Source organism: Triticum aestivum, chromosome 4D (genome assembly GCF_018294505.1).
Source record: "Triticum aestivum cultivar Chinese Spring chromosome 4D, IWGSC CS RefSeq v2.1, whole genome shotgun sequence".
NCBI lineage: Eukaryota > Viridiplantae > Streptophyta > Magnoliopsida > Poales > Poaceae > Triticum > Triticum aestivum.
The window spans coordinates 195,713,934-195,786,022 of NC_057805.1; positions in this window are offsets into that span (position 1 = coordinate 195,713,934).

Consider the following 72,089-nt stretch of genomic DNA (forward strand, 5'->3'; position numbering starts at 1 on the left):
AGCTCTTTGCCGTCGGTGGCAGACGGCAAAGAGCCTGCATATTGTCTGTTTTTTTTCTGTTTTTTGTTAAATCCCACAATTTGCACAGAAAATATATATGACATATAGATATATTTCACAGGCATTCATCACATAAACAAGTTCATACATCATTTCATACATAAACAAGGTCCATCCATCATTTCATACATAAACAAGTTCCATCCATCATTTCATACATAAAGAAGTTCCATCCATACATAAAGTAGCACTCCATAGCTAAGGTGACTAGAATGAGAAGACAAGAATGAGAAGACAAGAAGAAGAAGAGTAGAACAAGCACTCCATCCAGCACATAATGAAATCTGCAAAATGGCAAAATAATAAAGTTAGAAATGGATCGTTTTTTAGGTAACTAAGGTGAAATGGATCTTTTTGAGCTCACTTAGGTCAAATGGATCGTTTTTGAGCTAACTTAGTTGCAATGGATCGGTTTTGAGCTAACTTTGTTGAAATGGATCATTTTTGAGCTAATTTAGTTGAAATGGATCATTTTCAGCTAACTTAGGTGAAATGGATCATTTAAGAGCTAATTTAGGTGAAATGGATCGTTTTTTAGCTCACTTAGGTCAAATGGATCGTTTATGAGCTAAATTAGTTGAAATGGATCATTTATGAGATAACCTAGGTAAGATGGGTCATTTTGGAGTTAACGTAGGTGAAATGGGCCATTTTAAAGCTAACGTAGGTAAAATGGATCATTTAGGAGCTAATCTAGGTAAAATGGGTCATTTTTGAGCTAACTTGGATGAACTGCATCATTTATAAGCTAACCTAGGTAAAATGGGTCATTTTGGAGGAAAATAAGCTAACTCTAGGTCATTATGGTAAGCATATTGGAGGAAATAAAGCTAAGTCTAGGTCTTTATGCATTTGTTAAGCAAAACACTAGAGAAACTTACCGTGATCAGGGAGCTGTAGGAGCGGGGTGGCTAGTGCCGCTACCTGGAGAAGGATCGTGCGATGCGTTTCTGGAGTTAAGCTGCAACAAAGATCATTTCCAATGTCTCGTTAGCATTACGACACTCAAATGTTAAGACTACCAACTAATGTCCATTCAAACTAAACTCACCGTGCTCCCAGGAGCAATCACTGGCATCGGCGGAGCGGGCTGACCGGACTTCTCGCACACAGACTGCACATTTGGTTTTCAGAACAGAGTCATACTAGTTAGTAATGAGACTCAAATGTTAAGACTAGCAAGTAATCTGCAGAAGAAACTTACCACAAGGAGCTCGTACATGGCCCTTGCCTGCATGTCATTCCGTGCCCTCTCCTCCTCCATCATCTTTCTCGTCCTCTCCTCCATCTCCCGCTGCCTCTCCGCCGCCTCCGCCAGAAGTTTCTCCGTTCTATCTCTCTCAGTCTGTATAGCAGCCTGCAACACCACTCACATGACCATTTGTAATCATTGATGGAAGCGCACACAATGTAATGGAGAAAGATAACTGAGTACGTATCACTAACCTTGATGGCGAGTTGCACTGGCCGTTCACGAGGCCTTATCTCAGGAGCGGAGCTCGACTGGCGCGCCTTGATCTCCGGGAGAGTGCTAGGACAACGGATAAGTCCATCTCCAATAGCTATGGAGCCATGGGACCTCCCGCCACCAGATATCATCACCAGCTCTGGATCAATGGGACCCTGGCTCGGGTTAAAGTCCTCCCCTTTCCTCGCCTTCCCCTCATCTCTATATCTCACGAGCTTGTTGTGGGAGGAGATGTTGGTGAAGTTGTTTGCATCATCGAGGTCAGAGTGAGAGAAAGCCTTGACTTTCTTGAAAGAGCCAGTGTGGGCCATGGCATACAGGTCGTACACCTCTGGCACCTTATCCGCCTTATTGTGGCGTGCCTGAAAGAGAGAAACAATGAAAATTAGTAATTAACGGGCTCAAGCTAGCATGATGAATGAATTGCATGAATCATGAAGCAAACCACATACCCAGTTGCGCCCGAACTGATATAAGTTGGAGCTGCCTTGATGGTGTGGCACACCTTCCATTTGGGCACGTTTGTCCTTGGCCTGGATGTGGAGGGCTAGCCATTCTTGTGAGCACCACTCATCGACCAACACCTCCCAACAATCCATCCGATCCGCACACCATCTCGGAGGCGCCTAAGTTAGCAAATAGAAACTTGAGCGCTACGGCTAAGAATTACTAAATGAAGGAACTTAAGTAGAAGGCCTTAAGAATTACCTTCATGTACTGCTCCTTACTAAGGAACTTATCGCGGCACGCCGGCTTGGTCTTCTTGATACCACGCAAGGCGTAGTAGTCTCGAACAGCCTGCACCCGAGCCTCATGCCGTAAGTTCTGGAGTAGGCGCTTGCAGACGTTCTGGATAACATTTGCGCTGTCCTCCTCCTATCCCTCCTCACACCTGTAGAATGTCTACAATCAAATGAGACAATATTGATTAGTACAATTAATAACTAGCTAGTTGAAGATTTTGAAATGTGTAAAGGAGAAATTACCCAGAACGTCCTGATCACCATGTCTGCCCTCGTGTCGCACACGACACCGTCGATAATGACATCCGGCGGGGCGGGGGCAGCCACGTAGTGCTCCCAGCTCAACCCAAGCTCTGGATGCCGACCCTCACCAGGCAACGTGACAAACCCCGGGAAGTTTTGCCGGCAAAGAACTCCAAGGACGGAGTTGGGCCGGCGGACACTATGATGGTGGTCCCAACCCCTGCAGCATGACAAGGCCAACGCATTAGTTATTTGAAGAAACGTGAATGCAGAAGGTACAAAAATATTAAATGCACTTACGTACCTCTCCCCATCAGGGAAGATCAACCACCTCTGCTCGCGGGTCGCCGGCACGGACGGGAGCCGTGTAGCACCACGCTGGTACACGGTGCCACCCTCCTCCTCAAGATCAGTCGGCTCCCCGCCATCATCAGCATGGCCACTCGGCTCCTCGGGCTGATCCGGCCAGGTACCCCATCCGGACGTGTGCTCCTCCGGGGTCTCGTGGGCCGAAGGCCAGTCGACCCGAGGCTTGTGGGCCCAAGACCCGTGGACCGGAGGCTCGTGGACCGGAGTCCGTGTAGCCTCCTCCTCGGACGAGTCCACCCTAGCAGTCACGTGCTCGGGTGAAACAGCTGGGGGTGGCGGCGAGGAAGGTGCCCTAGCAGTCACCCTACCTCCTCTCCCGCGACCACGTGCCCCACCTCCTCTCTTCCTACCTCGTCCCCTGCTGGGCACCGCGGTCGACGAAGAAGGGCCCGGCGGTGTGGACATACTGTCCAGCAACGCTCGGCGGAGAGGTACGTCTGGAATCGAAGACCTCAGACCACGCGCCGACGAAGAAGGGGCCTTGGCGCGCTCCCGACCAGCGCCCACCATCTTTCAACACCTGCCATGAGAAACAGTAAACGAAATTAGTACAACATAAAAAAAGACCGACATGAATAATAATATGTGTATCACTTGAGTGTATCATCATCAAGTACAACATTAAAAAATTTAATACCTGACACTACTAATAATCTCGATCAGTATCATCAATAAATGCATAATCATCATCATCACTATAATCAATGATGGGCTCATAGGGTTCAGTGGCATCAACATGTGCAAGGCCACCTTGACGTAATCGGTCAAGCAATGACAGGTCATCCGCAGCAGTAACCTCTTCTTGTTCCGGCTCTTCTTGTTCCTCCTCTGGGGTGATGTCGGATTCACTGTCGCTGTCTACTTCAATGTTTTGGGGTGAAGTATAGCGGTTCTTGAAACGCTTTTTGGAAAGACGTGTCTCTTGGAAGAATTCTCCTTCATATGTGTCTGGGTTAATGTGAGGTTCATAATCCTCTTCCTTTGGGGGAGATAGTCTAGCACGTGGCGGCACTTCATAAACGACATCCCAACCTTTCAGATTTGGATTAGTTTGGCAGGCCCACGATAGATAGAATACTTGGGTCGCCTGTTGAGCCGTAATATAGACATCAGGAACATCTAAATGGGTGCTTTGGTTGATTTCAACTAGCCCTATATGTTCATGAGTCCTTCTAGTCTCCTTCGGCTGAAACCAATAACATTTGAAGACTACGACATTCGGTGGGTTTTCACCATAGAATAGAAGTTCATAAATTGCTTCAACTCTCCCATAATACTCGGTACCTCCTTCGCCGATAGCAGATACACAACAATTTGTAGACTTTCGGTCGGCCATAGATAGCTCTTTGCCATAGGTACGAAAGCGATACCCGTTGATGTCGTATTTGTCAAATGAACGGACCTTATAGTCAAAACCATTAGCGACTTGTCTCAATTCGGCGTCCATAGACTCTGAATTAGCCTACAAGTTTAATATGAAAGGATTGTTGCATTACGCACAAATTAGCGAATGAAACCGGGATAGCCGCCTACAAATTAGCCTACAAGTCTAATAGAAATTACCGTTTGTTTGAACCAAGAGATGAAACCGGGATAGCCGCCTCCTTGCTTTGCGAGAAGCTCATACTCTTCGACAGAATCCTTTTGGATCACCGCTCCATACGAGAATAAGGCGACGTATCGACTGTATGAAATATCCAGGAATAAGAGCAGTTCAAAGGAAATAGAAGTTGCGAAACTATGTACCGAGAACTTACTCGATGTACGGCCGCACTTCTATCAGGTTGTTGAAGATATACAACGAAATGGTCCGCCATTGTTCGTTATCCAAAGATACTGGATTTGAAACACTGGCTGGTGCGAGATTCCCTTTGAATAGGCTGAGGTTGGATCCACCCTTTTTAGGGTCGTCAGCATTGTACCGAGGCTTCGGATTATGCAAATGACGATTTTTGGCTTCGTAGTGTGCTGTCACGAAGTTTGCCGCCTCCTCAGTGATGAATGCCTCAGCCATCGATGCTTCAATTCTACGTTTATTTTTACATTTTTGTCGAAGTGTCTTCTGCATCCTTTCAGTTGGGTAGCACCAACGATTTTGCACAGGCCCCCCCAATCTTGCCTCGGTCGGGAGATGCAAAATCAAATGTTGCATTGGATTAAAGAAGCCCGGTGGAAAGATCTTCTCTAACTTGCAGATCAACTCCGGCGCCAACTCTTCCATTTCTTCTACCATGCTAGGCGATAGTTCTTTCGCACAAAGAACACGGAAGAAATAGCTGAGTTCTGCCAGTACTAGCCATTCATCCTCAGGGATGAAGCCACGCAACATCACCGGCATTACCCGCTCAATCCATATGTGCCAATCATGACTCTTGAGACCAAATATCTTCAATTTATCAAGACTGGCTCCCCTCTGTAGATTCGCTGCATACCCATCGGGGAACATCAACTGCATTTTCACCCACAAGATAATTTCCCTCATAGCTGGCCTTCCAAGATTGAACCATGCCTTTGGCTTCGTCCAGTTCTGCTTTCCTTTCGGTTCTTTCATGTTTTGTAACGGCCTGTCACATAGCGCCTCCAGATCGACTCTAGCCTTAGTATTATCCTTTGACTTCCCATCTATGCCGAACAATGTACCAAAAAGTGCCTCGGCGATATTCTTCTCAGTGTGCATCACGTCGATGTTGTGTGGGCAAAGGAGGTCTTTGAAGTAAGGCAGATCCCATAAGCATGTTTTGTGAGTCCAGGCGTGCTTAGAATTATACCCCTTGAAGTACCCTGGATGCTCTGGATCTGGCTCGAGAGCGTTTAACTGATTCAAGGTCTGTTGGCCTGTCAATGCATGTGGTGCAGAGTTTTTTTCAACTCTACCTCTGATGAAGTTCTTCTTGTCTTTCCTGAACTTATGGCGAGGATTCAGGAACTGTCTATGCATGTCGAAGCAAGAAAACTTGCGACCGGCCTGAAGCCAACGAAACTCAAGAGCTCCCTTGCATGTGGGGCACGGGAACCTTCCATGCACACACCAGCCAACGAATAGCGCATACGCCGGCAAGTCATGCGTCGAGTACATGTACCAGACACGCATTATGATGTTCCGTTTGCTATAGGCATCGTATGTCTTGAACCCATTATCCCAGGCTTCTTGCAATTCGTCCTTAAGCGGTTGCATATACACATTCATATTTTTCCCGGGATAGTTGGGCCCTGGAATTATCAACGTCAGGAAAATGTTCTTTCTTTGCATAATCTGTCCGGGGGGGAGATTGAGTGGAAATACAAATACGGGCCAACAACTGTATTGGGCTGCCGTCATACCAAACACACTGAACCCATCCGTGCTGATGCCGACTCGAGGATGCCTCGGATCTGCCGCTTTGTCACCATGTAATTCATCAAACTTTTTCCACGCAACACCATCCGATGTGTGTACAATCATCAGATTCCCATCTGCATCTAGTTCGGTTCTTTTGCCCGTTTTGTGCCATGTCATCTGTCTGGCCGTCTCTTCGACCATGAAAAGACGTTGAAGTCTTGGTACGATTGGCATATACCGAAGAACACTAACGGGGATTTTGGTCTGTGTCTTCTCACCCATACCGTTGTCTACCACAACATACCTGGAAGACTTGCAAATAGGATAACAGTTCAAGTCCGCATAGTCAAGCCTAAACAAGACACATCCTTTCTCACAGGCATGTATCTTATCATAGGGCACCTTCAGTGCACGGAGGATTTTGTCCGACTGGTACAGGTTTGCAGGCATTACATGGCCTTTGGGTAGAAAGCGTCCAAATACTGTCATCATTGCATCGTAGCATTCTCTGCCCAAGTTGAACTGAGCCTTCAGAGCCATTACTTGTGAGATGGCATCCAACTGACAAAGCTCAGTGTGCTCATGGAGCGGACGTTTTGAAGACTCCAACATTTCATTGAAGGCCTTTGCAGATTCCTCCATCTCCTCGTCCGAATCCCGAGCATCATCAAAGTCTTGCACCATGCTTTCCATACCGGTACCAGGCTCGTCGGTGCGACGACGATCCACCTCAGCTCGGTCACGTTGGGCAGACTCACCATGAAATGTCCACACCGTATAATCGGGCGTAAAACCACTCTTCTGGAGGTGTTTACCCATTTCAGCCTCTGTCCTCTTTTCCCAATTGCCGCACCGTAAACAGGGGCACCAGGTTTTCCTCTGGCCATTTGCAAATGCGGCTCGCACAAACCCCTTGGTTTTTGTGAACCATTCAGTGCTCCATTTGTTCTGACCAGTGTGACCGGTGTACATCCACGCACGATCACTCATCTTGACTTTCAGAGCTACTAGACACACAACAAATATATATATATATATAATTCACCACGTATGTATTCATCAGTTGATCTACTTTGTCAATTTTATTACGTCCATGCAACCTACACTCTAATAGGTAATGATAGGTCCTAATCCCACCCGAGTATGTTTAGATTGGGTTCATTTTCCCATGCTATGCCCCGGATCCTACGCAAAATTTTGGCAGCACCTCCCCGTTGTTCTCCTGATACACGTCTCTGCAATAAACAGAGAGGATGTGTACCCGGAGAACAACAGGGGAGGCACTGACGAAATTTATGCGTCGGATCCGGAGCAAAGCATATGGGAAAACGAACCCAATCTAAACATACTCGGGCTGTCCATGGATAGCGTTGGACAATTTGAAAGAATCAAGGTTATAAATATGCAAATGCATGCATATTTATAACTATGACGCTTTCGAACGGGAAACACATATTGGTTATGCATACTGATGATTCAAGACAAATATATATCTAGCTATCAAGTTTCATCAGAATAGATCAAATAATTAATGGGGGAGGAGGACATGTCATTTGTGCTCACCCACGAACGAAGGGGCAGAGCTCGTCAAACGCACAGCGAGGTCGTCGAACACCAAACCTCGCAGCGATGAAACAACTGCACATTTAAAACTACCCGATCAACACAATTATATATGATGTTTTTCATAACAAAATTGAAAGATATATGACCTAACTAATAATTCACAAATATATGACCCCGTCGGCTTCTGGAAGGCCAAAGAACACCTTTTCGGGATCGGGGTCTCGGGGTCGGGGTGTCGGGTCGGGGTGCCGGGTCGGGGTCGGGGTGCCGTGTCGGTGTCGGGGTCGGGGTCGGGGTGTCGGGTCAGGCTCGGGGTCGGGGTGTCGGGGTCGGGGTCGGGGTCGGGGTCGGGGTCTCGGAGTCGGGGCTTCGGGGTGTCGGGGGTGTCGTGTCGGGGGTCGGGGTGTCGTGTCAGTCTCGGGGTGCCGTGTCGGGGTCGGGGTGTCGTGTCGGTCTCGGGGTGCCGTGTCGGGGTCGGGGTCTCGGGGTCGGGGTGTCGGGTCGGGGTGCTGGGTCGGGGTCGGGGTGTCATGTCAGTGTCGGGGTCGGGGTGTCGGGTCAGGCTCGGGGTCGGGGTGTCGTGGTCGGGGTCGGGGTCGGGGTCGGGGTCTCGGGGTCGGGGTGTCGGGGTGTCGGGGGTGTCGTGTCGGGGGTCGGGGTATCGTGTCGGTCTCGGGGTGCCGTGTCGGGGTCGGGGTGTCGTGTCGGTCTCGGGGTGCCGTGTCGGGGTCGTGGTCTCGGGGTCGGGGTGTCGGGTCGGGGTGCCGGGTCGGGGTCGGGGTGCCGTGTCGGTGTCGGGGTCGGGGTGTCGGGTCAGGCTCGGGGTCGGGGTGTCGGGGTCGGGGTCGGGGTCGGGGTGTCGTGTCGGGGGTCGGGGTGTCGTGTCGGTGTCGGGGGTCGGGGTGCCGGGTCGGGGTCGGGGTCCCGTGTCGGTGTCGGGGTCGGGGTGTCGGGTCAGGCTCGGGGTCGGGGTGTCGGGGTCGGGGTCGGGGTCGGGGTCGGGGTCGGGTTCTCGGGGTCGGGGTGTCGGGGGTGTCGTGTCGGGGGTCGGGGTGTCGTGTAGGTGTCGGGGTGCCGTGTCGGTGTCGGGGTGCCGTGTCGGGGTCGGGGTGCTGTTTCGGGGTCGGGGCTTCGGGGTGTCTCCTCCTCCTCCTCTTCTTCTTCTTCTTCTTCTTCTTCTTCTTCTTCTTCTTCTTCTTCTTCTTTCTCCTCCTCCTCCTCCTCCTCTTCTTCTTCTTCTTCTTCTTCTTCTTCTTATTCTTCTTCTCCTCCTTCTCCTCCTCCTCCTCCTCCTCCTCTTCTTCTTCTTCTTCTTCTTCTTCTTCTTCCCCCTTCTACTTAACCTAAACCTAAACTAACCTAAACTAAAAACCTAAACTAATTAAAACTAAACTATTTAAACTAATTAAACCTAAACTTAAACAGAAAAAAAAACAAATAAACAGAAAAAAACAAAAAAACAGAAGAAAAAAAAGGGAGGAGGGGCTCACTGTGGGGGCGGCGATGGGTCGGGGAGGGGCCGGCAACGAAGGGCCGGGGCGGGGTGGTGGAGGAGGCGGGGCGGCGGGGGCCCGGCCGGCGGGGGGCCGGGGCGGCGGGGGGATGGGGGGCGGGGGGCCGGGGCGGGGTGGTGGAGGAGGCGGCGGGGGGCGCGGGGCGGCGGGGGGCCGGGACGGCGAGGGGCCGTGGCGGCTGTGGGCCGGGGCGGCGGTGGGGCGCGGGGGGACGCGGGGTGTCGGGTCGGGGTGCCGGGTCGGGGTCGGGGTGCCGTGTCGGTGTCGGGGTCGGGGTGTCGGGTCAGGCTCGGGGTCGGGGTGTCGGGGTCGGGGTCGGGGTCGGGGTGTCGTGTCGGGGGTCGGGGTGTCGTGTCGGTGTCGGGGGTCGGGGTGCCGGGTCGGGGTCGGGGTCCCGTGTCGGTGTCGGGGTCGGGGTGTCGGGTCAGGCTCGGGGTCGGGGTGTCGGGGTCGGGGTCGGGGTCGGGGTCGGGGTCGGGTTCTCGGGGTCGGGGTGTCGGGGGTGTCGTGTCGGGGGTCGGGGTGTCGTGTAGGTGTCGGGGTGCCGTGTCGGTGTCGGGGTGCCGTGTCGGGGTCGGGGTGCTGTTTCGGGGTCGGTGCTTCGGGGTGTCTCCTCCTCCTCCTCCTCTTCTTCTTCTTCTTCTTCTTCTTCTTCTTCTTCTTCTTCTTCTTCTTCTTCTTCTTCTTCTTCTTCTTCTTCTTCTTTCTCCTCCTCCTCCTCCTCTTCTTCTTCTTCTTCTTCTTCTTCTTCTTCTTATTCTTCTTCTCCTCCTTCTCCTCCTCCTCCTCCTCCTCCTCCTCCTCCTCTTCTTCTTCTTCTTCTTCTTCTTCTTCCCCCTTCTACTTAACCTAAACCTAAACTAACCTAAACTAAAAACCTAAACTAATTAAAACTAAACTATTTAAACTAATTAAACCTAAACTTAAACAGAAAAAAAAACAAATAAACAGAAAAAAACAAAAAAACAGAAGAAAAAAAAGGGAGGAGGGGCTCACTGTGGGGGCGGCGATGGGTCGGGGAGGGGCCGGCAACGAAGGGCCGGGGCGGGGTGGTGGAGGAGCGGGGCGGCGGGGGCCCGGCCGGCGGGGGGCCGGGGCGGCGGGGGGATGGGGGGGCGGGGGGCCGGGGCGGGGTGGTGGAGGAGGCGGCGGGGGGCGCGGGGCGGCGGGGGGCCGGGACGGCGAGGGGCCGTGGCGGCTGTGGGCCGGGCGGCGGTGGGGCGCGGGGGGGCGGGGGGCGACGGGGCGGTGGGGCGGCGGGGAGCCGGGGCGGCGGGGGCGACGGGGCGGCGGCGCGCGGCGGGCGGCGGCGGCGGCGGCGGGGTGGGAGGAGAAGGGCGCGAGGACGAAGTGAGTAACGGGCGGGGGGTACGTGCCGTTAGTCAAGTGCCTTCTTTGCCGTCCGCCAGCCTTTGCCGTCCGCCTTTTTGCCTCTTTGCCGTCTGCTAGCGGACGGCAAAGAGGTGGGCCGTTATGATTTTTTCAAACGAGCGGGGGGTGGGGGCCACCACACTCTTTGCCGTCTGCCAGCGGACGGCAAAGATTCTTTGCCGTCCGCTGGCAGACGGCAAAGAGCTGGCGGATGGCAAAGAGCTTCTTTGCCGTCAGCCTTTTCTTTGCCGTCTGTTTATGTGTAGCTGATGGCAAAGAGCTTCTTTGCCGTCAGCTAGCAGACGGCAAAGAGCTGGCAGATGGCAAATTAGCTGATTCCAGTAGTGCTAGAACAAGAATTAAGCCACCATATGAATCAATCATGAGGGCATCCTATGGACCTAGAAATTAAGCCACCATATGAATCAATCACGAGGGCGTAAAACGATAGTGCTTGTTGGGAGGCAACCCAATGATTTTTTTGTCTTTTTCTTATTGTTCTTGAGTGTTTGCACAATTATTCTACTGTTATGATTGTATTTTTTATGTTTTAATTAGTTTTTGTGCCAAGCAAAGCCTTTGGGGTCATGTTGGGTGATAGTTGATTTGATCTTGTTGGAAAACAGCAATTTTGCGTCTAGTAAAATAATTTTCAAAATTCACAGAAGCGACGAACAATTCTGAATTTTTTTACACAAGATTGATATACAAATTGCCTACGTTGTCATAAATTTTCAGAATTTTGGAAGTTACAAAAGTATTCAAAGTTTTCAGATTGCTACAGACTATTATGTTTTTGACAGATTCTGTTTTCTTTGTGTTGTGTGCTTATTTTGATGAATCTATGGACTCTATCGGGGGGTATAAGCCATAGCAAAGTTGGAATACAGTAGATATAATGCAAAGAAAATATGAATGGGTTTGCAACAGTACATAGAGTAGTGATTTGCTTTGTTATACTAACGGAACTCGCGAAGGTTTTGTTGAGTTTTGTGTGATTGAAGTTTTCAAGTTTTGGGTGAGATCACGATGGATGAAGGAATAAGGAGTAAGAAAATCCTAAGCTTGGGGATGCCCCATGGCATCCCAAGCTATTATCTAAAAGAGAAGCAATAAACTAAGCTTGGGGATGCCCGGGTGGCATCCCCTCTTTCTTCTAACGACCATCGGTATTTTACTTGGAGCTGTATTTTTATTCGTCACATATCATGAGTTTTGCTTGGAGCGTCTTGTATGATATAAGTCTTTGCTTGTTTTCTTTTTATTTTGTGTCGTCTATCCTTGCTGGATACACCTATTTGTGAGAGCCAAAATTATGCTATGACTTGTTACAATTGCTCTCTATGCTTCACTTAAATCTTTTCGAGCTAAGGAATTGCTCTAGTGCTTCAATTATATCTTTTTGAGCATGGTGTGCGTTAGCACTTTTGAAGAAATGCTCTCACGCTTCACTTCGGTTCATTTGAGAGTTAGTAATTTTTTCAAGAAATTATCTCATGCTTCACTTATATTATTTTGAGAGAAGAAAATTTCATGATCATGTTCTTGACTTAGATTTGTTTGAGCTATCAAAAGCAACATTTGAAATTCGTCCCAAAGTGATAGATATTCAAGAGGGATATAACAAAAACTTTAATGAAGATCATTAAACAAAATAAACTTGTTCTTTGTATTGGTTTTGTGATATGATGATATAATATGTGAGTCATGTTGATGAGTAATTATGCTTTAGTAAGAATATTGATGTTAAGGTTTGTGATTTCCTATGCAAGCATGCAAGTCAATAGTTATGCAAACAAATTACATCCTACTCGTGGTGCATTATTCAGTGTTAGTTATGCTTAATGCTCGCTTATGAGATTTTTCATTTCTTGGTTGGACGTATCTCAATCTTTTGCTAGCCTTCACTTGTACTAAGTGGGATGAGTACTTGCGCATCCAAAATCCTTAAAACAGTTTTGCCATATGAGTCCACTATACCTACCTATACGCGGTATTCTTTTTCCGTTCCAAGCAAATTTGTATATGCCATCTCTAATATTCAATATAAATTTCCTTTTTGTGTGCTCGTACCGCTCATGAAACGGTAGGGGGTGGCTGATATTTTTCCATGCTAGATGTGTTATTCTCAACATGAGTGTTTATTCACCTGTCATTGCACGAGAGTACGTCAAAGGTATTAGGAATGCCCTGTCCTAAATGAAAAATGAATTTACTTTATGTTGTCAAATAATAAATTCCTTGGAAAGTGTTGGTATGATCGGCAACCGTGGATTCGGTTAGCCGTGGAATGTGAAAGTATGGTGGAAAAAGGAATAAACTTTAGTTTCTGTTTGGGAACCGCCTATGATATATCTAGGATGGAAAGTATTGAGAACTACTCGATCGTTTTCGTTGACAGGAAGGCATGCCATCCAAAATGTTTTATCTCTATTTTTTTGCTTTGAGCTCTGACACCTCTACAAATCCCTACTTCCCTCTACAAAGGGCCTTTCTATTTACTTAATGAAACTTGTTTTGAGTATCCATCTTCTCTTATAATGCACCAACTAAGGGGTACTATGATCGTACTTGAGCATTGGGTGTAGCTAATATGCGAGTGTGTTTCATGAGTGGGTCAATGATTGAGTATAATGGGCTAGGGATAACTAGCTCTAGTGTTGATATTTTGAAAGACATGGTTGCTTGTTGATATGCTTGAGTATTGAAATCTTCATGTCAAAACTAGACTATTGCTTTGACTCGTATAAAAGTCCAAATGTCCATGCTACAAAAGAAAAGAATATGTGATGAACATGTTAGGCACCATTCCACATCAAAAATTCTGTTTTTATCATTTACCTACTCGAGGACGAGCAGGAATTAATCTTGGGGATGCCGATATGTCTCCAACGTATCTATAGTTTTTTACTGTTCCATGCTGTTATATTATAATTCTTGGATGTTTTACAACCATTTTATAGCAACTTTATATCATATTTTGGGACTAACCTATTGACGTAGTGCCCAGTGCCACTTGTTGTCTTTTGCTAGTTTTTTACTTCACAGAAAATCAATACCAAACGGACAAATGCAGCGAAAGTTCTTGGAGAATTTTTTTGGAACAGAAGACACATGATGGGCCAAGGAAGTACCAGAGGGGGGCTTCGAGGGGAGGACAACCCACCTGGGCACACCTGGGGGCCCTGGCGCGCCCTGGTGGGTTGTGCCCACCTCGGTCGCCTCCCGCACCGCCTCTTTGCTCTACAAATACCCCAATATTCCAAAAACCCTAGGGGAGTCGACGAAACACAATTCTAGCCGCCGCAAGTTCCAGAAACCATGGATCAGTCTAGACACCATCACGGAGGGGTTTATCATCCTCATTGGTTGTGACGCCCCAAGACCGATGCTCCAGACGCCTTCCGTGTTTTGCGTGACTGTCGTGTGTTTCGTTTGTTTGTTGCATTGATCATCTGCATTGCATCCGCATGTTTTCATAAAACTTGCATCCGCTCGTAGTTGCCACTTCTTCCTCGTCTCCGTTGACCGCCTCTCATGTCGACCGGACCGCTCTCTTCCCTCTTCTCTGAGCCCATCAAACCCCCTTGTCTCCATGGCCTTTTGTCAAACCCCTCGCGTGCGTCCGAAAGCTGTTCCGAACCCGACCCGAGCAGTCGTGACCGATGGGTCCGGATCATCTCCAAGTATCCCTATGATATCTTCGTTTTATTTATTGGACTCCCTAACCTATTTATTTTGGGCCGTCCGATTGTGATCGGGGGAACCGATCAGGCCCAAACCTAGCTGACTTGCTATATATAGCCAGCAACCCTAGAAACTAGGGATCATGTCCCATCCATCCATGTCCGCAGCCGCCACTCTATTCCTCGGGATCCATCCCGTTCCACCTTGTATTCAGCCACCCACCAACCAGAGCAGCGCCCGACCTTCCCTGTCCCATCCATCCCATCGATCCAGCCGCAGCCTCCTCCTTCCTTGATCCTACCAGCAGCAAGAAGAGCCACAGGAGCTCCTTCCTCCACCCTCTTCTTCCACGAGCACCTCGTCCCCACTGCCTCCTCCTTGTCGTCCAGCAGCAGCACCGAGCCACCGGCGAGTAGCAGCAGCAGAGCCGTCGCCAGGCCAGCCCCTCGCGCCCCTCTCCTTCTTCCCTTCTCCCTGTCGTCATCTCCTCCCTCTCTCTCTCTAATTCCCGCCATGGCCGTCCTCGCAGGTAACCGAGCTCCAAGCGCGCCGCCATCCTCGGAGTTCGCCGTCCGCTACCGTTCCTCATCAGATCTGCCGGTCCCTGCCGGATCCGCATGCCTCCGGCACCTCTCGCGCCCCGTCGTGGTCGGAGCCTCCATGCGTCGTCGTCCTGTTCGTCCTCTGCATCGCCTGCGCGTGCGAGGGAGGTGCCTGAAACCTCGCTGCCTCGTTCTCCTTCGCGCTCGAGCCGCGCCGTTCACCTCCTGCCGCCGGAGCTCTACATCAATCCTTCCTCGCGCCGAGCTTCCTGCTTCCCTGCCGTTCCTCGCCTCCCGGAGCAAGTCGCTGCTTCGCCAGCCTCCCCTGCTCGTCCCGCAAGTGCAGCCGCTTGCCCCATTGACCGCGCGCCTCGCCCACTTGGGCCAGATCAGCGCCAAGACCCAGTGTCGCCCCCTGCCGGCCTACCCTCTACACCGACCGGGCCTTGGCCCATGGTGAGTAGACCCCCAACGCCCCTCCTCCGTTCCTACTTGGGCTTGGCCCGATTCCGCTACTGCAGATGTCATGCGCCTAGTAGATTCAGCCCGATATATTTTTCCCTGTTCCAGCGATTTTAGCATAATCCAGAGATTTACTGTTTTACAAAATAGTCCTTGCACATCATGCATATAATAACTCATTAACCGTGCATCGGATTAAAATGTTTTAAACATGGAAAATGCTTAGAATTTCATCTAGTTTCATAATATGCTGCTTTCATCCATGTTTAAAATGTTTAAATTGCTGTTTGCATTAATTTTCTTAAATGCCATGCTAAAATGCTTTATTTCATAGCTAAATAACAGTAGCTCCAAATTAAATAAACTTTATATGTAAATGGGGTAGAAAAATGCCTAGTTTAACATGGTGCACTTTATTTTGCTGTTTAACAACATTAAAATTGTGTTTATGGAAGAACAGTGCCAAATCTAAAATATGCACATGAGGATTTTCCGGAATTGTTGTTTGTTGTTCCGGCCTCATTTAAACTTGCCTAGATAGGTAGTTTTCTTATGCCTCACCTCTTAACATGTTAATAAACATTTAATACTGTTGGGTACATAACCAAGAGAGAACTAAATAATCGTATGTGGTATTTCGTCAATATGCAACTCGTTACATATTGAGCTCCACTTAACTTGTAGTATTGTTTGTTGCACTTTGCCATGCCATGCCTCTTTAAACCGGACATGCATGATCCTTGGTTGTGCATCTTGCCATGTTTATGTGATGGTTGTTTACCATGTTTTTTGTTTCTTTCCAGGTTGCTTCTCCCGTTAGCTTCGGTTTCGTTCCGGAGTTGTGAGGATTCGTTCGACTATGTCCGTTTGTCTTCTTCATGGTCGTTCTTCTTCCTGGCGGATTTTGAGGCAAGATGACCATTACCCTCGATATCACTTCTATCTTTGCTTGCTAGTTGTTCGATCTATCGCTATGTCCCGCTACCTACCACTTGTTTATCATGCCTCCCATATTGCCATGTCAAGCCTCTAACCCACCTTCCTAGCAAACCGTTGTTTGGCTATGTTACCGCTTTGCTCAGCCTCTCTTATAGCGTTGTTAGTTGCAGGTAAAGTTGAAGATTGCTCCATGTTGGAACATGTTTATGTTGGGATATTACAATATCTCTTATTTTAATTAATGCATCTATATACTTGGTAAAGGGTGGAAGACTCGGCCTTATGCCTGGTGTTTTGTTCCACTCTTGCCGCCCTAGTTTCCGTCATACCGGTGTTATGTTCCTTGATTTTGCGTTCCATACGCGCTTGGGGAATTATGGGACCCCCTTGATAGTTCGCTTTGAATAAAACTCCTCCAGCAAGGCCCAACCTTGGTTTTAACATTTGCCACCTAAGCCTTTTTCCCTTGGGTTCTGCAGACTCAAGGGTCATCTTTATTTTAACCCCCCCCCCCCCCGGGCCAAAGCTCCTCTGAGTGTTGGTCCGAAACGGGCAGCCTGCGGGGCCACCTCGGGGCAACTTGAGGGCTGGTTTTACTCGTAGCTTGACCTATCCGGTGTGCCCTGAGAACAAGATACGTGCGACTCCTATCGGGATTTATCGGCACATCGGGCGACTTTGCTGGTCTTGTTTTACCATTGTCGAAATGTCTTGTAACCGGGATTCCGAGCCTGATCGGGTCTTCCCGGGAGAAGGAATATCCTTTGTTGACCATGAGAGCTTGTGATGGGCTAAGTTGGGACACCCCTACAGGGTATAAACTTTCGAAAGCCGTGCCCGTGGTGTGGCAGATGGGAATTTGTTAATGTCCGGTTGTAGAGAACTTGACACTTGACTGAATTGAAATGCATCAACCGCGTGTGTAACCGTGATGGTCTCTTTTCGGCGGAGTCCGGGAAGTGAACACGGTTGTGGGTTATGTATGAACATAAGTAGTTTCAGGATCACTTCTTGATCATTTCTAGCTTCTTGACCGTTGCGTTGCTTCTCTTCTCGCTCTTATTTGCGTATGTTAGCCACCATATATGCTTAGTGCTTGCTGCAGTTCCACCCCATTACACCTTTCCTACCCATAAGCTTAAATAGTCTTGATCTCGCGGGTTATGAGATTGTTGAGTCCTCGTGACTCACAGATACTACCAAAACAGTTGCATGTGCCGATGATACCAGTGCAGGTGATGCTACCGAACTCAAGTGGGAGTTCGACGTGGACCTTGGTCTACGTTTCGTTTCCTGATGATCAGTAGTGGAGCCCAGTTGGGACGATCGGGCATCTAGCATTTGGGGTTGTCTTCTTTTCTTTTAGTTACGTAGTCGGACCTTAATTGTACTATGTACACTACTAGAAAAAGGCCTACTAGTGGCGCACCAGTTTTGCCTACTAATGGCGCACTACTGGTGCGCCACTAGTACCACGCCACTAGTATTTTTTACTAATGGCGCACCACTGGTGTGCCATTAGTATACCAGATACTAATGGCGCACCACATAGAAGTGCGCCATTAGTAACAATTTTTTTTCAAATTTTTTTCAGAAATATTTTTTCCAATTTTTTTTTTCGTTTTTTCTTAATCTCGGATCACTATGGCTTAATCTCAAGTCAAATCACACTAAGTGGTCAAACTTCCCGGAAGGTCACCCATCCTCACACTACTCCAGCCCGAGCACGCTTAACTTCGCAGTTCTATCCAACCCCAGCACCACCTCACTTAACAGCCACTTGTTGATATATCTATCATATCAATCCTATTAACCCTTGTTGATGTCTAGGACTTTGTTCATATTCATGAGTATGATGAAATTTTAAAAAATATTTCAAACTTCCCTGTCATACTACGAATCATTTTTTGAAAAAAAATTCCAACAAAAATTTCAAAACCAATATTTTTTTTGTTACTAGTGGCGCACCTAGCAAACAGTGCGCCACTAGTAAGTTTGAAATTTTTTGAATTTTTTTGCCACTAGATCTTGAAAGCCCCGTATCTTTTTTTCTGTTAGGTCTTTGAGGATTTTGAAAATGTTTAACGGGGTTCCCCCGATTAAATTCTTATGTAACTTTTCGAGTAGATGATTTTTCATATAAAAAACTTTTTAATCCGAGTTCGTATGCAAAAGTTATGCCCATTTTACAAATTCCTGAGAGATTTTGCAAATAAAGTCGAAATTCATATTTGTAAATTTTCCCAACAACTAGACCACATGTCACATGGGAAACTTATGTTCTTTTATTTTTTGACATTTCCGTCATTTTCTTTTATTTTTTTTAAACTGACAAGGCGGTCCGGGGGGGTGCATTCGGTGGAATGGGCCAAGTTACTAATGGCGCACCGTGGGGGTGGTGCGCCATTACTAGTTAGTAGTTCAACTAGTAATGGCGCACCACCCAAACCGTGCGCCATTAGTAGTTTTTCAAAAAAAAATGAAACAAAATTACTAATGGCGCACCTGTGAGTGGTGCGCCATTACTAGTTCAACTAGTAATGGCGCACCGTGGGAGTGGTGCGCCATTAGTAGTTGAACTAGTAATGGCGCACCGTCCCACGGTGCGCCATTAGTAGTTTAAAAAATAAAAATAAAAAAAATTGAAAAAAAATTTGAAACATAATTACTAATGGCGCACCGTGGGATGGTGCGCCATTACTAGTTGAACTAGTAATGGCGCACCGTCCCACGGTGCGCCATTAGTAGTTTTGAAAAAATAAAAAATAATTTTTTTACTAATGGCGCATCGTGGATGTGGTGCGCCATTAGTATTTGCACACTAATGGCGCACCAACACATGGTGCACCATTAGTATTTAGTAATGGCGCACCACATGTACAGTGCGCCATTAGTGTCCATATTGGCTATAGCTGTTTTTGTAGTAGTGGAATGATGTATGTTTAATTAATGTATTGTGTGAAGTGGCGATTGTAAGCCAACTCTTTATCCCATTCTTGTTCATTACATGGGATTGTGAAGATGACCCTTCTTGCGACAAAACCACCATGCGGTTATGCCTCTAAGTCGTGCCTCGACACGTGGGAGATATAGCCGCATCGTGGGTGTTACAAGTTGGTAGTCAAAGCCATCCCCGACTTAGGAGCCGCCTGCTTGATCGAATCGCTGACATTGTTGAGTCTAGAACAAAATGTTTTGAGTCTTAGGATTATATATATCGAAGAGTAGGATTCTTTTTACTCCTCAGTCCCCTCGTCGCTCTGGTGAGGTCTCCTGACGTAGATGTTTTGACTTTCCTGTCCTCAAATTTCACTAAAAAAAATATTAGGATCACGCGGTTATCATGGAATCGTTCCGATATTCTTGTGACAAGAACATTGTTCTTGGTGCCTCCTGACATTTAGGGGTTGTGCCAGTGTCCCGGGGAGTTGAGCTCCGAGGTGTTGTCGTCACAATTTTATCGTTGCAGTTCCGAAATACCTGAGTTTCGCCGACATCGAAAATCTCTTTTATGCAGTTGTTGGTGAGATAACCTCGACACCACCCAGTACTGGGGCGGGAGATCAGGAGTATTGCCATAACTCGTATAACGGATGCTTTTCGAAGGTTGAGGTACATGATTTTCGGAGTTTTCTTGGTTATGTGTTGACGGATGGATACAACTGGATGTAGGGATTGTTAGTTTGGGTGAGATATTAGCTTCCCCTGTATCCCCAACACCAGATTGCATAACCAGAAAGTTTCGGGAGTTTATAGGTGGGAATTCAAGTAGCTCCTAGAATATCTTTTCGACAGATGTATGATTTGAGATTGGGGTCCAACGTCTAGTGCTTCTCTTTTCACGGTCGATTTACAGTGGTCGCGAGGCGTCTTAAAGAATCCTTGGTTATGCCGATTCGGGGACGTCTTGTTTGTCATTCGTGACGTCCGCTGTACGTCGTGCCCGTGGGGCCTCATCACGAACACCTTGGGCGAAATCTCTATCATATGTTTGTTTCCGGCTTATTTTGTAAGTCAATCCTTTGTTTTGTTTTATGTTGTGGTATTCGAGTTGCTTCGAAGTCAAATGTGGATTCCATACCTTCCCTAAACGGTGTTCTCATATTTCCATGGGAGTGCTAATCGTTCTTGATCACTGAGGTTGTCATGTCAACTCTTTTCCAACCGGCGTGCTTCTCTTCAAGTGGATCCGATCATTGCAACATTCGCAACATCACCTCTCAGTTTTCTCAACGGTGTCTGTTTCATCCATCCCAAGTTGCCTTTGTTTTCCCGCCCTCCCACCCTTTTTCTTCAAGGACTTAGATTTCTTAATCAAGTATCCTTCTATTGATGGGAAGTCTCCCCATTCTTTTCCTTCAATTTTCTTAGTCGGTGATTCTCATGAAGATGCTTAGGAGCTTCAAGTACATCCGTCTTCGTTCTCATTTTCTTCTCCGGTGGATTCAATTCTAGCTTTGAGTGTTGATCATATCCTTTCCTTGTGTTAAATGTTTTCTCATGCCGGTGCACCTCTTAATCATCCACCTCTTGCTATTCTTGTTTATCTCGAGTGCTGAAGATATCCCAGAAGATTCAAGTTTCTATTCATAATCCTTTCCAACTATTTCGAGGTCTTACCTTATTCAAGCCATTTAATTCACCGGCGCAATCTCTCTTTTAAATTGTTCAACGGTGTTTCCTTTTGAGTAGGACCTAACCCACAGGTCTTTTTCCAGGATCTTACCTGACTCTTCTTATTTTCCCGGAGCTATTCTCAAATTCATTTCAAATTTTGACGTAAGAATGAATTATCATCAGTCAAATGTCTTTCTCCAAGATCTTCCAAATTCTTTTCATCGTGGTTCAACCTTTCTAATTTTCATTCTGGAGTGGCTCCTCAATTGTCATGGTGGCTCTCATCATCATTCTCTGCATTTGAAGACTGAATAAGATTTTTCTCTTAAATTTTGCTCCGTTCTCTTAAAGATGCGTAGTTCAAGCTTGAGGTCATCGTCTCATAATTGTTTTCGATTGTGAGAATTCTTTTCGCCCATTTGGAGCAATTCAGGAGTCTTTTCTGTTTGACTCTCCGGAGCCATCATCTCAGAATTATTCATTCCACTTTCAGCTCTCGTTCTCCAAATCTTACCGGTGCATCATTCAAGTATTCTCTAATCAGCTCGTGATCTCTTCGTTCATTTGTATCTAAATTCTCTCAAGTATCTTCGTTCTTTTTCTAATTCGTCCTGGTGTTTCGCTATCTTTTCTTTGTTCTTTTTTTAATTCTTACAGCGGTTTGTTCAACATTCCTCTTCCTATGTTCTCATATTAATTTATTCGTTGTTTCAATCCTACCGATGGTTCATTGAAGACCTTCTCAAATTTACGCTATATCTCTCTTAATCCTTTCTACGAGAATAAGTAGTATGCCAAATCCGTTACTTGTCATCAATTTAAATTGGTGAAGGATACGCACAACATAATTCTTATTCTTGTTTCATCCAAGTGATTAATTCTTTCTACCGGAGTTTGTTTGTGATATCATTTTCTCAGTTATATGTTGCTCATCTTTCTTTTCCGGAGTTCCAAGCTTTCAGCATTATCTCATCGCGAAGCTCCATCTAAATCATCGCAAGGCTTCACCTTGTGTTCTCAACTTTTCTTTCTTTTTAGCATCCTTTTATTATCGGAGTTTCTTCATGGTGGTTCATCAAGGATTTAATTCATTCTCTAAGTGTTCTCCAAGATTCTTGTTGGAGGAGTTCAAGCATTCTTCATCTTGCATTCCAAGGTGCAATTCTTCCTACCTTATCTTTTGAGATGGTGTTATGTCATTCTTGGCAATTTCTCCTCGTGTTTCATGATTCACAAGTTGTCAGGAATGAGATAATTAAATCCATCATTTTCTCTTTGTTCAAGAGATCTTTTCGACCAATCAATCTCTTTGTTGGAGTTATCTTGGGTTATATTTCACCTACAGCCTTCCCTAAGGAATGTTGCTATTGTGGTGCTTAACAATGACCCAAGTTATCTCTTTATCATCTTGATGCAAGAAGTTTTTCATCTCTTTGGTGCTCTCAATCAAATCAATGGTTTTCGTTAGTGGCCGTTTGTCACCTCATAGTTTTGAGATGTTTCCATAAGCCCACTACAAGCTTATTCTTTTCGTTGCTAGTTTTCCAAGAACTCCGTTCAATCCTTCCTTGCAAGGATGCTCTTGAAATTCAGTTGTGGTGGAAGTTGTCATTTTCTTCTCTGTCCCTTTATCCCAACAATCTAGCTACTATTCTTTCATTCCTTTGAGAGGCATTGTGATGTTGCTCTCTTCGACCAATCTTCTTGTTTTGTCAAGATCATGTTCTTTCCTTGCTTATCCATTTAACCGAGTGTTGTGTCATCTCTTCAATTTCTTTTCATCTTATCAAGTTTTCCTTCTCTTTTCTACCGGAGTGCCACCCAAATTCTGTCATTCTTGTTCCTTGGCTATCTTATTATACCGAGGTGGTCATATTCTTTTGTTCGTGAAGCTCTTATTTCCATGTATTTCAACCTACAAGGTTCTCATGGGGTTCCTTGTTTCCGTTTACTACGGAGTGCTCTCAACTCGCTCATCTCCGTTGTGTCATTTCTTTCGAGCTGTTCAACTTCCATGGTTCTTTGGTTTCACTCGTTTGTCAAGAAGCAATTTGTTTTACCTCTTCCTCTTCCGCTTCTCTTCGGTGCCATCCTTAGATCTTGGGACGAGATCTCTTGTAAGTGGAGGAGTGTTGTGACGCCCCAAGACCGATGCTCCAGACGCCTTCCATGTTTTGCGTGACCGCCGTGTGTTTCGTTTGTTTGTTGCATTCATCATCTGCATTGCATCCGCATGTTTTCATAAAACTTGCATCCGCTCGTAGTTGGCGCTTCTTCCTCGTCTCCGTTGACCGCCTCTCAGGTCGAACGGACCGCTCTCTTCCCTCTTCTCTGAGCCCATCAAACCCCCTTGTCTCCATGGCCTTTTGTCAAACCCCTCACGCGCGTCCGAAAGCTGTTCCGAACCCGACCCGAGCAGTCGTGACCGACGGGTCCGGATCATCTCCAAGTATCCCTAAGATATCTTCGTTTTATTTATTGGACTCCCTAACCTATTTATTTTGGGCCGTCTGATTGCGATCGGAGGAACCGAGCAGCCCCAAACCTAGCTGACTTGCTATATATAGCCAGCAACCCTAGAAACTAGGGATCATGTCCCATCCATACGTGTCCGCCGCCGCCACTCTATTCCTCGGGATCCATCCCGATCCACCTCGTCTTCAGCCACCCACCAACCAGAGCAGCGCTCGACCTTCCCTGTCCCATCCATCCCATCGATCCAGCCGCAGCCTCCTCCTTCCTCGATCCTACCAGCAGCAAGTAGAGCCACCGGAGCTCCTTCCTCCACCCTCTTCTTCCCCTAGCACCTCGTCCCCACTGCCTCCTCCTCCTCGTCAAGCAGCAGCACCGAGCCACCGGCGAGCAGCAGCAGCAGAGCCGTCCCCAGGCCAGCCCCTCGCGCCCCTCTCCTTCTTCCCTTCTCCCTGTCGTCATCTCCTCCCTCTCTGTCTCTAATTCCCGCCATGGCCGTCCTCACAAGTAACCGAGCTCCAAGCGCGCCGCCATCCTCGGAGTTTGCCGTCCGCTACCGTTCCTCATCAGATCCGCCAGTCCCTTCTGGATCTGCATGCCTCCGGCACCTCTCGCGCCCCGTCGTGGTCGGAGCCTCCATGCGTCGTCGTCCTGTTCGTCCTCTGCATCGCCTGCGCGTGCGAGGAAGGCACCTGAACCCTCGCTGCCTCGTTCTCCTTCGCGCTCGAGCTGCGCCATTCACCTCCTGCTGCCGGAGCTCTGCATCAATCCGTCCTCGCGCCTAGCATCGCAGCTTCCCCGCCGATCCTCGCCTCCCGGAGCAAGTCGCTGCATCGCCCCTACTTAGCCAGCCTCCCCTGCTCGTCCCGCAAGCGCAGCCGCTTGCCCCGTTGACCGCGCGCCTCGCCCACTTGGGCCAGATCAGCGCCAAGACCCAGCGTCGCCCTGTGCCGGCCTCCCCTCTACACCGACCGGGCCTTGGCCCATGGTGAGCAGACCCCCAACGCCCCTCCTCCGTTCCTACTTGGGCTTGGCCCGATTCTGCTACTGCTGATGTCATGCGCCTAGTAGATTCGGCCCGATATGTTTTTTCGCTGTTCCAGTGATTTTAGCATAATCCAGAGATTTACTGTTTTACAAAAAAGTCCTTGCACATCATGCATATAATAACTCATTAACCGTGCATCGGTTTAAAATGTTTTAAACATGTAAAATGCTTAGAATTTCATCTAGTTTCATAATATGCTGCTTTCATCCATGTTTAAAATGTATAAATTGTTGTTTGCGTTAATTTTCTTAAACGCCATGCTAAAATGCTTTATTTCATAGCTAAATAACCGTAGATCCAAATTAAATAAACTTTATATGTAAATGGGGTAGAAAAATGCCTAGTCTAACATGGTGCACTTTATTTTGCTGTTTAACAACATTAAAATTGTGTTTATGGAAAAACAGTGCCAAATCTAAAATATGCACATGAGGATTTTACGGAATTGTTGTTTGTTGTTCCGGTCTCATTTAAACTTGCCTAGATAGGTAGTTTTCTTATGCCTCACCTCTTGCCGTGTTAATCAACATTTAATATTGTTGGGTACATAACCGAGAGAGAACTAAATAATCGTATGTGGTGTTTCGTCAATATGCAACTTGTCACATATTGAGCTCCACTTAACTTGTAGTATTGTTTGTTGCACTTTGCCATGCCATGCCTCTTTAAACCAGACATGCATCATCCTTGGTTGTGCATCATCCCATGTTTATGTGATGGTTGTTTACCATGTTGTTTGTTTCTTTCCAGGTTGCTTCTCTCGTTAGCTTCGGTTTCGTTCCGGAGTTGTGAGGATTCGTTCGACTATGTCTGTTTGTCTTCTTCATGGACTCGTTCTTCTTCCTTGCGGAATTTCTCGCAAGGTGACCATTACCCTCGATATCACTTCTATCTTTGCTTGCTAGTTGTTCGCTCTATCGCTATGTCGCGCTACCTACCACTTGTTTATCATGCCTCCCATATAGCCATGTCAAGCCTCTAACCCACCTTCCTAGCAAACCATTGTTTGGCTATGTTACCGCTTTGCTCAGCCCCTCTTATAGCGTTGTTAGTTGCAGGTAAAGTTGAAGATTGCTCCATGTTGGAACATGTTTATGTTGGGATATCACAATATCTCTTATTTTAATTAATGCATCTATATACTTGGTAAAGGGTGGAAGGCTCGGCCTTATGCCTGGTGTTTTGTTCCACTCTTGCCACCCTAGTTTCCGTCATACCGGTGTTATGTTCCTCGATTTTGCGTTCCTTATGCGGTTGAGGAATTATGGGACCCCCTTGACAGTTTGCTTTGAATAAAACTCCTCCAGCAAGGCCCAACCTTGGTTTTAACATTTGCCACCTAAGCCTTTTTCCCTTGGGTTCTGCAGACTCAAGGGTCATCTTTATTTTAAACCCCCCCGGGCCAGTGCTCCTTTGAGTGTTGGTCCGAAACGGGCAGCCTGCGGGGCCACCTCGGGGCAACTTGAGGGATGGTTTTACTCGTAGCTTGACCTATCCGGTGTGCCCTGAGAATGAGATACATGCGACGCCTATTGGGATTTGTCGGCACATCGGGCTGCTTTGCTGGTCTTGTTTTACCATTGTCGAAATGTCTTGTAACCGGGATTCCGAGCCTGATCGGGTCTTCCCGGGAGAAGGAATATCTTTTATTGATCGTGAGAGCTTGTGATGGGCTAAGTTGGGACACCCCAGCAGGGTATAAACTTTCGAAAGCCATGCCCGCGGTTATGTGGCAGATGGGAATTTGTTAATGTCCGGTTGTAGAGAACTGGGCACTTGACTTAATTGAAATGCATCAACCGCGTGTGTAACCGTGATGGTCTCTTTTCGGCGGAGTCCGGGAAGTGAACGCGGTTGTGGGTTATGTATGAACATAAGTAGTTTCAGGATCACTTCTTGATCACTTCTAGCTTCTTGATCGTGGCATTGCTTCTCTTCTCGCTCTTATTTGCGTATGTTAGCCACCATATATGCTTAGTGCTTGCTGCAGCTCCACCCCATTACACCTTTCCTACCCATAAGCTTAAATAGTCTTGATCTTGCGGGTTTTGAGATTGCTGAGTCCTCGTGACTTACAGATACTACCAAAACAGTTGCATGTGCCGGTGATACCAGTGCAGGTGATGCTACCGAACTCAAGTGGTAGTTCGACGTGGACCTTGGTCGTTACTACGTTTCGTTTCCTGATGATCAGTAGTGGGGCCCAGTTGGGACGATCGGGCATCTAGCATTTGGGGCTGTCTTCTTTTATTTTGGTTCTGTAGTCGGACCTTGATTGTACTCTGAATGATGTATGTTCAATTAATGTATTGTGTGAAGTGGCGATTGTAAGCCAACTCTTTATCCCATTCTTGTTCATTACATGGGATTGTGTGAAGATGACCCTTCTTGCGACAAAACCACCATGCGTTATGCCTCTAAGTCGTGCCTCGACACGTGGGAGATATAGCCGCATGGTGGGTGTTACATTGGTGCCTCTCCGATGATGTGTGAGTAGTTCATTGTAGACCTATGGGTCCGTAGTTAGTAGCTAGATGGCTTCCTCTCTCTATTTTGATTCTCAATACAATGATCCCTTGGAGATCTATTTGATGTAACTCCTTTTGCGGTGTGTTTGTTGGGATCCGATGAACTCTGAGTGTATGATTAGATCTATTTTATCCATGAAAGTTATTCGAGTTTTGATCTCTTATATGCATGATTGCTTATAGCCTTGTATTTCTTCTTCAAATCTTTGGTTTAGTTAGGCCGACTAGATGGATTTTTCTTGCAATGGGAAGAGGTGCTTTGTGATGGGTTCGATCTTACGGTGCTCAATCTCAGTGACAGAAGGGGACATGACACGTATGTATCGTTGCTATTAAGGATAACAAGATTGGGTCTATTCCTACATGAATAGATCTTGTCTACATCATGTCATTGTTCTTATTGCATTACTCTGTTTTTCCGTGAAGTTAATACACTAGATGCATGCTGGATAGCGGTCGATGTGTGGAGTAATAGTAGTAGATACAGGTAGGAGTCGGTCTACTAATCTTGGACGTGATACCTATATAATGATTATTGCCTGGATATCATCATAATTATTTGAAGTTGTATAAATCGTGCAACAGAAATTTGTTTACCAGATGTATGCTATTTTTCTCAAGAGAAGCCACGAGTGAAATCTACAGCCCCGGGTCTCTTATTTATCATATTTGCCTTCGAGATCTATTTTTATTTGCTTTTATTTTCAGATCTATTAATCCAAAAACCCAATATACCTTGTTGCAATTTATTGTTATTTATTTTTTCTTGCGTTCCCGCGAGATCTATTTATCCAATCTACTACAATTTTATCTATCTTTTTACCTGGGAGGGATTGACAACCCGTCTTTTACGTCGGGTTGGAAGTATTTGTTCTTTGTGTGCAGGTACCATTTAGATAGTGTTGCGTGGGTCTCCTACTGGTTCGACAACCTTGCTCTCATCACTGAGGGAAATAGGGAAAGACTTCTATAAGATCTATCTTTAGGTGAGATCCATGAGATCAATTATTTTGAAGACTCAAAACATGTTCAAAAATTCTGAAAATATTTGTAGACACACATCCGTGTTTGATGTACAACCTCAAAAACTTAGCTCCTAATTTGAAGTACACTTTGAGAACCAAAAATTACAAATCTGGAGGCGAATAGTGTGAAATACTATTCACCCCAAGCTGACACTATTCATAGTCCAATTTATCTTTTTTTAATCTCTTACTGTAGACCAAGTTTGAAGCTGATTTTTTTGGAGTTGTAAACATACCTCACAGGTATCTTGTAAAAAAATCAGATTTTTTTGAATTGTGTAAATATGAATTTTTGGTGTTAATCCTACGATCTCACCTAAAGGTCAGATCCTATACAAGTTTCCCCCTAGGGAAATACCTACTATAGCTGTGTTGTATCATCCCTTCCTCTTTGGGGAGATACTGATGTAGTTCAAGCCGCAACAAGGATGAAGATGACCAGAGGAGGTACAAGAGGCAAAAGCTCAGGGAGCTTTAGGCGGGATTCCCAACAAGCGTATTAGGACCTGGAATGGGGGCTTCCGGTGCTTTGCAACCAAAATCTTCATCACGCATATGAAAGTGTTCTGGCGCTTGCAAGAGGAGGAGCCGTTGCCTCCTTTAGGAACATGTATTCTTGCAGGGTGGCACACGCTGCATACGTTGAGTAACTGGTCAAGCTTCATGATCGTGCCGGCAGGTGAGATGTGGGATTGAACTATGTATGGCTATGTAGTGTCTTAATTATAAATGTGCTTGAGTATGCCTACTGACGATTGAACTTTATATGGTTGAACTATGCCTGTGTACACTTATTATCTATGCCTAAGTATGCTGAATTATATCTATGTTTACATATGTCTAAGTGTGGGATATGGACGCAATCACTTTGGTTTATGGAATTTTATGCATATTAGGGTGAATGTTCAGCATGGGTAAAAATTTCAGATTCAACTGATGAAGGAAATGTGGAACCACCCTGAAACTTGGTTATTTTCCCAGATTGGAACCGTGTGTAATGACTTCCAGTTTCCCAATTGTTTTTTAAATTAGACGTTAGTCACACATGGTTGGCTCTAGCAAACCGCTACCTCTGAAAGGCTTTGTGGGACAGAAAACCCTCACCACCCAATTCAAAAAGGAATAAATAAAACCCTCACCATCCCCACATCACAAAACCCTCAACCCACCCACCACCCCTCCGGTCCCCATTCACACCTGCAAAAGCTCCTCCGCGACACTCCTTGTCACCGCCTATCGCCGCGGCAACCACCTAGATCGACACCTATCGCCGCCGCCGACTCCCGGCAAACCCCACCGCATTTCTCAATTTCCAATTGCCGCTGTCTATCGCCATTGACTTTCTCGACGCTGCTCACCGTCGACCCAGCTCCGCCCGATTGGAGAATCCATGGTATTGAGGTTTTTTCTCATGGACAACTAGGTAACCAATTTACCGAGCTACTCTTTCATCTCGTATCCTAGTTCATCTACCCCCTCTAATTACCCAACCGAAATCGTTGTGAATTCATTTTTCTTCAATTGATTTGAGGGTTTTCTTTCATTCATAGAGTGTACAGTTCACGGACACATCATGACTTTGCGGCCTCGGCCAAACATCCGTGGAGTTCCCTCACACCGTACCAGATGACTTCAGGAGGCGCACTTTATGTTCAATCTCACCCTACCTTGGTTCGCATGGCCTACTTTCCTGAACATATACTATATATTGCTACATTTGAATAAAAGGTGCCACATGCAGCATATACGTCAAAATGGATTTTCTTCTTTCTATATTAGGCAAATTAATGATGTATTGTTCTTTCGATTACTCTCATATTTCCAGAACATCATGGTTAGACTATCTGTTTAATTATAAATTTTTGTACTTTGATTTCAACTGTTGTACCGTTCTTTCAATTACTCCCATATTTGCATGTCTCCATATTCTTTAACAACCTTACCATTTTCTGTAGTATGTCCCTTGCTATGCAACAACATCTGTACTACACAATCTTGCCCTTTACTTTACTGAAGACATGTAACGACCGGATAGCTAAGCTACCGTGAACCTCTATTAATGATGTTGCATCACCACGATTACTGTTGTTAATCTAGCATTAGCTCAAAACCGATTCAAATTCAAATTTCAATTAAAGTCAAACGATAAAAGTTTTCAAACATTAAAACCAAAATGTTCTGGATATGAAAAATAAATCACAAATAATATTGGTGAGGGGACCACATTTTGGTAATGAATTTAGATGCACTAAATTAACTAAAATAGGGGCTACACAATTATTTAAATTCCTTTAAAATAATAAACAGTTTCAAAACTACTTTAGTTCATTGCTAAACTGTTTGTGGAAGTGGCATAAATTGAAACATTAATTTAGGTGCCACTTTAGTATTTTATTGAAACTGAAACAAAAAAGATAAGAAGTAAAAAAAAAGAAAACATTACAAAGAAAAAAAAATAAGAAAAGGAGGGGGAAACCCCCACGCCAACTGGGCCATCCGGCACAACTCCCTTCCCCCAGCCCAGCCGGCCCCTCTCACTCCCCTTAACCCACACTACCCAAACCATAGCCACCGCCACCTCCCACAACCCCCACTCACTCCTCCCTCTCTTCCCCAATTGAATCGGGATCGGGCGACCCCGACCCCGTCGTCGAGCCGTCGACGCCACCTCGTCGACACCGCCCGGAGCCCCGCCCCTCGCTGGAATGCCTCGCCTCCCCATCTCCCCCTCGCCGGACTTCCCCAGGCCTCGCCGCCCCGATCCTCGGCACCGGGGGTGAGCTTGTGCGCCCCGCCTTTCCCCTGCCCGTGCGTGCTCCCAGCAGTCATTGCGCTCACGCTCACGCTCGCCCATGACACAACCGCCCACAGATCACGCCCGTCCCCGTGCGCCCCCGCTCACATCATGCCCCCTGCCTACTACCTCGATGCTGCCCGCGCGCGCCCGTCTACTCGCTTCCGCGCGGCCTTGCCCGCTGTCCGCCCATGCCGCCCGCTCTACTGCCTCGGTGGTCGACACTCGCTTCTGCTCTCCTACTGCTAAAGCCGCCGCTGCTCTACTATTTCTGTTGCCGCTGCCGCTGGTGCTCACAGCCCCGTCCGCTGTCGACCGTTGCCGCGTCGCCCCCTCCCGCTCGCTCCACTAGCCGCTGCGGCCAGCACCGCGGGCCTCTCCCGCCGCTGATGCCTCCCTCCCCCGCATGCAACCGCATAGGAGCTCTGTCCCCCCCCCCCGTCACCCGCACCCTCCTGGGCCGCCCACTCGCCGACGGCCGCGCTAGCGCCGTCTCGGCTTGTCGCCGACGGCTACAAGCACCGGTCGGCTAACGTACCCCCCTTAATTAGGGATTAATTAGTACGCTACTTAGCCCCTAGTGTATAACAAATGGAACCCCCCTTCTAAATAAAACCTGTAAATAAAATGTGCCAGTGACATGTGGGTCCGAGCACTATAGCGATTAGGTTAACTCTAATTAAAAGAATCTATAATCACTGACACGTCAGGCCCACTAGCTAATCAGTTTAAATTAAAATGAATAAAACCTGTTATTAAACTCTCTCACTGACCAATGGGGCCTGCAAGTCAGTTTTGACTAGTGAACAATCAGTCAACAGTCAAATTGTTAACTATTGACTGGGCCGCTGACTTAGCCCTGGCCCACCAGTTAGACTCTGCTGACTAGGCAGTTGACCCAGTCAATTGCCCCGCTTGTCAGTGTCTCATGCATATGGCTGTGTACACTTCCTGTGTACCCATAGCATTAAAATATTAATTTAATTTCTTATTCAATTAAATCCATAAATTAGGAAACCATTTTAACTTTTAAAAATTCATATAAAATAAACCGTATGTCGGATGAAAATACATTGTATATGAAAGTTGCTCAGAAAAACGTGACGAATCCGAATACGCTCTCCGAAAATGGCAGACTTTGGGACAGCTTTCCCGGATGTTATCCCCCTTCGCCGATATCGCGTAGTCCTGAGTGAGGTCACCCTAGCACCGCTTATTGCCTTGTCATGCATCGTCATGCATCTGTTTGCATTGTATTCATTTTTTCTTCCCCATCTTCTCTCTAGTAGACTTCGAGACCGACGCCGCTCCTCCAGACGTCGGTTACACTCCTGACGACCCGTCCTTCTCTGCAGAGCTTCCAGGCAAGCACAACCCCCTTGATCATCCCGATATTGTCTACTCTTTCCTTCTACTGCTTGCATTAGAGTAGTGTTACTGTTTCATCGGTTTGATCATACACTACTACATATCCGGTCCTTGTTGCTATTGTCGTTGATACCTTACCTGCTATCCTAAATGCTTAGTATATGATGCTAGTATTTCATCAGTGGCCCTGCATCCTTGTTCGTCTGCCATGCTATACTATCGGGCCGTGATCACTTCGGGAGGTGATCACATGTATATACATACTACACTATTATACATGATACATGATGTGAATAAAGTCGTGTCAGCTCGTAGAGTATCTGCGAGTGATTCACGGACTGGGGGCTGAAAGGACATGTTTCCCGACGGCCCTCTGAGTGGATCTTTGTGGCGGAACGACAGGGCAGGTTGTGACCACCTAGGAAACAGGTGGGCCTGGTCCCTGGTCGGTGTCCGCGGCTCTTTCTAAATAATACACTTAACGTGATTTGGATATTTGATCTGAGTTGGTCTTTTGGCCTATACACAATGATGGTCGGGAAGAAGGTGGAAAGCTTCAGGCACCGTTGGGTCTTCCTGGACACCAAGGGCATCAACGCGCGGCTGGAGCTGCCGACTGAGCTGGCCGAGTGGCTCGAGGGGTGGAGCCATGAGAGGCTCTACGATCCCGGGCGGAGACCGTCCTGAGGAGGATGACCTCTGACATGGAGGCGAAGGTGCTCATGGGGGGGGCATGCTTGTGAAGGAGTTCCTGACGCAGTTCCTGGCACTGCTCCAGTCGCACACGTGCCCCATGTGGGAGTTCCAGGGCACGAAGGACGAAATCAGGCTGCGCTCTGGGAGACTGACGGGCGAGGAGCCGGACAAGGCCATGGCCGACCTGCTCAACGGTGACCCGTGGAACCTCCCCGACGCCTATGTCCCGCTGTACCGCCGTGGGGACAGGGAGGAGCTGGTCGCCTCCATGCCTACCTTCAACAAGCTGGGGCTCGTGTCGCTCGAGCGCCCCAACTCTCCCATGGCAGTGTCCTCCAGCAGCAGCGACGATGAGGAGGACTCGGAGGATACCGAGGACGACGACCTCGAGGAAGTGTCTCCCCCGTTGTAGAGCGAGCTCCTCCACAACCTCACGAATGATGACGACACCGACAAGCTCCCGGCCGTGGACTCCCCGTGCTCCACCGGGGTCCTCACGAGGTAAGGATCCATTCCCTAGACTCCGCGAAGGTCGGGCCAGGCGACCCCGAAGAATAGCGCAGCAACACCCCCTTCAGAGGGCGCCCCATGCGCTGGCGGGACGGCAGAGACGCGGGTCCCGTCCTCATTGAAGCCGCAGTTGGAGGACGGGACGGCCGCCGTCGGTGCGGACGCGGCCCTGCCGTACGTGATCCCTCAGGGAGACCCCTCTGCCTCTTCAGGCGGCAGCGCCTCGCCGTGGCCGGCCGAAGAACACCCGCCGGTTCCCCAAGTGCGACCAAGGCCGCGCCAAGAAAAAGCAGGGGCGCCCTAGCCCCGGCCAAGAAGGAGAAGAAGAGGACGTGGGTCGACCCTGATGAGTAAGTAACCTACCTTGCTCTTGATTAAGCATAGCTTGCCATTGTGCCCACAGTACTCCCCTCGTGATGAGCAGGCTGGGTGTCGTGACAAAGAAGAGGAATGAGAGCGCAGAGCCGAAGGATCCCCCTGTCCTAAGGGCGCCATCGGCCTCTGGTCGCGGCCGTGGTGGGCGCGGGAGGGCATCAGGCCAGCTCGGCGCAGCCCTCGGGCGCTCAGGCGACACCACGCCCGAGCGCTCGAGTGCTCCGCCTACTCCTGAAGCTTCGCCGGTGCTGCCTGGAGGAAAGCCCGCCGAGGGCGCCGGGGTTTAGGTGATGTCACCCTTTATCGCGGCTGCAACGGCCCCTGCCCGGGTGGAGGAGGTGATCCCTTGCCCCCTCACGTCAGAGCGCGCCCATGAGGATGTGGTGATGCAGCCTCAAGAGGAGCCAGCCTCGCAGGCCAGCAGGCTATGAAGCCGTCCTCCCTTGTCATGCCTGAAATGAGCTCGGAGCCTCTGGTCCCCCAAGCCGTCCATGCTACCGCTTCCTTGGCGGTGGCATCGGTTGACTCGCCAGTGCCGCCTCCTCCCGAGGCCTCATGCTAGCAGACTGCGGCCCTTCATCAGGCCGGGCACCCTGGATGAAGCCTACATCATGCTCGGCCGACTCCGAGCCAACCTCCAGGATGCCGACAGGTGCCTCGCGAGGGAGTGCCTGGGGCTTGTCTCAGGGTGGCTCCAGGCCGACCCGTCGGCGAAGACGGTCTGGGGCCGGACCGAAGCCGCCACTGCGGAGGGCAGGAAGGAGGCCGCAGAAGCCCAGGAGGCTCATGATGCAGTGCTGGCCAGCGCAGCATCCGCCACGGAGCATTGCAACGAGGCGGAGGCCAAGCTGAAGACCCTCCAGGAGGAGCAAGCGGCGCATGCCCGACGACTCCAGTAGCAGGAAGAGGACCTTAAGGCCCGCGACTCAAAGCTTGCCAGTCGCGACTCCGAGCTGACTCAGGTGACTCCGAGCCTATACCATGTCAATGCCTTTCCCTTAAAAGATAAAGGGAAAACCTTCTTCTTCACTTCATCTCCGGTTAGACCTGCAATCTTAAATAATCCACAAACTTCATCCACATAGATTAGGTGCATATCAGGATGTATTGTTCCATCTCCTGCATAAGTATTAGCTAGCAGTTTCTCTATCATACCCGAAGGAATCTCATAGTAAATATTTTCAGTAGGTGCAGTAGGTTGAGGAGGAACTCTTCGTGCTTCCGGTCGAGGTGAAGATACCCCGAACAAACCCCTCAAAGGATTGTTTTCCATTGTAATAAGTGATAGTAAATTTCAGCATGTAATATAAATGTTTCCTTACCAAATTCTACTCACCAAAGGTGCTTCACTCCCCAGCAATGGCTCGAGAAAAGAGTCTTGATGACTCACGATTATAGAGGATCAATGGTAGCTATTTCTATAAGAAGGGTGTCAAACCCAACAAGGAGTAGAAGGAAATGACAAGCGGTTTTCAGCAAGATATTTTCTGCAAGCACAGAAATTATCGGTAACAAGTAGTTTGATAGCAAGATAATTTCTAACAAGCAATAAGTAGTAACGGTAAAAAAAGTGCAACAAGGTAACCCAATCCTTTTTGTACCAATGGACATGTCGGAACGGTCTCCTATAATAAGCAAAGCATTCTTGAGGGTACATAGGAATTTCATCTAGTCACTTTCATCATGTTTGTTCGATTCAGGTTTGCTACTTTCATAATTTGATATGTGGGTGGACTGGTGCTTGGGTGTTGTTCTTACTTGAACAAGCCTCCCACTTATGATTATCCCCTCTAGCAAGCATCCGCAACTATGAAAGAAGAACTAAGATAAATCTAACAATTGCATTAAACATATGGATCCAAATCAGCCCCTTATGGAATAACGCATAAACTAGGGTTTAAGCTTCTCTTATAATATGATAATTCATAGCAAGTAACAAGTAACAACGGCAACAAGGAGTAGCAAGGTGGCCCAATCCTTTTTATAGCAAAGGACAAGCTAGAACGTTCTCTTATAATAATCAAAGTATTCTCGAGGACACATGGGATTTATCGTCTAGTCACGTTCATCATGTTTAGTTGATTCGTGTTCGTTACTTTGATAATTTGATATGTTGGTGGACCAGTGCTTTGGTGCTATTCTTAATTGAAAAAGCAACCCAGTTATGATTACCCCCTCTCACAAGCATCCACAACTATGAAATAATAATTAAGATAAATGTAATCATAGCATGAAACATATGGATCCAAATCAGTCCTTTACAGAATAGCGCATAATCCAGGGATTAAGCTTCTGTCACTCTAGCAACCCATCATCTAATTACTACTCCACAATGCATTCCCTTAGGCCCAAGGATGGTGAAGTTTCATGTACTCGACGTTCATATAACACCACTATGGGAAACAACAACATACATATCATCAAAATATCAAACGAATACCAAATTCACATGATTACTTCTGACAAGACTTCTCCCATGTCCCCAAGAACAAAAGTAACTACTCACAAATCATAGTCATGTTCAAGATCATAGGGGTATTGAATATCATTAAGGATGTAACCATATAATTTTCCACCAAATAAGCCAACTAGCGTCAACCACAAGATGTAATCAACACTACTAGCAACCCACAGGTACCTATCTGAGGTTTTCATACAAAGATTGAATACAAGAGATGAACTAGGGTTTGAGATGAGATGGTGCTGCTGAAGATGTTGATGAAAATTGGTCCGCCCATGATGAGAGGGTTGTTGGTGATGACTATGGCTTCGATTTCCCCCTCTCGGAGGGAAGTATCCCCGGCAGAATCACTCAGCCAGAGGGAAAAAGTGCTCCTGCCCAAGATCCAACGAGGGACGGTGGTGCTCCATCCCGAAAGTCTCCTCCTTATTTTTCTAGGGAAAATGGGCTTATATACTTGATGATTCGCATCGGAGGCTGGCCCGCGCCTAGGGGGTGGGCGCGCCCTAGTGCCGCATGCGCACCTTGGTCCGCCCCTCTGGTATTTCTTTCTTCTAGTATTTTTATTTGTTCCAAAATAATTCTTAGTGAAATTTTAGCTCATTTGGAGATGTGCAAAATAGCTATCTCTGACATAGCTTTTTCAGGTCTAGAATTCCATCTACCGGCAATCTCCCTCTTCATGTAAATCTTGCAATTTAAGAGAGAAAAGGCATTAGAATGGTACTACAAAGTATTATATTGGTCAAAAACATTTGAAATAACAGTAGCAAAACATGATGCAAAATGGATGTATCACGCTCTTACGTTGTTTCAAGTCCGCTCAGCAACTTAAGTAGCTACACTGAGATTATCAAGTGACCTTGCCGACAATGGCATTTCTAGCAGGCTGCTAAGGACACGTTTCCAAATAGCGTAGGGTATAAGACATGCAAACACAGAACTGAACAAGGAGAAACAATGTACATTTCAAAAACAGCAAAGTATATATTCCATCAATAACTTTCCATAGTTCTGACTTAAGATAAATATTATCTTTTACATGGACTGCTGGTGACAGGACAAGGTGTGACAGCTAGTCCCTGCGCTGGCCTTGCACCCTCTTAACCTTGCTCACCTTGTAGACGATCGGCTTGACGACCTCTTCGATCGCCTTGGTGTTAGCATCCTTTGCCAAGCTCGTGAGAATGTTAGTGAAATTGATGCCTGGGTTCCAATAGAAGAGCTTGACGAGCACCTTGAAGAGGAAAGCTTGGCAGAGTTTGCGGGCTTTTGCGGCAAAGGAAGTGGCTCGGCTATCTTTGATCTGCTTAAGGGCATCGAGAAAACTCTCGGAGAAGATGGTCAGCCTGGCACTGGTGCTCATCTTGCTATTCGCGGATAAGAAGGAGTTCTGTAGACCCATGCTAGCCAGTTGATTACTGAGATTCTCAGCTGTGTTGACAAGGTGCTCGGTTCTGATCTTCACGCCATTCTCATAATCATTGTATGTGGTGGCAGAACTAGTGAGCAAGTCCTTCTCACTCTGAAGATCCTTGAGCAAGCCCTTTTCATCAGCTCTGCTCTCTTCAAGGTTCTTTTCATGTGTCTCCACCTTCACCTGCAAATCCTTTATGGAGTCATGGGCGGCGGTGAGATCTATTTGCCGAGGTCCTCAAGATATGTCTCTAGTTTCTTGACCTTGCCGTCCAACTCATTCTTGGCAGCATGTGCAGCTTCAGCAGCATTGACGGCCTCCTTGAGCTTGACGGCGTGTTTTTCCGCCCGATCTTCAAGTACTTCTTTATGCTTCTACTCCAGCTCCAGAGTACACTGCGCGACAAGCTTTTCAATCTCCTCATCCTTGCTGTTGAGCTTGGCGGCAAGCACTGCCTCATGCGTGGCAAGGTCTTCTTCATGGGCGTCATGATCAACCTTGCGCCTAGTTAGTGCAGCATCCTCTGTTACTATCCTCTATTTGGCCTCATCATGCCTTTTCAGCGTCAGACTTCTCCAGCATGAGATTTTCCCAATTCTCGGTCAGCTGCTCCTGGAAGTTAGTCACCTCTTGGATAGCCTCAACATACCAGATTTGTGTGTTGTCAACATGCTTCTCAAAATATTTCTCTATTGCTTCCATGGCTTCTTCCCTTGGACTCCATGCTTCAGCTGCGGAAAAATGACTGGAGTTGTTGAAAGTTGCTCCTCATGGCTTGGAGGAGTTGCTCTTCTTTGGATCTGCATCTACTGGCACTTGGTTCATTGAGAATCTTCAGCCCGGTAGAAGCGATGATTTCTTCATCTAGAACATCTCCTTCAAGTGGCGCTCCAATGCTTGAGGTGCCTAGAATGCACACGTACAAGTTATCGCCCACCTTGAGGTATTTGCTTGTCAGAGGATCTTCGGATGTTGATGGCTCGTCTACCAGAACCAGGGCTCCGGGGACCCAAACAAGATTCAAACTCCGGGCGTGTACGAAGATCTAGCGTAGCTGTAGCCCCAAGCAAATCACCTCATGGCTTGTCCTCTTTAAGTTTGTGCGAGCTGGGAGAAGAGTGGACACAGTAGTTTACCCAGGTTCGGGCCACCTTCTAGTGTAAGACCCTACTCCTGCTTTGTGGTGGATTGCCTCGCGAGGAGGATGAGTATGAACTAGTACAAGTGTGATGTAACACCCCGCATGTAACTTGCCATATTTGTAACTCCGACTCTTACCATTTTCGGCTATGTGATATGATTTTCCCTCCGTGGTCGGGTTTTGTCTTTCATTTTGTATTTTGTCATGTCATGCATTTTCATATCATGTCATCATGTGCATTGCATTCGCATACGTGTTCGTCTCATGCATCCGAGCATTTTCCCCGTTGTCCGTTTTCCAATCCGGCGCTCCTATCTCCTCCGGTGCACCCCTCTTGTTTTCTTTCGTGTGCGTGTGTCAAACTTTCTCGGAATGGACCGAGGCTTGTCAAGTGGCCTTAATATACCACCCGGAGACTACCGGTCAAGTTTCGTTTCATTCGGAGGTCGTTTGGTACTCCAACGGTTAACCGGGCATCCGCAAAGTCCATTTGAGTGTCCAGCAAAAACCTCCTCTAAAACCAGCCCAAAACCCACCAAACTCTCTTCCATGCTCTAGGTCGTTCGATCACGATCATGTGGGCGAAAACCACACCTCATTTGGAGCCTCCTAGCTCCCTCTACCTATTTATATGTGGGCATCCCGAAAAACGAATCACAGACTAAACCCTAACCCACTCCCTCCGCGCCGCGCCGGACGCGTCCGCCCGCGCCGGACAACGTCCGCCGCCGCGCCGCGGCGAATCCGCCGCCGCCACGTCAGCGTCGTCAGCCCCGCCGCCGCCGCGGCCCGCCAGGCCCGTCGCCGGCCCGCGGGCCCCGCGCGCCTCCGCCGCCCCGCGCGCCGCCGCGCGCCCACCGCCGCGCTCGCCAGCGCCGCCGCCGCCTGGTCCCGTCTCCCCGCGCCGCTCCGCCGCCGGCCGCCGCCGTCAGCCGCCTCCTCGGCACGCCGCCGCCGCCGGCCATCGCCGCCTCGCCGCCGCGCCTCGGGCGCCCTCCTCCGGCCGCGTCCCGCCCGCGTCGCCCCGCGCCTTTCCTCCGGCCGCCGCGGCCTCCCTCGCCTCTCCCGTCGCCGGCGAGCGACCTCGGGAGCCCGAGCCTCGATCCAGATCGCCCGTGCCCGTACGCGTTGACTTCTCCTCGCCCCTCCTTTTTTCTCTGTCTGGAATTTTTATCAGCATGTGCCTCTGTTCCCGATGCCTTAACTCCGTGCATGCAATTCCGATTCGCGCCTGTAATATGTCAAATTGTTCGCCTCATGATGCTCTACATTTTGTTCAATTGCACCATGTTCATTAGAGGTCATCTTGATGCCCAAATCGCTGTTGGAAGAGGGCTAGTTGCTGTTATTCTCTGGTTCTTATCAGAACTTGGGAGATTTGTTTTTTTTTGTATCATTTAATCTGTGCATATTTTGAGCATGAGCTCTACATGTGTTTTGAAGTATGCCATGCCATCTTTCCAGTGGTGTAGTCCATGTATTTTTTTGATCTCTGTGGTCACTAGCACAAGCATGCAAAGTAGGCCTCGTAATATTTCTGATTTCAGGGACTTGGTGATTTCTCTAAGTCCTTGTGTGCTGTAATTTTGTTTCCATGTAAACTTGATGCTACAGAGAGATCCATGCATATTTTGGAGATGTTCAGTAAGGATGTTTTGTAGCTATAGTATTAATTCATCCATTCCTGCAATTGTTTGCAATTATGGAGTGACATGGCATGACTCAATCTTGCTCTACTTTTGCTATAAAATATTTCAGGCAGATTCTTAACATGACATGCAATTTTGCCAAGCTTATTGTAGATGATCCATACATACTATGCAATTGTTCTTGCCATGTATAGCTTCATAAACATGCCATCTTGCTGTAGGTATGCTTGGTTTGTCATGCATTGCTCTGTAGTGAGTGCATCAAGCTCACAAAGAGGCCTTCATATTAATATTTCTGCCATGCTCTGTTTTCTGCTAAGTCTGAAACCTGATAACGAAACTTGCTATGTTCACATGCTTGCCATCATATCTTCTGGTCCTTTTTGGATTATGGTCAGTAAGGGACTTTTGTCATGTGCATTTAATACAACACTGCCATGTCTTGTTTTGCTATGTTAAGTTCCTGTAGCATGTTGATTTCGTGCTCTGAACATAGCTACCTGATGCTGTTTTCTGCCATGTCCAGTTTTTCACCAAGTCTGTGAACCTGTAATCTTTTGTCACTCCCGGGCCAGTGCTCCTCTGAGTATTGGTCCAAACTGTCAGTCGCCGGTGGCCACCAGGAGCAACTCTGGGCTGGCCTATCGGAAGCTTGGACAATCCGGTGTGCCCTGAGAACGAGATATGTGCAGCTCCTATCGGGATTTGTCGGCACATTCGGGCGGATTTGCTGGTCTTGTTTTACCATTGTCGAGATGTCTTGTAAACCGGGATTCCGAGACTGATCGGGTCTTTCCGGGAGAAGGTTTATCCTTCGTTGACTGTGAGAGCTTATGATGGGCTAAGTTGGGACACCCCTGCAGGGTATTATCTTTCGAAAGTCGTGCCCGCGGTTATGAGGCAGATGGGAATTTGTTAATGTCCGGTTGTAGATAACTTGTCACTTGACCCAAGTAAAATACATCAACTGCGTGTGTAGCCGTGATGGTCTCTTCTCGGCGGAGTCCGGGAAGTGAACACGGTCTGAGTTATGTATGACGTAAGTAGGTGTTCAGGATCACTTCTTGATCTTTGCTAGATGACGTCCATTCCGTTGCTTCTCTTCTCGCTCTCTTTTGCGCAAGTTAGCCACCATATATGCTTTTGCCGCTGCAGCTGCACCTCTTTGCACCATCCTTTCCTATAAGCTTAAATAGTCTTGATCTCGCGGGTGTGAGATTGCTGAGTCCCCGTGACTCACAGATTCTACCAAAACAGTTGCAGGTGCCGACGATGCTAGTGCAGATGATGGCGTCGATCTCAAGTGGGAGTTCGACGAGGAACGTGGTCGTTACTATGTGTCTTTTCCTGATGATCAGTAGTGGAGCCCAGTTGGGACGATCGGGGATCTAGCATTTGGGGTTATCTTATTTTCATCTGGTTTTAGACCGTAGTCGGTCTATATGATTGTATTTTGGATGATGTATGATGATATTTATGTATTGTGTGAAGTGGCGATTGTAAGCCAACTCTTTATCCCAATCTTGTTCATTACATGGGATTGTGTGAAGATGACCCTTCTTGCGACAAAACCACTATGCGGTTATGCCTCTAAGTCGTGCCTCGACACGTGGGAGATATAGCCGCATCGTGGGCGTTACAAGTTGGTAATCAGAGCCATCCCCGACTTAGGAGCCCCTTGCTTGATCGAATCGCTGGCGTTGTTGAGTCTAGAGCAAAAATGTTTTGAGTCTTAGGATTATATATATCGGAGAGTAGGATTCTTTTTACTCCTCAGTCCCTTCATCGCTCTGGTGAGGTCTCCTGACGTAGAAGTTTTGACTACTCTCTCCTCAAATTTCACTAAAAAAAATTTAGGATCACGCGGGTATCTTGGAATCGTTCCGATGGATTTGTGATGAGAACATTGTTCTTGGTGCCTCCTGTCATTTAGGGGTTGTGGCAGTGTCCCGGGGAGTTGAGCTCCGAGGTGTTGTCGTCACAATTTTATCGTTGCAGTTCTGGAATACCTGAGTTTCGCCGACATCGAAATCTCTTTTATGCAGTTGTTGGTGAGATCACCTCGATGCCACCCAGTACTAGGGCGGGAGTTCGGGAGTATTGCCATAACTTGTATAACAGATGTTTTTCGAAGGTTGAGGTAAACGATTTCCGAAGGTTTCTTGGTTATGTGTTGACGGATGGATACAGCTGGATCTAGGGATTGCTAGTTTGGGTGATATATATTTGTGTCCCCTGTATCCCTTACACCAGATTGCATAACCAGAAAGTTTCGGGAGTTTATAAGTGGGAATTCTAGTAGCCTTAGGATATCTTTCCGACAGACGCATGATATGAGATTGGGGTTCGACGTCTAGTGGTCCGCCTTTCCACGGTTGATTTTACAGTGGTCTCGTTGTGTCTTAAAGAGTCCATGGCTTTGCCGACTTGGGGACGCTTCGTATGTCATGTGCACAGCCTTGTACATGATGGTGCTGTACGATTGAGCCCGTGTGGGCCCCACCACGAAAACTTCAGACGAAATATCTATCATATGTTTGTTCCGGCTTATTCTACAAGCCAATACTTTGTTTTTTATATTGTGGTTTTCGAGTTACTTCGAATTCATATGATCATTCCATATCTTTTTCAAGTGGCTTCTCAACTTATGGAAGTGTGATGATTTACTACGGAATTCATTCGTTCATCTTCGTTCGAATGTTTATTGTGAAGACTATATGTTGCAATTTCTATCCGTTGATTCTACTTATCTATTTGTCTATCAAGATGCTAACGGATGTCACCCTCTTCAGGATGGCTCCGCCAACGCGTCAGAATCCGGATCGCAATGAAGGGAGTCAAGCGAACCCTCCGCCACCACCTCCACCTCCGGAGGCATGGCAGGCTATCATGGCAGCCACCAACGCCAATGCTCAGATGATTCTGCAACTCTTGCAAGAACGTACTCAAGGGCAAGGCAATCAAGGCAATCAAGGTCAAGGCAACAATCAGTTTCACTTTGCCACTCTTAACCAGTTTCTCGCAAATCAGCCCAAGTCTTTCAGCTACTGTGCCGAGGCCACGGATGCCGATGATTGGCTCGTGGACATCAACAAGCATTTTGAATGTAGCAATGTCAGGCCTGAGGACTTTGTCAAGTTCACTTCTTTCCAGCTCAAGGACCAAGCTGCTGATTGGTTTCAACAATACAAAGATTCCAGAGGAGGTCGTGTGATCACTTGGACTGACTTCTGTCGGGACTTCAAAGCGCACCACATTCCACAAAGTGTTGTTGAGAGCAAGCGTGAGGAGTTCCGCAATCTCAAGCAAGGCAACATGTCTGTGTATCAATACAATATTCAGTTTCAGAAACTTGCTCGCTTCGCTAAACAAGACGTTCCTGATGAAAAGAGCATGATCTATCACTTCAGAGGTGGCCTTAAAGAGGATCTGCAGTTAGCTCTCGTTCTTGTTGAGCCTACTCAGTTTGATCAATTCTACAATATGGCACTGAAGCAAGAGGCTGCTCAGCTCAAGTGTGAGGCTTCTAAGAAGAGAGTCAGAGACGCAGTTCAGTCTTCTTCTTCCTCACTTGTGACAGCTAAGCAACAGAAGTTCTGGTTGCCTCCTCCTCCTCCGTTTCGTCAGCCTTATCAGCAGAAGAACAAAGGTGGCCATGGTTCTTCCAACTCTTCCAACTCTGGCTATCAGAACAAGTCTCAGAATCAAGCTCCCAAGTCCAATGCTCCTTATCACCGTCCACTCTCAGAGGTGACTTGCAACAAATGTCAGCAGAAAGGTCACTATGCTAACAAGTGCTTCAACCAGAGGCGTCTTCCTCCTCCTCCTGTCAGATCTTCCAGCAATGCAGTGGTCAAGCATAATCCAAAGTTTGCAAAGGTGAACATGATGAATGCAGCTCAAGCGGAGGAATCTACTGATGTGATAATGGGTAATCTTCCTGTTAATGATATTCCTGCAAAAGTTCTTTTTGATACTGGTGCATCGCTTTCTTTCATATCAAGACCTTTTGCATCCAAGCATGAATTGCATTTCCAAGGATTGCCTAGGCCGTTAGCAGTTGTCTCTCCGGGCAAATGCATGAATGCAAGTTCCATGGTTCCGAATGTCACCATCAAGATGGGCGACTATAAATTTCAGTCTTCTCCAATTGTTCTTGGTGACTCGGATATTGATCTTATTCTCGGGATGGACTGGCTTTCAAAGCACAAAGCTCAACTTGATTGTGCTGCCAGGGAAATTCAATTGACACACTCATCTGAGGATGTGATTATCTATGCCGCTCGTGATGAAACCATTCGGTTTTTCTCTCTCAATGAGAAGGGCGAATTGAATGCCATCTCTCAAATTCCAGTCGTTTGCGAGTATCAAGATGTCTTTCCAGAAGAGCTTCCGGGTATGCCTCCTCACCGGCCAGTTGAGTTCGTTATCGAACTAGAGCCTGGCACTGAACCCGTTTGCAAGCGTCCATACAAGCTTGGACCTAACGAGCTAAAGGAATTGAAGAAACAGCTCGATGAACAAGAGTGTCTGGGTTTGATCAGACCGAGTTCTTCTCCATGGGGTTGTGGTGTTCTTTTTGTCAAGAAGAAGGATGGCACGGACCGACTTTGTGTCGACTACCGTCCATTGAACAAGAGGACAATCAAGAACAAGTATCCACTTCCCAACATCAATGAGCTATTTGAGCAACTCAAAGGGGCTAAAGTATTCTCGAAGCTTGACCTTCGTATGGGTTATCATCAGATTCGCATTCGTGAAGAAGATATTCCCAAGACAGCATTCAGAACAAGCTTTGGTTCTTATGAATATACTGTCGTGTCTTTCGGCCTTGTCAATGCTCCTCCAGTGTTCTCTCGGATGATGAATTACATCTTCAACCCCTATACCAATGAATTCGTTCTGGTGTATCTCGATGATATCTTGGTCTTCTCCAAGAATAAACAGGATCATGCCAAACATTTGCGATTGGTGCTCGACAAGCTCAGAGAGTATCAATTCTATGCGAAGTTCTCTAAATGTGAGTTTTGGCTCGATGAAGTTCTTTTCCTTGGTCACATCATCTCTGCCAAGGGCATCGCTATTAACCCTGAGAAGGTGTCCGCAGTTGTGGATTGGGAACCTCCTCAAAATGTCAAGCAGCTCCGCAGTTTTCTTGGTCTTGCAAGCTATTGCCGAAGATTCGTTGAGAATTTCTCCAAGATTGCAAAGCCTCTTTCCAACCTCCTACAGAAGCATGTGAAGTATGTCTGGTCTCCTGAGTGTGATGTTGCTTTCAACACTCTCAAAGAGAAACTAGTCACAGCTCCTGTCTTGACTCCTCCTGATGAATCCAAGCCGTATGAAGTTTTCTGTGATGCTTCTCTCCAAGGTCTCGGTGCTGTGTTAATGCAAGAGAAGAAAGTTGTGGCCTATACCTCTCGGCAGTTGAAGCCCAACGAGAAGAACTACCCCACTCACGATCTTGAGTTGGCGGCAGTTGTCCATGCGTTGATTACGTGGAGACATCTCTTGTTGGGAAGACAAGTGGACATTTTCACTGATCACAAGAGTCTCAAGTATATCTTCACTCAGCCCAACCTCAACCTCAGGCAGACTCGATGGGTCGAAATGATTCAAGAGTACAATCCGAGTATTGAATATACTCCAGGCAAGGCCAATGTCATTGCAGATGCTTTAAGCAGGAAGGCTTATTGCAACAGCTTAATTCTCAAGCCCTTCCAACCGGATCTTTGTGAAGCTTTCCGCAAGCTGAATCTCCAAGTTGTTCCTCAAGGCTTTCTTGCCAACCTCATAGTATCTCCTACTTTGGAAGATCAAATTCGTGAGGCACAACTCCTTGATGCCATGGTGAAGAAGGTGAAACGTGGTATCGACAAGGGCCTCTCCAAATACAAGTGCTATCGCATTGATGACAGAGACACTTTGTTCTTCGAGGACCGGATTGTGGTTCCTAAAGGTGATCTAAGGAAAGTCGTAATGAACGAGGCGCACAATTCTCTCCTTTCCATTCATCCTGGAAGTACGAAGATGTATCATGACCTCAAGCAGTCGTATTGGTGGACTCGAATGAAGCGAGAAATTGCTCAATTCGTGAATGAATGTGATGTCTGTCGAAGAGTGAAAGCAGAACATCAACGACCAGCTGGTCTCCTACAACCTCTTGCTATCCCGGAGTGGAAGTTTGATCATATCGAAATGGACTTCGTGACTGGATTTCCCAAGTCCAAGCGCGGAAATGATGCTATCTTCGTTGTCATCGACAAGCTCTCTAAAGTGGCTCATTTCCTTCCAATCAAAGAATCCATCACAGCAGCTCAGCTGGCAGAGCTTTACACCTCCAGAATTGTCTCCTTGCACGGCATTCCACAATTGATTTCTTCAGATCGTGGAAGCATCTTCACCTCTATGTTCTGGGATTCCTTCAAGAAGGCCATGGGTACTAACATTCGCTTCAGCACAGCTTTCCATCCTCAAACTAGTGGCCAAGTCGAGCGAGTCAATCAAATTCTTGAAGATATGCTCAGGGCTTGTGTCATTTCCTTTGGCATGAAATGGGAAGATTGTCTTCCATATGCTGAATTCTCCGACAACAACAGCTTCCAAGCGAGTTCGGGCAAGGCCCCATTCGAGATTCTCTATGGCAGAAAGTGCCGTACTCCTCTCAATTGGTCAGAGACTGGTGAACGCCAACTTCTTGGCAATGACTTAATCACTGAAGCTGAAGAAATGTGTAAAGTCATCCGTGATAATCTCAAAGCCGCGCAATCGCGCCAGAAGAGTTACTATGATAGTAAGCATCATGATTTGGCTTTCGAGATCGGAGACCATGTCTACCTCCGCGTCTCTCCAATGAAAGGCACTCGTCGCTTCGGTATCAAATGGAAGCTTGCCCCTAGATACGTGGGTCCTCTCAAGATCATTGGCAAAAGAGGCGACCTCGCCTATCAACTTGAGCTTCCTTCCAACTTCGCGAACGTGCACGATGTGTTCCACGTGTCACAGCTCCGCAAGTGCTTCAAGACGCCTGAGCGCACTATCGACTTCGAAGAGATTGACCTCCAAGAAGATTTGTCTTATCATGAGCACCCCGTTGCTATTCTTGAAGAAACTGAGCGCAAGACTCGCAACAAGTCAATCAAATTCCTGAAAGTGAAGTGGTCGCACCATTCCGACCGGGAAGCCACCTGGGAACGCGAGGACCATCTCCGTTCCGAATATCCGGAGTTCTTTCAGTCCTAGATCTCGGGACGAGATCCTCTCGTAGTGGTGGAGTGTTGTAACACCCCGCATGTAACTTGCCATATTTGTAACTCCGACTCTTGCCATTTTCGGCTATGTGATATGATTTTCCCTCCGTGGTCGGGTTTGTCTTTCGTTTTGTATTTTTTCATGTCATGCATTTTCATATCATGTCATCATGTGCATTGCACTCGCATACGTGTTCGTCTCATGCATCCAAGCATTTTCCCCGTTGTCCGTTTTCCAATCCGGCGCTCCTATCTCCTCCGGTGCACCCCTCTTGTTTTCTTTCGTGTGCCTGTGTCAAACTTTCTCGGAATGGACCGAGGCTTGTCAAGTGGCCTTAATATACCACCCGGAGACTACCGGTCAAGTTTCGTTCCATTCGGAGGTCGTTTGGTACTCCAACGGTTAACCGGGCATCCGCAAAGTCCATTTGAGTGTCCAGCAAAAACCCCCTCTAAAACCAGCCCAAAACCCACCAAACTCTCTTCCATGCTCTAGGTCGTTCGATCACGATCGTGTGGGCAAAAATCGCACCTCATTTGAAGCCTCCTAGCTCCCTCTACCTATTTATATGTGGGCATCCCGAAAAACGAATCACAGACTAAACCCTAACCCACTCCCTCCGCGCCGCGCCGGACGCGTCCGCCCGCGCCGGACAACGTCCGCCGCCGCGCCCCGACGAATCCGCCGCCGCCACGTCAGCGTCGTCAGCCCCGCCGCCGCCACGGCCCGCCAGGCCCGTCGCGGGCCCGCGGGCCCGCGCGCCTCCGCCGCCCCCGCGCGCCCGCCGCCGCGCTCGCCAGCGCCGCCGCCGTCTGGTCCCGTCTCCCCGCGCCGCTCCGCCGCCGGCCGCCGCCGTCCGCCGCCTCCTCGGCGCGCCGCCGTCGTCGGCCATCGCCGCCTCGCCGCCGCGCCTTTCCTCCGGCCGCCGCGGCCTCCCTCGCCTCTCCCGTCGCCGGCGAGCGACCTCGGGAGCCCGAGCCTCGATCCAGATCGCCCGTGCCTGTACGCGTTGACTTCTCCTCGCCCCTCCTTTTTTCTCCAAGTCTGGAATTTTTATCAGCATGTGCCTCTGTTCCCGATGCCTTAACTTCGTGCATGCAGATCTGATTCGCCCGTGTAATATGTCAAATAGTTCGTCTCGTGATGCTCTACATTTTGTTCAATTGAACCATGTTCATTAGAGGTCATCTTGATGCCCAAATCGCTGTTGGAAGAGGGCTAGTTGCTGTTATTCTCTGGTTTTTATCAGAACTTGGAGATTTGTTTTTTTTTTGTATCATTTAAGCTGTGCATCTTTTGAGCATGAGCTCTATATGTGTTTTGAAGTATGCCATGCCATCTTTCCAGTGGTGTAGTCCATGTATTTGTTTGATCTCTGTGGTCACTAGCACAAGCATGCAAAGTAGGCCTCGTAATATTTCTGATTTCAGGGACAGTGATTTTGTTGCCATGTAAACTTGATGCTACAGAGAGATCCATCCATATTTTGGAGATGTTCAGTAAGGATGTTTTGTAGCTATAGTAGTAGTTCATCCATTCCTACAATTGTTTGCAATTATGGAGTGCCATGGCATGACTCAATCTTGCTCTACTTTTGCTATAAAATATTTCTGGCGGATTCTTAACATGATATGCAATTTTGCCAAGCTTATTGTAGATGATCCATACATGCTATGCAATTGTTCTTGCCATGTATAGCTTCATAAACATGCCATCTTGCTGTAGGTATGCTTGGTTTGTCATGCATTGCTCTGTAGTGAGTGCATTAGGCTCACAAAAAGGCCTTCATATTAATATTTCTGCCATGCTCTGTTTTCTGCCAAGTCTGAAACCTGATAACGAAACTTGCTCTGTTTACATGCTTGCCATCATATCTTCTGGTCCTTTTTGGCTTATGGTCAGTAAGGGAATTTTGTCATGTGCATTTATTACAACACTGCCATGCCTTGTTTTGCTATGTTAAGTTCCTGTAGCATGTTGATTTCGTGCTCTGAACATAGCTACCTGATGCTGTTTTCTGCCATGTCCAGTTTTTCACCAAGCCTGTGAACCTGTAATCTTTTGCACTTTTGCCATGCTTGTTTGAGCTTGATATGTTGTGAACTAGCCATAGCTCAGTGTTCATCTTTTGTCAAGCATCTCCTGTAGATTACTTCCATGTACTTTCTTGCTATGTTGGGGTGCTGTAGCATTGTCACTTGTTGCATTTTAAGTGCTATCTTGCTGTTTATCGCAGTTTCGTGTCATTCTTGTTTTGCTTGCCATTTGCAAACCGTGCATCCGATTCCGCTGATCTTTATATCGATTTCGACAGAAATCATCTCATCTTTCCAGTGGCATGCTTGGTTAGCCAAGTTACTGCCATGTTCATCATTTTTCTTCCGGAGCACGCATATGCATCGCATATCATATCTTGCATATCATACATGTTTTGCATCATGTTGCTTGCGCATTCCTCGTTGTTGATTGTGGTTCCGTTTGTTTGTGTTCTTCTCTTGGGTAGAGGCGGGAGACGAGTTCGTGAACGAGAAACCTGTCGAGTACGCTTACGAGGATCAAGCTTTCGACAACTCTGAGAACCTTGCAGGCAAGATGACCACCCCTCGAAATCACTTCTATCTTTGCTATGCTAGTTGTTCGCTCTATTGCCATGCTCCGCTACCTATCACTTGCTTTATCATGTCTCCCATTTTAGCCATGTCAGACCTAACCATCCTTTCCTAGCAAACCGTTGTTTGGCTATGTTACCGCTTTTGCTCAGCCCCTCTTATAGCGTTGCTAGTTGCAGGTGAAGTTGAAGTTTGTTCCATGTCGGAACATGGATATGTTGGGATATCACAATATCTCTTATTTAATTAATGCATCTATATATATTTGGTAAAGGGTGGAAGGCTCGGCCTTATGCCTGGTGTTTTGTTCCACTCTTGCCGCCCTAGTTACTGTTATACCGGGATTATGTTCCTTGAGTTTGCGTTCCTTACACGGTCGGGTGATTTATGGGACCCCCTTGACAGTTCGCCTTGAATAAAACTCCTCCAGCAAGGCCCAACCTTGGTTTTACCATTTGCGACCAATACCTTTTTCCCCCGGGTTTTCTAGAGCCCGAGGGTCATCTTTATTTTAAACTCCCGGGCCAGTGCTCCTCTGAGTATTGGTCCAAACTATCAGTCGCCGGTGGCCACCAGGGGCAACTCTGGGCTGGCCTATCGGAAGCTTGGACAATCCGGTGTGCCCTGAGAACGAGATATGTGCAGCTCCTATCGGGATTTGTCGGCACATTCGGGCGGCTTTGCTGGTCTTGTTTTACCATTGTAGAGATGTCTTGTAAACCGGGATTCCGAGACTGATCGGGTCTTTCCGGGAGAAGGTTTATCCTTCGTTGACCGTGAGAGCTTATGATGGGCTAAGTTGGGACACCCCTGTAGGGTATTATCTTTCGAAAGCCGTGCCCGCAGTTATGAGGCAGATGGGAATTTGTTAATGTCCGGTTGTAGATAACTTGTCACTTGACCCAAGTAAAATACATCAACTGCGTGTGTAGCCGTGATAGTCTCTTCTCGGCGGAGTCCGAGAAGTGAACACGGTCTGAGTTATGTATGACGTAAGTAGGTGTTCAGGATCACTTCCTGATCTTTGCTAGATGACGTCCGTTCCGTTGCTTCTCTTCTCGCTCTCTTTTGCGCAAGTTAGCCACCATATATGCTTTTGCCGCTGCAGCTCCACCTCTTTGCACCATCCTTTCCTATAAGCTTAAATAGTCTTGATCTCGCGGGTGTGAGATTGATGAGTCCCCGTGACTCACAGATTCTACCAAAACAGTTGCAGGTGCCGACGATGCCAGTGCAGATGATGGCGTCGATCTCAAGTGGGAGTTCGACGAGGAACGTGGTCGTTACTATGTGTCTTTTCCTGATGATCAATAGTGGAGCCCAGTTGGGACGATCGGGGATCTAGCATTTGGGGTTATCTTTTTTCATCTGGTTTTAGACCGTAGTCGGTCTATATGATTGTATTTTGGATGATGTATGATGATATTTATGTATTGTGTGAAGTGGCGATTGTAAGCCAACTCTTTATCCCAATCTTGTTCATTACATGGGATTGTGTGAAGATGACCCTTCTTGCGACAAAACCACTATGCGGTTATGCCTCTAAGTCGTGCCTCGACACGTGGGAGATATAGCCGCATCGTGGGCGTTACATTTGAGCTGCCACGGGAGAGCTCAATGGCCAGAGGGCTCTGTGGAATCCGGTCCTCTTCTGGTGTAGACTAGCCTATATTTATAGTGGCCTTGGTCCTCTTACCTCATAACTTAGGCGGGAAGGGGTTCCGCAGCGCCCAATTTGAAAGGGGACAAGAGTACATCTTATCCCAACGAAAGGTGCTCTTCTCCTGCAAAGCTTCTGGTCATGACGCGATGGTGGGCTCGGTGATGACATCCGTCCTGCCGAGCTCGTGGTCTTTGTCTTGTTGCAATGAAATGGAAATCTTTGGGGATTCCTTGGGAACCCGCGGGCGCCCTGGCCTCCTTAGCACTAAAGAGGAAATTGTCCTCCTCTGTGCCCGCTGGCGCCCGCCTGGCCTTGGTCGTCACTGCTCATGTCATCGCGCGCCTCATGAGGTGGGGTGCCTGGATAGAGATCGCCGCTCCTCGGGAGGCAGCCTTGGGGAGCTGCTCCTTGGATGTCTTGGTGTCATTTGTCCTGTGAGGCGGGGGCCCTCGCTAGGGTCTTTCTTGTGAGGTCCTGGAACTGGACCGCACTAGGCCCTTAGCGGAGCCACGTGCTGGGCCGCAGGCAGGCAGGTCTGGGTAGCCGCGATCCCAAAACACCGACAGTAGCCCCTCTGCCCAAGGCGCACTCGGCCTGGCTTCGAGGCGAAGGTAGCAAAAGGAGGTTGAAGCGACACGGGCCCTAATCGCCTGCGGGGCAGGCTTGACGCATGGCGTACGACGGGATGCGGATGCCCCCAGTTCCCCACGTCGCCTCAGCAACTGCCCAGACTGACAAAAGTCTGGTGCGTATCGTGGGGCTATCATTGCTCCTTCCCATCTTCCTCCCGATCCCCATCTCCAGCGGCAAGCTCCTCCATATCCCATCGCAGCGCCATCTCCACTCCTTCGTCGCCGGTCACCGGTGACTCCCGGAATGGGGCCCGCCGGGAAATTGAAGCTTGCAGCCTCAGTCGCGAGCTCCCCATATCTTCTGCAAGCTCTCGCAGCCTCCTCCATTGCCAAGGAGGAGGACATCAGTCCAGCACTTCCACTGAAGGCGGGCGACACGAACAAGTGGGGTGAGACTCTGATCTGGGCCAGCTCCGCGGAACAACGCACCTTGGCGAAGACGGCCTACCCCTTCTTCCTTCACATCGTCTTCTCAGGGCTTGTCCCGCCCTTCTCAGAGTTCTCCTGGGGTTTAGGGTTTCTTAGGAAGGTCTTTAAGCTCAAGAAATCTCAAGAAAAAATGCACTTGCTGTACAAAGTGAATTTCTGGTCCAGAAGTGAAAAGATTTTCTATAGCAAAAATATTACAAAAAGTGATGCAATATTTTTGCATGGGTAGATGGGCCATGGTCCTAAGATTTTACTGAGCAAGAAAAATTGAGGTTGCTTTGGAGCACAAAGTTCTGAAATGAGCTTAAGAGAAAAAATGAATATTTTCCTTTTAGGAAAAATAATCATTTTATTATTTTGGGAATTTGTGGGAGGAATAAGGTAGATAGATCACTTGGGTGAAAGCCAAGGATGTGCCCAAGTGACAAGTCCATTTGAATTGATCCAAAAATCCAAATCAAATCAGGGCAAAAACCACGATGAAAACCAAGTCCGGAAAGAGAGAGAAGGCAAGTCCGGTAAAAAGAGAGAAGGCAAAATCCAGGCTGTCACAAACCTCCCCCACTTAGGATGAATCTCGTCCTCGTGATTCGGTTGCTTGGGAAAACCATTCTGGGTATGCAGTCCTTAAAAATTCCTCTCTTTCCCAGGTTGCTTCTTCTTCGGTGTGATGCTCCCACTGAACCATGTAAAATCTTATCTCTTTGCTGCAAGTGACCCTTTCTGTCTGATCAAATATTCTGATTGGCTTTTTCTCATAAGTCAAATCCTTAGCCAATTCTATCTCTGACATATCAGTCCTTTTCTCCGGTGGCAAGATGCATATTCTTAGCTGTGAGATGTGAAACACTTTGTGTACTTCTGACAATTCTGGTGGCAATTCCAACTGGTAGGCAACTGTTCCAACTCTGGCCATGACGGGGAATGGACCGATATATTTGGGTGTCAATTTTCCTCGGGTCTGAAACCTCTTGACTCCTTTCATAGAGGTGACTAGGAGATATACGTCTTCTCCGGGTTCGAAGCTGATCTGATGATGTTTGGCATCATAGTAGCTCTTCTGTCGGGATTTGGCCAGTTGCAGTCTGTCTCGGATTTCCTTGACTTGCTTTTCTGCTTCGAGCATTAAATCAGTCCCAAAAATACGGCTATCTCCGGTTTGAGACCAATTTAATGGGGTGCGGCATTTCCGGCCATACAGGGCTTCATAGGGTGACATCTTTAAGCTGGCCTGGAAACTGTTGTTGTGGGAAAACTCGGCGTAGGGCAGACAGTCTTCCCACTTGGTTCCTTGGGCCAATGTACATGCCCGGAGCATATCTTCGAGTATTTGATTTACTCTCTCAGTCTGTCCATCTGTCTGACTATGGTAAGCCGTGCTGTACTTCAGAGTGGTCCCCAAGGCTTGATGAAGTCGGGACCAAAATGCGGATGTGAATAGAGATCCCCTGTCGGAGGTGATAGTCTTGGGTACTCCATGCAAACTGACGATTCTTGATACATACAGCTGTGCAAGTTGATTTGCACGGTATGTGGTCCGGATGGGTAGGAGGTGTGCCACCTTGGTTAGAGTGTCCACCATGAACCATATCGCGTCGTTTCCTCGATGAGACCTTGGTAATCCGGTGATGAAATCCATGCAAATATCGTCCCATCTCCATTGGGATACCGGCAGAGGCTGGAGGAGTCCGGCGGGTTTTTGGTGTTCCGCCTTTACCTTATTGCAGATATCGCAGCAGGCCACAAAATACGCGATGTCTTTCTTCATTCCATCCCACCAAAATATCTGATGAAGATCCTCATACATCTTGGTACCACCGGGATGAATTGAGTATGGTGCTTCATGTGCTTCCGCCAACATTTTCTTCTTCAGACTGTCTTGGTTGGGTACACAAAGTCTTCCTCGGAACCTTGGTGAACCTTGCTGATCCATAGTGAAATACGGTGCTTGCCCTTGTTGCAGCTTCTGAACATATATCCGTAACACCTTATCATCCGCTTGAGCTCTGCGGATTTCTTCTTCGAGAGTAGGAGCAACTTCCAATATATTGGTAAGACGGGCGTCGGTGATTACCAAATTTAGCTGCATGATTTCTTCATAGAGCTCTGGAGGCAAGGAATCCATTAGGGCATTGAGGTTGGTTGGTTTGCGGCTGAGGGCGTCAGCCACCACATTAGCTTTGCCCGGGTGATAATTTATTCCGAGGTCATAGTCCTTAACCAACTCGAGCCATCTTCGCTGTCGAAGGTTCAAGTCGGGCTGAGTGAATATATACTTGAGACTTTTATGGCGGTGAATATCTGGCACTTTTTTCCAATCAGATAATGTCTCCAGATTTTCAAAGCATGCACCACTGCGGCCAATTCCAAATCATGAGTAGGATAGTTTCCTTCATGTTGTCGCAGTTGGCGAGATGCATAGGCCACCACTTTGCCATCTTGCATGAGTACACACCCCAGTCCTTTTCTGGAGGCGTCGCAGTAAACATCGAAACTGCGCTAGATATCTGGAAGAGTTAATACGGGTGCTGATGTCAGTCTGGTTTTTAACTCATTGAAGCTCCGTTCGCAGTCTTCAGTTCATATGAACTTCTTGTCCTTCTTGAGGGGCTCAGTCATTGGCTTGGCGATCTTGGAAAATCCTTCGATAAAACGACGATAATATCCGACCAGTCTAAGGAAACTCCACATTTCTGAGACAATGGTGGGTGCGGACCAATCAAGTACATCTTTTACCTTGCTTGGGTCCACCGAGATTCCTTCTGCCGAGAGGATATGTCCGAGGAATCCCACTTGCTGGAGCCAAAACTCACATTCGCTGAATTTGGCATACAGTTGATGATCGCGAAGCCATTGCAGAACTGCGCGAAGATGTTCCTTATGTTCGTCCTTGCTTTTGGAGTAAATGAGGATGTCATCAATGAGCACCACCACAAACTTGTCCAAGAAGTCCATAAACGCCTTGTTCATCATATGCATAAAGAATGCAGGAGCATTGGTGAGGCCGAAGGACATAACAGTGTATTCGTAAAGACCGTACCGAGTGGTGAACGCGTTAGGAATATCTTCCTTCTTAATCTTGAGTTGATGATATCCCGTCCTCAAATCTATCTTTGAGAATACTTTGGCCCCACTGAGTTGATCAAACAGATAGTCAATCCTCGGGAGTGGATACTTGTTTTTAATGGTGACATCATTCAACTGTCGGTAGTCTACACACATTCGTAGACTTCCATCCTTTTTGTCCACGAAGATTGCTGGTGATCCCCATGGGGAAGAGCTTGGACAAATTTATCCTTTTTGCAGCATCTCATCCAGTTGTTTCTTCAATTCCACCAATTCTGAGGAGGGCATCCGATAATATTTCTTATGTATCGGGGTGGTTCCAGGCACTAGGTCAGTAGCGAACTCCAATTCCCAGTCTGGTGGCATGCCGGGCAATTCTTCAGGAAATACATCTGGATACTCACTGCCACTGGGATTAAATCCACCTCTTCTGTCACGGCTGCGAAAACCATATCCTTCGTGGGGATGCGCTTGCGGGCATAAAAACTGGTAGTGTGACCTTCCATATTTTTCACGGTAACTTCTCTGGTCGCACAGCTGATGCAGACTTGGTATTGGGTTAACCAATTCATGCCCAGAATGACATCCAATTTGTTGGAATCAATGATTTTCAGCGATGTTGGAAACATGACGCCCTTGATGTCAATCTCCAAATTTCCGCAGACGAGATTGCTTCTGAGGAGGGATCCCGGGGATTGTACCAGCATGTGTTTTCCCAAATTTGAGCAAGAAAAATTGTTTTGGGAAGCAAAACTCCGCGAAATAAAAGAGTGGGAAGCCCCAGAGTCAAATAAAATTACGGCGGGTATGTTGTTAACGAGAAACATACCAATGACGACTTTCGGGTCCTCTTGGGCTTCGTCTGCGGAGATGTGATGAACTTTCCCTTGGATTATATCGGGGGCGGAATACTGCTCCATGTAGTTGACTTGCGGCTGAAATGGAGCGACGTGCTTGGTGTTCTTGGGGCACTGTCCGGCGTAGTGTCCGGTTTGACCACAGCTGAAGCACGAATTGTTGCGCTGGCAATCGTCGCGCACCGGGCTGGTCACGACATTATTGACTTGTGTAGTAGTCCTGTTGACGTTCTGCTGCCAATTGGGTTTGTACTCCACCTGAGTCTGTTGCCATGTACAAGCCTTTTGCACTGGTTGCATATCCTTCTTGGGCTCGAATTTGCGCTTGTGGTCATTAGCAGCTGGCTTGTTGTCGTGCAGGAGCTTGTGTTCCCTCTCGGCGATGAGGGCCTTGTTCACCAGAGTCAGGAAGTCCGGGAAATCAAACATACTGAGAGTGCACCGGAGATGTTGATGTAGGCCCCAAGGAATCGGTCGATCTTCCGCTCTTCTGTGGCCACATCGTGGAGAGAATAGAGGGCCAGATGGTTGAATTTATTCAGATACTCGGCGACGGTCATGCTGCCTTGAGTGAGAGCAAGAAATTCGCGTTGCTTGATCTTCATGACTCTGGTGGGAATATGATATTTGCGGAAATGATCCTTAAATTTTGTCCAAGTAATTTCCTCGTCGGTAGGCCATATTGCTTTGGCATTATCCCACCATATAGCGGCAGCTCCTTCGAGATAATGTGTTGCGAAGGGAACCTTGTCTCCGTCGTCTGTGCAAGCAATTTCCAGTTTTCTTTCAATAGTCCTTAGCCAGTCGTCGGCGTCCAAAGGATCAGTAGCATGTCTGAAACTGGGAGGCTTGGTTCGCTGAAAATCTGATAGCTTGGAATGGTGGCCATTCTGGTTTCCATTCTGCCCAACCATAACTTGTACACTTTTTAGTATTTCCAGCAGACCGTTGCTGCTTCTTTCTTCAAACATTCGCAGGATTTGCTCGGTGGAAGGCGGTTGTGGCGGTGGAGGCGGAGGTGGCTGGTATGGTTCAGGGGAATGTCCTGCCTGTCTTGCGGAACGATGGACAGGGACATCCTCACCAGCTTGACTGCTGCTGCCTCCACGCGGCATCCTATTTTTTGTTTTCCCAATACATAACAACCATGATGTGAAAATTCCAAAATGGGGGAAAACCAATGACAAATCCCGGAAGAAAGCAGCGAATAAAACCAAGTCGAAAAAGAGTCCAACATAATTATACATAGCCCCAACATGAAAATAAACATCGCAATGGGTCTACTACCCTCGTACATGAAACTATGCATCATGACAAGTGCGATTACAGCCATACATCATGCTCATGACTACCACGATACTCTAACGATCTACAGCTCGGATGGTGCTGCTGCAGGCTCGTCACCTGAGCCGGACCCAGATCCTGAACTGATAGTAGAGACCTCCGGGGGAAGAGAGGTGCGCTGGCGCTGCCTTGAGGGCACTCCCTCAGGGGCAGGCGGGGGATGGGATCTAAGCATAGGAGCGACAAGAGATGACCATGCAGCAGGAGCGCTGCGAGGGTTCACCGTCAAAGGGTTAACGGTACCCTGCGAGGTCATCGTAGGAACGGAGGTGGGAGGAGCAGAAGTGTAGATGACAGCGGGAAGAGGGTTCCTTATACGAGCAGCAGCGAGAGCGGCGCGAGCGCATGAGAGCTCCCGAGCTAACTCGTAGTTAAGGAGATGGCTAGCGGTGATGTAGCGTGCAAGGTGGCTAGTGGGACGATCGCACGCCGGATTAATCAAAGGAAAGCGGATACGCCCATTCTCGTGCAGAGATAGGTAGAAGAAAAGTCCAGGGTGGGTGTGCATACGAACCTCATTGTAGCGCAAGTCTATAAGAGCCTCGATAGCAGCAAACTGAACCGCCTGAGATGGCGTAGAAGCAAGACCACCCTTAGACGAACGAGTGTAAGCGCCGGATGGGGAACTATGGTGTAGAGTGACCTCAGCATAATACTCATACAATGCACCGGCCAGATGCTCGCGATACACCCGATACTCTGGATCAGCACCCTCTGGATAGAGTCATCACCACACGTTCTGAAGCAGGTGCGGCGATGTGCACGGAGCTGGCTCAGGATGGTACAAGATCGGTACTGGTGCCTTCTACACTCACAAACCAAACGGTTAGTAATAACAACAATAAGTCATGCATGCAATGCAACAACCAATTCCTATGTCTACCGGCACTCAAACGAAACTATCTACCATTTTACTAACACACTACCGGTCTAGCGTGTCCTAATATCAGCGCGGCTCTGGTACCAAGTGTTGTGGCACCCCGGTTCAGAGCAACCGGTTTACCCTGCATTGCTAGCCCAGAGATCGAGTCTTCTGGCAATACACAACAACATGGTACAGAAATAACCGCTTTATTGATACTAGTGTGGTACAAAGGTCTGATATTACATCGAGATTCGAGGCCAAGCGGCACACATGGTGCTGCTGGACAGTATGTACATTATTTAATGAACATGACTGGGACCTCGATCACACGAAACTACGCAGCAGTGGAAGAACGACGTAGCGGAACTCCATGGCACAGGGACACCTACGTGGACACGGCCTAGACACGAGATGCGCTCCGATGCAAATCAACTTGCCTGAAAGCTGGCATGACACGCCAGGTTAGTACATTGAATGTACTTGCAAGCTCACAACAAACATAAGCACGATGACAGACAATATCATGATAATTAATGAAGTTAAATTAATGCAATAAATTACAACAAATGCAAAGCTGTGCAAAGCAACCAAACAGCGCACCGAGTCCCACAGACTCGCTTACCAGACGGTTACCTCGTAACCAAATGGTGCCCACACCGGGGTCACACCTGAAACCAATCACTCATGAATACCTCGAGTGTTAAAGGTTCACCACGAAACAATCCATCACAACAATTACTAGTTTGCAAGATTAATTATAAAAGTTGATCCATGGTGTGGCTTACTCCCGAGTCTTGCCCATAACCGAGGGCGCGGCTATCGATAGATTAAATACACTCTGCAGAGGTAGCGCACTTTACCCACACTACGGAATAACTGGCCTCGTACTCCCATTCGGGTGGACCAAGGTATTCCGATGAAACCCTCCCTTTGTCATGCACTCTCACCGGCCACTCCGACCATCTGCCTCTCAGGGCTAGGTCTTGGGTGGCCCCGTGTGTACCAAAGACACCAATGGCCACCGTCGTGGCAAAACGGTCGCAAACGGGGACAAGGTACCATAAAACAAAACGAGCACACAAGGTTATGTCTGCCTACCGGGCTAGGGTATGCACGCCCATAACCTTCCCTCGCAGGAGGCACCGGTGAGAGCCATGACAAAGGAACGAATCAAGACCTTCCCATTAGGTAAATGTGGTCGCACTGAATTAAAAACCCGATTCAGTGGTAGCATGATGTGATCAACATCATATTCAGGTTGAACTTAATCAAGTATTAACTTTCAGAAAAACTTTTTATTACAAACATGGCATCATACCGGAAATCATGCAACTACTCGTCACACAGAGCAAGCAACTCTTAAGCATGGATCAAAATAAGCAACATAACTATCTTGCAATACTAAGATCAGAAACTTCTCTGGTTATAACTCATTTTTATCTACAAACAACATTTTTATTAGTTCATCATTTAGTTGAAAACTATTACTAAAAAAATAGCTACCATAACTTTCCATAACAAAATATCTAGTGCAAAATCTTACTCTACTTAGCCAAACAATTCTATGAACTCAACCAGAAGCTAAAACAAGCATATCAAGCATCATAAAACAACTAGCAATTAACCATATTAATTTATCAAATTTTAAATGCAAATAAAGACTCATATTCAAGTAGAAAATCATACATATTGAAATAACACCATCCAAATGATGTTGTGGCTTGCGTTAGTGCAGAGGAGGGTCACACTCCTCCTGGTTAGCTTCAAGGCAAGATCCTCCTTCTGAAAATATTTTAAAACCACAAAAATAAATGTCAAAACACATTTTGAAAATCACCAGATATTCTAGACAGCAAGGAAAATCCACCTTTAGGTGTGCTGCTAGAGCTTTCTGTAACAAAGTCAATGCAAAAAGAATCAATTCATTTGGACTTATGGTTTAGAAATGGTGGCTAGTCAAAGTTTAGTCAAATTTATGGATTAAATTTGAATAAATAGAAAATCCTGGGGGGTGATGTCGAAGGAGTAAAGTGGGAGTGCGCCTCCACTCGTACCGCTTCGGGCGCGAGTGGTGAGGCTGACACTGGGCCCCACCAGTCGGGAGAGAGGGAACGGGATCGACATCAGAGGGGAGGCGGTGCTTTGCCGGAGCTCATGCTGGCGACGAGGGGGTTTGGGGCTAGGCTAGAGGGATAGATCGGAAGCGGGGCTCGCGGGGCACCTGCCCATACCCGTGGCTTGGCGAAAGGTGGACAGAGCTGGTCGCAGTCGAGCTCGCAACCTTCGGTGGCGGACGGGATTCGCCGAAGAGGTGGAAGACGGTGGCTAGAGGCAGCTCCGAGGGCTTGGCGGGGTCCAGGTAGCTCCAGCAGACCACCAAGGCCCTGCCCAAGCAGCTGCTTGAGCTCGAGAGGCCCTGGAGAGCGGCAGCTGGCCTGCGGGGATCGCCGGAGTCCTCGGGTCGGGGCGACGGCCAGAGGCCTGCCCGACCGGGCTTCTGCTCGTCTACATGTTCGTGGAGGTGGTGTGGAGTGGTGCATGGCTAGCAAGGGAGGCGGGGTGGCTTTATATAGCCAGAGCAGAGGGGGGACGTGTCGCCGCCGGAGCGCTCGAGACATGCGGCAAACGTCGATGAGAGGCTCCAACGCGAGGGGACAGGGTGCAGCGTCAACGCCGGCGCTTGCCCACGCTCGTGGACGAGCACAGGAGGCGGTTTGAGATGGGGACAAGCACACGCGCGCACTGTGCTGTTTTGGCCGCGACTTGACCGGGCTTGCTGCGGCGGCTCCAGCATCGGCGAGCGCCAGAGAGGGGTCATGGGTGATGGGCCGAGGGTTGTGGCACGTTGCGGCAGTCGGAGGCGAGCGCTTGCATGCACACGCGCGAAACAGAACGCAAAGCGCCAGACAGAGCTCGTCGAGACGCTGCCAGGCGCCGTGTGCTCGCGCGGTCACCAAGCTAGCATGGCCAAAACGACGGCCAGGAGCGGCCAAACCTTGTCTACGAGCTCGACATTGCAGTGCTACGTCTAGGAGAGGTGATGGATCATACCCAGGCCGACCAGACGCGACTCTACCAAGCTGGCAAGTTTCTGGTCAGAAACTTGGTCGCCAAGTTTGGCCACCTTCTAGAAGTCCATTAGGGCTAATCTCCTGGGGTTTAGGGTTTCTTAGGAAGGTCTTTAAGCTCAAGAAATCTCAAGGCCAAAAGCTCAAGGAAAAATGCACTTGCTGTACAAAGTGCATTTCTGGTCCAGAAGTGAAAAGATTTTCTACAACAAAAATATTACAAAAAGTGATGCAATATTTTTGCATGGGAAGATGGGACATGGTCCTAAGAATATTTAGGAATTATCTCAGATTTTCTGAACAAGAAAAATCGAGGTTGCTTTGGAGCACAAAGTTCTTTAATGAGCTTAAGAGAGAAAAATGAATATTTTCCTTTTAGGAAAAATATTTTGGGAATTTGTGGGAGGAATAAGGTAGATAGGTCACTTGGGTGAAAGGCAAGGATATGCCCAAGTGACAAGTCCATTTGAATTGATCCAAAAATCCAAATCAAATCAGGGCAAAAACCACGATTAAAACCAAGTCCAGAAAGAGAGAGAAGGCAAGTCCGGTAAAAAGAGAGAAGGCAAAATCCAGGCTGTCACATCCTCCAGTCATCGGTGCCACAACGGGCCCCTTAAAGGGCCACTCCACCAGTCCCCATGGCAAGGACGAGGTCACGGCAAGGAAGAAGGTGAGCACGTCGACCCTCGATGAGGATAAGAAGAGTAAATGGGCCACACCGGACGAGTGAGTATCTTCATCTTACCCGCTGACCGTGAATTTGTAATTCATGCACTCACAATGTCCCTTGTCGCACCAAACAAGGGTGACGGCACGGAGAAGAAGAAGAAGAAGCTGATCGCCGGCGTGAAGGTACTAATCGTCGTGAAGACAGCTCAACACTTGGTCGCGGTCTCGGCGGGCGCGGGAGTGCGCGGCGCCAGCCTGGCGCAACCCTTGGGCGCGCGGGCGGCTCCGTGCCAGGATGCATGGGCGTGTCGCCTGCGCCTTGTGTCTCGCCGGCACCGCTCAGGGGTCGTCGAAGACGGGGGGCTCACCAAGCGGCGCTCCTTGCCGCGGTCGTGACAGCCCCTGTCTGGGGGAGAGGTGACGCCTCATCCCGCTCGGGTTGAAGCCAACCCGAAGGGCGCAGCGGCGCAACCTCAGGCCGAGCCAGGCCCCGCAGGGTTGTAGGGATAGCTTGCTTTGGCTATGTTATTCGAGAAGACATGATCGCTTTATTAGTATGCTTGAAGTATTATTGTTTTCATGTCAATATTAAACTTCTGTTTTGAATCTTATGGATCTGAATATTCTGGCCACAATAAAGAAGATTACATTGATAAATATGTTAGGTAGCATTCCACATCAAAAATTCTGTTTTTATAATTTACCTACTCGAGGATGAGCAGGAATTAAGCTTGGGGATGCTTGATACGTCTCCAACGTATCTATAATTTTTATTGTTCCATGCTACTATATTATCCATCTAGGATGTTTTATTTGCATCTATATGCTATTTTATATGATTTTTGGGACTAACCTATTAACCTAGAGCCCAGTGCCAGTTTTTGTTTTTCCTTGTTTTTGAGTATCGCATAAAAGGAAAACCAAACGGAGTCCAATTGACCTGAAATTTCATGGAGATCGTTTTTGGACCAGAAGAAGCCCACGGAGCACCGGAGATGGGCCAGAAGAGTCCCGAGGCACCGACGAGGGTGGGGGGCGTGCCCTACCCCCTGGGTGCGCCCCCTACCTCGTGGCTGCCTCGGAGACCCCCCTGACTTGTTCCGGACGCCAACACCTCTTATATATACCAAAACTTCCCGAACATAACCTAGATCGGTAGTTCCGCCACCGCAAGCCTCTGTAGCCACCAAAAATCAATCGGGACCCTGCTCCGGCACCCTGCCGGAGGGGGGGACCCTTACGGGTGGCCATCTGCATCATCCCGGCGCTCTGCATGACGAGGAGGGAGTAGTTCACCCTCGGGGCTAAGGGTATGTACCAGTAGCTACGTGTTTGATCTCTCTCTCGTGTTCTTGATGTGGCACGATCTTGATGTATCGCGAGCTTTGCTATTATAGTTGGATCTTATGATGTTTCTCCCCCTCTACTCTCTTGTAATGGATTGAGTTTTCCCTTTGAAGTTATCGGATTGAGTTTTTAAGGATTTGAGAACTCTTGATGTATGTCTGTCATGTGCTTATCTGTGGTGACAATGGGATATTCATGTGATCTACTTGATGTATGTTTTGGTGATCAACTTGCGGGTTCCGTAACATTGTGAACTTATGCATAGGGGTTGGCACACATTTTCGTCTTGAGTCTCCGGTAGAAACTTTGGGGCACTCTTTGAAGTTCTTTGTGTTGGTTGAATAGATGAATCTGAGATTGTGCGATGCATATCATATAATCATACCCACGGATACTTGAGGTGACATTGGAGTATCTAGGTGACATTAGGGTTTTGGTTGATTTGTGTCTTAAGGTGTTATTCTAGTACGAACTCTATGATAGATCGAACGGAAAGAATAGCTTTGTGTTATTTTACTATGGACTCTTGAATAGATCGATCAGAAAGGATAACTTTGAGCTGGTTTCGTACCCTACAATAATCTCTTCGTTTGTTCTCCGCTATTAGTGACTTTGGAGTGACTCTTTGTTGCATGTTGAGGGATGGTTATATGATCCAATTATGTTATTATTGTTGAGAGAACTTGCACTAGTGAATGCATGAACCTTAGGCCTTGTTTCAACGCATTGCAATACCGTTTACGCTCACTTTTATCATTAGTTACCTTGCTGTTTTTATATTTTCAGATTACAAAAACCTATATCTACCATCCATATTGCACTTGTATCACCATCTCTTCGCCGAACTAGTGCACCTATACAATTTACCATTGTATTCGGTGTGTTGGGGACACAAGAGACTCTTTGTTATTTGGTTGCAGGGTTGTTTGAGAGAGACCATCTTCATCCTACGCCTCCCACAGATTGATAAACCTTATGTCATCCACTTGAGGGAAATTTGCTACTGTCCTACAAACCTCTGCACTTGGAGACCCAACAACGTCTACAAGAAGAAGGTTGTGTAGTAGACATCAAGGAGGACGAGTATGAACTAGTACAAGTGCGAGTTGCCTCGGCAGAGCTCAATGGCCAGAGGGCTTGGTGGAACCTGGTCCTCTTCTACGGTGCAGACTAGCCTATATTTATACTGGCCTTGGTCCTCTTCCCTTATAACTTAGGCAGGAAGGGATTCCACAACGGCCAATTTGAAAGGGGACAAGATTACATCTTATCCTGATGAAAGGTGGTCTTCGCCTGCAAAGCCTCTGGCCGTGACGCAGTGGTGGGCTCGGCGATGACATCCGTCCTGCCGAGCTCATGGTCTTGGTCTTGTTGCACTGAAATGGAAACCTTTGGGAGATTCCTTGGGAACCCGTGGGCACCCTTGCCTCCTTAGCACTAAAGAGGAAGCTGACCTCCTCTGTGCCCACTAGCGCTCGCCTGGTCTTGGTCGTCACAACTTACGTCATCGCGCGCCTCATGAGGTGGGATGCCTGCATAGAAATCTCCCCTCCTCGGGAGGCAGCCTCGGGGAGCTGCTCCTTGGGAGGTCTTGGTGTCGGTCGCCTCGCGAGGCGGGGGCCCTCGCGAGGGTCTTGCTTGTGAGGTCCTTGAACTGGGCCGCACTAGGCCCTTAGTAGAGCCAAGCACTGGGCTTTAGGCAGGCAGGTCTGGGTACCCCGATCCCAGAACCGACATCGTCCTCGACAACCACCTTGGTTGTAGCTAATGACCATGTGGCTGGAGTAGCGCCAAGCACGCCTGCAGCAGGAATGTTGTCAATTGGCTCGCTGGTCTCGTTGCTGCCATCCCCTGCAGCCTTCTTGGCGGCCTCTTCTTGTACAGCCTTGGCAGCCTCGTCGGCAGCAATCTTGTCAGCCTCTGCGGCAGCATTCTTGGCGATCCCCTCCACATTGACGTCAATGTTCATATGATTACTTGGGGGCGGATCTGAAGATGGAGGAGAGAAGTAAAACAAATTCAAGTCAAGTACAAGGAAACAAAAACAATGAAGAAAAGATGAATGCTCAAAAGCAAGCAGATTACCTGTGTGGGTCTATTGAGGAGGAACTCCTTCTCCGGCAACATCACTTGTCATCGTGTGGCTGTCGGCATCCTTTCTTGCCAGCTCATCAACGCAGACAGGCTCATTAGTGGAGGTCCTTGCCGGAGAGCCATCTCCGGGCAGCGTAGTTGAGGAGGACGACACATCAAGAATTGCCTCTGGTTGGCCTGCTTGGCGCCCACTACTGCAGGATGCTGCTAACGCGACACTACGATCAGAGACCCTTCGACGAAACTGTGTGTGATGCAATAATCGCAAACATTTGTGTAAAAGAACCATAAAAAAAGGTGCAAAAAGTTTGCGATGGCGTAGCCATCAAACACGGTTCAGATTTTAGTTGTGTGCACGATGTAGGTCATACGGTTGATCCAGACAAACTGTTTGCGATTAGACAGAACAACAGAAACGGGCAGCCATATCAATGTGTGTGCCATACATGGCATATAGTTCACTCCGATGAACTTTTTTCTATTAGGGAAAGCAACAGAAACGGTTAGCCAGATCAAGTTGTCTGTGATATATGGCATACGGTTCAGTCGAATGAACTATTTTCGATTAGGGAAGAGAACATAGATGGTTCAAATTAACAAGATGTGTGTGATACGCGGCAAAAAGGCCTCGAGGTTAATTCAAGAACAAGTACACAGAGGTTAATTTGACATACATGACTTATAAGTTTCACAGAAATCATATCACTTTTTTTGAAAACATTTAATTGCGTTGAATGTATATAGTGCTCCGTCCTATTAGTTGAATTAACCTCGAGGTCCATGTTTTGGAAACATGTCATAAAGTAATGGGATAGACCTTCATTCAAGCCAACCATTTGTTCAAAAAACAAAAATTATCGAAAAGTAACAAGATAGACCTTCTTCAAGCCAATCAACATGTGTACAAAAAACAAAAAAAAAATAAAAATTACAAAACAAGGACCTCGAGGTTAATTCAACTAATATGATGGAGCACTATATACATTCAACGCAATTAAATGCTTACAGTGACCCATCACATCAGTTAATTTCACATCGAGGCCACTTCCCATCTGGTCACCCATCTGATGACTACTCAAGCCTGAGCACAGTTAAATGTTTATTGGGCACCCGGATGACCGACTGTTGCCGCCCAATGGTCAATGCCACATCCCCCGCATGGCAGTTTTTGCAGCGGGTAAATGCATCATCACGCCACGCCCGGCGTAACCGCATGCACACGAACGTGCGTGATCGTGCGCTGGCCCCAAACACTAGCAGCACAACTTATAAATTGACAGATGGAGTACTAGTTACAGTGATACATATAATTAAGCAAAGGGATCGCACATGTCTGTATTGACTGGAACGAGAATGCAATAGCACAATGAGAATTAAGGCCACGATGATGTGATTGCAGTGGTGGTTACAGGAGGCAGGAAGAAAGATGCATCCATCAATGTAAGACCTCCTCCTCCTCCTCAACTCAGTGCGTTGGGCCGCCGACCGGCGTCTAAGGAGTGGCGGCTTTTGTGGCGAGGTCAAGGTGCTTCTCAGCAAAGGCATCCATGGCTTCCAGCCGGTTGAAGAAGGCCAACGTTGTAGCGTTCTCACTGGCCATGTAGACACCTATGTACATGATTTGCTCGTACACGTGGATGTGTAGGTCGATGAATTCTTGCAGGGCGAGGTTCCTCGTGGCGAGCGCGACCTCTAGGTGGACATTCTTCGTGGCGTCGGCGGGCAGTTGCAGGGCCACCAGGGCTTGAAAGAGGTTCCGACAATGGAGGCCGATTAGGGTGGCAGGCAATGAGGAGCCCGGGCGCGCGGGCTGGAGGAGTACTGCGATGTCGTCCGCGAGCTTCTTGACGATGGTGAACTTGTTGGTGGTGGCAATGATCATCTGGTCCAACTGAGAGTCGTAGCTGGCGTCTACGACGGCCATCCACCAGTCGGTCGCCAACACCGTCTGGAGACGATCCTCGGTGCCATGCCGCAGGCCGGCGTCGTGGACCATCTGGCACAGCGGCTGGCCACTCGCGCGCATCGCCGCCATGGGTCTGGAGTGAGCACTTTTGCGCTTATTTAGTGTAGGTGCTTAGGCAAATGCTTTGGTGCGTACTGGTAGATGCATTGGAATGGAGGGGCGCCTTTATATGAGTGCAAATTGCGTTGCATTCACATCATGCTGCCTCTTTTCCCGGTGCTCCTCCCATTACTTCCCTCATGCATTCACACGATGCTAATTGATGGAAGATGCATCATTGGCCGTTCAACATTTCGGGAACCTCTACCCTCTCCCTCGTCTGCATTAAAGTCGTATCGTGAAATGCGCTGCCCGCTGTCAAATTGAATAGTACCGCACCGCCCGCTGCACGCCCGGCTGAACATGCCTCCTCGCCTCCATCTATGCTTAATTACTGAATTTTAGTTGCAAAAATTAGATACTGCTAGTGTTTTTTAGCTTCATATTTTGACAAATCGCAGTGTTACAAGGTTGACAAATGGCAATGTTACTAGATCAACAAATGTCAATCTTTCCAGTTTGACAAATGGCAACATACCCAATATGACAGATGCAAATCTTAACAAATTGGTTGTAAGTGATTGCACACGGGTCGTCCAAAAGAACCGTTTGCATTCAAGAGATGCACAAATCCTGCTCTCACTTTGGATACGGGTGTTCTATGTAAAACGTTTGCGATCAAGAGCCATTAAAACCTATAGCCATTAAAACCAAGACACGCGGCATCACGCGAATGGTTAACAGAGCGCTCAGGGTTTGAATTATACAAACGTTTGAGATATTAAAGTGGCAGCTATTTTTTCAAAATGCCTTTGTTGGTTGTTATTCGAGTGCGACTTCTCTCAAAATGGACACAAAAAATGCCACAGCATGTCGGGTGCCATTCCATGATAGCATGCCGAGTTTCATGAATTTCAGATGAGTTTTGGATTTACTAGAATTTAAAAACAAAGTATTTCAACATTTTGCCGGCAATCAACGGTGCCCTGGTGTTTCAAATTCATTCCCATTTCTTGCATTGGACCTAAGCATGCACGCAAGGACAAATATTTGATTTTTCAACCAATTTATATGCACTGGAGCATGTGCATGTAGTTCAAATTTGAATTATGCACATAAATGCATTGAAAATTCAGTTAATGCATAAAAATGTCCAAACGAACCATGAAAAATCACAAAAATTGACACAACACCCATATTATTCTATGTTGACATGAGAAATTTTTGAAAGCAATAAGAGGCAATGGATATCGTTTCGTCCCCAAAGGTGGGACGTTCCCTACCGAAACCATAATGCTTGTTGTGAGAAGCTCTGGTTTGTGAGAAGCATAAACCCAAACATGCCCCAAATGGGACAAAAAATTTACCACGGCATGTTGATGCCGCTCCATGATAGCATGCCAAGTTTCATGAATTTCAGACAAGTTTCCGATTTACTAGAATTTAAAAACCAGGTATCTCAATGTTTGCGGGCAAGTGACGGTGGATGGTGTTTGACATTCATTCCCATTTCTTGCATGGGACCTAAGCATGCAACCAAGGACACAAATTTGAATTTTCAACCAATTTATACGCATTAGAGCATGTGCATGTAGTTCAAATTTGAATTATGCACATGAATGCATTGGAAACTCAGTTAATGCATAAAAATGTCCAAATGAACCCCGAAAAATCCCAAAAATTGACACAACCCTCCTGTTGTTCTATGTTGACACTAGGAAAAAAATTGGAATCGAGAAGAGGCAATATTATATCGTTTCGTCCCAAAAGGTAGGACGTTCCGTACCGAAACCATCAGGCTTGTTGTGAGAAGCTCTGGTTTGTGAGAATCATGTCCCCAAACCTGCCCCAAATGGGACAAAAATTTTACCACGACATGTTGATGCCGCTCCATGATAGCATGCCAAGTTTCATGAATTTCTGACGAGTTTTGGATTTGCTAGAATTTAAAAACCAGGTATCTCAATGTTTGTGGCCGAGTGATGGTGGCAGGGTCTTTGACATTCATTCCCATTTCTTGCAAGGGGCCTAAGCATGCAACCAAGGACACATATTTGAATTTTTCAACCAATTTATATGCATTAGAGCATGTGCATGTAGTTCAAATTTGAATTATGCACATTAATGCAAAGAAAACTCACTTAATGTATAAAAATGTCCAAGCGAAAAACAAAAAATCCCCAAAATTGACACAACACTCCTGTTGTTGTATGTTGACACTAGGAGAAAAATTGAAATCGAAAAGAGGCAGTGGATATCATTTCATCAAGAATGGTGAAACGTTCCCTACCGAAACCATCAGGCTTGTTGTGAGAAGCTCTGGTGTGTGAGAAGCATATCCCCAAACCTGCCCCAAATGGGACAAAAAATTTACCATGGCATGTTGATGCTGCTCCATGACAGCATGCCAAGTTTCATTAATTTGAGATGAGCTTTGGATTTACTAGAATTTAAAAACCAGGTACCTCAATGTTTGCGGCCGAGTGACGGTGGCAGGGTGTTTGACATTCATTCCCATTTCTTGCATGGGACCTAAGCATGCAACCAAGGACACATATTTGAATTTTCAACTAATTTATACGCATTAGAGCATGTGCATGTAGTTCAAATTTGAATTATGCACATGAATGCATACAAAACTCAGTTAATGTGTAAAAATGTCCAAGCGAACCCCGAAAAATCCCAAAATTGACACAACACTCATGTTGTTCTATGTGGACACTAGGAAAAAAATTGAAATCGAGAAGAGGAAACGGATATCGTTTCGTCTAGAAATGTGAAACGTTCCCTACCGAAACCATCGCACTTGTTGTGAGAAGCTCTGGTTTATGAGAAGCTTATACTAAAACCTGCCCCAAATGGGACAAAAAATTTACCACGACATGTTGATGCCGCTCCATGATAGCATGCCAAGTTTCATGAATTTTGGACGACTTTTGGATTTACTAGAATTACAAAAGCAAGTACGTCAACGTTTGCCGGAGAGCCACATTGCCGTGGTGTTTGAAATTCATCCCCATTTCTTGCATGGGACATAAGCAAAAACCCATGGACACATATATGATTTTACAACCCAGGTTGGTGCACCGGAGCATGTGCATGTAGTTTAATTTTGAATTGTGCACCTGAAATGGCTAGAAAACCTATTTAATGTATAAAATGTCCGAACGAACCCTGAATAATTCCAATTCTTTTACGACACACATATAGTTGCATGTTCACTGCAGATAAAAGGTCTAGCAATTCAAACACCGTCCATTGCCGCTGTGACCCCATTATGTAATTCAAATCAAGACAAAAAGCAAGTAGATCTACACAGTTTATTATAATCAACCGTGTGAGATGCAACACAAAATATCTTGGAGCACCGTCGGAGTATAGTATGCATATGGCTGACGCGAGAAGGTGCAATGGCTATGGTCCACAGCCTGCTCCGAATAAGGGACCATCTCTGATGACAATTTGCGCGCCAGTTTTTTCGCTGAAGCGATTCCATATTTTCGGCTTCCGCGGAAATATCTACCTCCCCTTACCAAAAGTCACATTTCCCCTGTTTCCGCCTTCCTTTCCAAGTTGAAACCTTCACTCCATGCTTGTAGCACTGCCTCCTCGCCGGCAACCCTCCTTCACGCTGCTCGGCCTCGTCTATCCAGGCAGGTAATCCACACCCGACCCCCATCCTCCTCCTCCTTCCATATCCCACATGCCCCGACCGCCGGCGCGACATTATCCACCCAAATCACTGACCCCTCCACAAAATAACCACCGCCCTAAGCCATGGTGCACACTGTATAGCCAGGATC